The following is a 70,378-nucleotide window of genomic DNA, read 5'->3' on the forward strand; positions in this document are numbered from 1 at the left end:
CCAGTGGACCAACCCCAAGACTTCCTGGTGTGTCAGAATGACCCATCCCACTGAAACACGGATTTTGGGCTTTCATTCAGGTGACTGACTGATGTGGTGCTTCGGCAATGGATTTAGGACCAATTTTACGAGTTCCCCAGAGAGGGCCTGGGTTGGAGCTCGCAGCCCTACTCCACATTGCGTCTGTGACCTAGTCTGTGTGACCGTTCCCTTTCTAGAGTCCCTGTGTCACTAAGTGTCTGGGTTTAAAATAATTTCTCATGCGTCTTAGATAAATATTTTGAAAATCTAATTAACTTACAGCCTCAGGGGGTTTCATGCTGTGTTCAAATCTGTTAGGAAACAAAGTACAAGGAAAAATTATTTTCAAATAAAAAATATTAATTAATTCTAAAACAGAGTTTAAGTATTAGCTCTGTTCCTTATTAAAGTCACCTATAAATTTTTAAATACAGAAAAAGCAAATTTAAGGTGAATACAGCATGTAGGTAAAATTTTGTACTGAGTTCTCTGTAATTATCCAACTGTTTCCCAAGGGCCTTGTCCATTATTCTCATGTGATCTGAATCGAGTTCTGATACTGCTTCCTATACTAACAAATGTCAAGAGGAGTTTGTAGTAATGGACAGTACCTTACAATCTTGATGTCTGATACCAATTTTCCGTTTAAAATCTTGCAGTCATAGGAGACAAGTATCTTCTGCATTAATATAAAACAAACGAGTTAAAAATAATGCCTTGACCAAGGCTACTCAGCAAACATGTCACATCATGATATGACCAACAAGGCCACAGGTCAGAACTAGAGTGGAGATCTGATCTTAGGAGACAACCTGTTTATTCTCCCCTGGCAGCTGAGCCCCCCAGCCTGATTGATGCCCCTTGTCTTAGGGTCACCCAGGCACTTGGCCCTCAGGGTTATGGTAGTAACTCCCCGCATCGAACACTCTTTTTTTCCTCGTAACTGAATCCTGATTTGTTACTACTCAGCACTCACCGTTTGCCCTTGGGCAAAGCTCTCACCATCCTTATCCACGTTGACCCAGAAGATGGCTTGGACTTGGTTGTCTGGCAGGCTGGCATAGAATACTCTGGTGATGTATGTATTCAGGTTATTCATCTGTTGTAAAGAAGTCATCACTTAGAGTGGGGAGAGGAGAAGGAGAAGAGCTGCAGAATGCTCCATTAGGAAACACCCATGCTTCATGCACTTCATTTATTCAAATGTTTATTGATCCTGTAGTATGAGTTAGTCACCTAGCCAGGTGCTGGCATGGCTGATCTAACCACACGTACAGGGTCTAATTCCAGACCTTGCTGTTTATCTCTTTTTCTTTCTCAGAAGCACAGTGGTGCATATAACAGATAACATTTTACTTTTCTGTTAATTCTCATTCAATTTAAAGCCTGTTTCTTTTCTTCTTTTAAGAAATATATTTTTATTGATTTCAGAGAGGAAGGGAGAGGGAGAGATAGAAACATCAATGATGAGAGAGAATCATTGATTGGCTGCCTCCTGCATGTGTCCGGGCATGTGCCCTGACCAGGAATTGAAACTATGAACTGTCAGTCCACAGGCTGACGCTCTATCCACTGAGCAAGCAGGCTAGGGCTAAAGCCCATTTATTTCTATGCTCTAGTGGCAGACAACTCTGTACTTGATTATTTTGGGAGGCTTTGTTATGGATACATTATACATTGCTTGAAACAGAGCCTGGCACATAGACAGTACTCAGTGATTATTATCTATATATATATAAAAGTCTAAGTGACCGAATAACTGAATTGTTGACTGACCAGTCAACCGGTTGCTATGACGTGCACTGACTACCATGGGGCAGACCACAATGCAGTGGCTGACCCCTGGTGGTCAGTGTGCTCCTACAGTGGAAGTGCCGCTCAGCTGACTGATGGGTGCCAGATGCAGGGCTCACGGCTGGTGAGCGCTGCTGTGGCGGTAGGAGCCTTTCCCAATCGGGACTGACTGCGGCAGGGTCGGGATGAGCGGGAGCAGCAGGCAGGAGCGGCAGGTGGCTTTGGACTGCCGGTTTTGGCCGGTCCCCGCAGGCCATGCCGAGAGACCCCACCGGTACATGAATCCATGCACTGGGCCTCTAGTTTTGTTATAACTACTGACTGATACTATTCCTTCTACCACTGGGAGCAACTGAATACCTCACAGGTGGATAAACCCACTCCCTTGCTCATGCTGTAACTGTTGGTAAGTTACTTCATTCATGCTGGTCATCTGAGAAATGAGAATAAGAATCCCTACTTCCCAGATCTGTTGTGAAGATTAAATGTCATTAATTATGTAAAGACAACTGGCATTGTACCTGGCACATAGAATGCACTCAGAAAGCATTTGTCCTCTGGTGCCCTTTCTCTCTGCTTTCCCTGATGTAAACCTGGATCCACTTAAACGATCCAAAGGGAAAAGGTGTATCCCATTTCCTCATATTTGTCTCTCGAAGAATGTCCCAGAAGCCATTTCTATCTCCTCAGACTTAGAGGTTGATAGACTAAGCTTAAGCAAAGAGGAGAGTGGTGCCAGGAGCCATGTGATGACGCTTACCTGGATGGAGCTCTGCTTGGCACTGAGGGTGATGATTTCCCTGAGCATTATGTTAGACATAGTTATGGAAATGTTGGCATTTTTAGGATTTGGAGAAAGGGGGCTTCCAGGCAGAAGGACTTTTCTGTTAAAGGAGGCCTAGAGAGAGAAAAACAGAAAATCATCATGCCATCATGTGAGGCTAACATCAATTTCCAGCTTTCCTGCAGAACTTATCTTAAGAGCAAAGAACACTTACACAGTAGAGGGTTGAAAGACCTTCTTCAGATAGCTGGAAACTTTTAAGTTGGTACTTGAACAAGCCAGTAGCTGCAGGAGAGAAGAGAGAACCTAGAGGGACCTGACAGACTCCTAGCGGGTGTCGGGCCCTGGGTTCTCTGCCTGGCTCTGCCCTCCAGATGAGGGACCAGGGTGACACCATTCTTGCCCTCAGTCCACACAAAAAGCTGGTGCCACACTGGCTTCTTCTCCTGAGCCTACGAGGAAGCTGCAGGGAGGAAGGTGACATGAGGACTCAGCCCTGCCCCCACTGTGCTGAAACCTCCAGGGGGAGGAAAAGGCTTGCTGCCCAGGTCCCATGCTTTGTCTACCTCGCGACATGACAAATATCACCAATTTCCTACTTTGGCTGTCTTGATGGCAGCCGCCTGACAAAGTCCTGTCATCCGTACCTTGGTTATGTAAAGGGATATTAGAAGGAATTTCTGCCTCTCAGCCTCCCTGGTGTGAGGGCCTGGAACTGCTCCTTGCTCAGGCTCCACGCACGTGCACTTTGCAAACCATCTGGGCCTGGGGAGCTACACCGAGCCTCTAAGGGGCTTTTTTCCCTTTATGTCCTGATAATGAGTCTCAGTAATTTGGAGAAGCAGGTAGGCTGCCACATTGTGTGCCCTGAGTGTGCTGAGGAGTTGGTTGGGTGCTTGGAGGTACCCAGTGTTGCAGCTCACAGCCCCATCTTCTGTCTGTCACCCAACGGGATTCCTATGGGGCTTGGCCGTCTCCCTGCATTGACCTGGGCAGCCCCAGGGAAGTCAGATGTTTGTACTCACAGTTCTTGCATTCGCTGAAATCACTGAGGTCAATGTCACATGAGGTTGATTCTTTCATCTGTGAATTAACCACCAGTTAGCTTTGCAGAGGACATGCAGCCGTCCCACCCATCTCCACACCCCAGCTCCTCTTCTCATTCTTCCCTATCCTCCTTCCCTTCTTCCTCTTCTATTTCCTGGCCTTCTTTTTGGCAGAACTCATCCTCTCCCCCTGTCCCCGCCAGCTTGAGCATTGTCCTATCCCACTGCTGGGGTCAGAGGGAATGTTGCATCCCCCAGCCTCTGGACTCCTGAAGGCTGATGTGTCCTCCCCACGTCTCTCCAAGCATCAGGCCATATCTGAGGAAAGGGCTTCCCTCCAATGACATAGACCTTTGTGGGGGTGCCCGCCCCTTTCCTATGACTTACTTTCTCTTTTATGGCAACTGTCAGCAGTTGAGGAATGACATCATTCAAGGGCAGAGGGACAGGGAGAGGCAAAGTATCTGTGACCCTGGGAAGATACATGTGGAGAGCTGTGTGATTTTGCATTTCTGGATTTTGTCCCACATTGGAGATAACCCATCCATTGATGATACAGCTGCAATGATGTCCTGCTGCTTACAATTTGCAACCACCTGAGCCCTTTCACCTTTGGTTATAGTCATGAAGGAAGAAGTGAGGATACCTGGGAATATCACCAAAGCCGCACATCTGACCCAGTGTTTCACACAGATAAAATTATCCTTCAGCCTGCTGGCATGGCTCAGTAATTGAGTGTCCATCTATGAACCAGGAGGTCACAGTTGATTCCTGGTCAGGGTACATGCCCCGGTTGCGGGCTCAATCCCAAGTGTGGGGTGTGCAGGAGGCAGCCGGTCAATGTTTTTCTCTCATCATTGATGTTTCTATCTCTCCCTCTCCCTTCCTCTCTGAAATCAATAAAAATATATTGAAAAAAAGGAGAAATTATCCATCAGATACTGTGCAGTTTGGTGAGTAGGTTTTCTGGGACTTTACTAATTAGTATTGGGTATAAAAGTTAATAATTGGAAAAAAAACATTATTTCATAAGGGACTGGTTAAATGATTTATGGTGCATCCCATAATGGAGTTCTAGGTAGATTTAACATAAGAAAACATTCTAGCACACCAGCCAGTTGATTCAGAAAATGAGAAAAATGGTCTCACGTACGTCTTCACCAATTGAAGGTACACTTTTGTAGCCTTGATGACCTTGTCCTGGACTTGGAAGCTGACACACTGGGTGTCGTTTGTGGAAACACCAATTTTCAGAGTCACATCGCCATTTATTTGAAATCCCAGTATGCTGATTACAGGTCCTAACAGGCTGTGGAGAACAAGATAGAGGTGAAACCAGACCTGACTGCAAGATGTGCTCAGCCAAAGTGATAGGCATTTTGGGAGTCAGTCTCATGAATTTGTCCAGGTTATTGGAGAGAGGGAAAGTCTGGTGCTTTCTAATGAGCATGAGCCAAGGTTGAACATCCCCTGTACACAGGACTCAGAGGCTGGCATTCCATAAACATTGGAAAATCCCTCTCCTGACCAAACTTCAGGAAGTCTTTTTTTCCTAGAGGCACCAGGCTACCTTGTAACTGGATGCCCATTATAGGTTCACCTTTGTGCCCAGCACCCCAGCTGTCTATTGTGTGAGTGACAGCATCAGAAAAACCCACCATTTACCACACCTGGTCTTATTAACATCACATGCTCTGAAGAAGACAAATGGCTCTTCCTACCACTGCTAATGGTGTTGGTCACAGACATGGGCTGTGGAGGCAGAAGGCCTGGATTCAGGTGTTGTCACTGCCACATGTCAGCTGTGTGACACTGCGCAAGTTTTATAAGCAGTTTGTGGGTCTCAACTGGTTTCCTAATCTTGAGACAGGACTGCTTTCTTGATGAGGTTGTCAAGAGGCTTTGGAAGTTGAGTGCCTCAGTTAAGTGCCTGGATCGAGCTCGGTCAGTGAGAGAGATCAGTGCTGGGAGTTAGTCCAAGGAGTCCTCCCGGGGGGGGAGGGGTTGCGGAGTGGGGTGGGGGTTCCCGCCCTTCTCATGCCTTCCTGTGTGCCCTGGGCCTGTCCTGTGAACGTGTTCCTCTCTCACATGTTGACTCTCATCGAGGAAAGGGCCCACTTTTAGTTCCTCCCTCTGTGCCCAGCATGGTGTCTGGTACAGAGTAGTACATGATAGGTGGATGAATGAACATGTGCATGCATGTATGTTTGCATTGGTAGCTACTGGAGTGCAATGAAACATCTCTGTCTCCCCCAACTGCCTAGGACAGTGTTTGTGAGAGTGGGCTGCTGCTCTTTGGAGAGTGCAGGTGGTTTGGAAGCTACACTTCCCAGGAATCCAGTGCGGTCAGTAGGAGGTGCACTCTGTGGTTTCTCTCTACATTGGCCATCTGTATAAATGTGCATGTTTCACAAGGAATTTGCATTTCTGGCTTTGTTTACACTCTTTGAAGATGGAGTTCCATGGAGTCATTATCCCTCCTCGGTCCTCTGGGCTGGAGGAGGGGGCAGCTGTGCCCAGTGCCTAATTTGCCCCATCCTCAGACATCCTGCCTTTCTCTGTGTTGTCCCTGCCTGGCCCTTTGGATACTGGATATTAAGGGTGTTGTCCAGGGCAACCCAGGTGACTGATTTGGAGACAGGCTCACCCTTTTCCACCTATGAAGGCGGTAGTCACAGCTTGAACGAGGATCTCATCATCTGTCATGGTCAACATCATGTTCTCCACAGTCGCTTTTTGAACCTCTAATCTGCAAAATGACAGCATCCAGGGTCAGTCCTGACTCAAGGAATCAACCTGAGCAGCAGGAGAAATGCCTTTGAAGCAGCCAATTAACAACCTACCAACCCATCCATCCCCTGTTAGCCGCCCCGTTCCTTACGCTCAAGAAATCTTGTTCAAATTTCCCCCCAAAGGACACAAAGTTGGAATATTGCTTTGTGCAAACATGGCTGTCCCTTTCCATGGGTTTGTAGGAGGCTGAACTTCAGTATCCCCAAACATCACTTTTCTCATGTGCTGTACCTTAGGGGCAAGGAAGCACTTACCCTATCAAGAGATCTTTCACGTTAATGTTTCCCAGCACGCCCGAGAGTGCATCATTGATGCCACTTGGCACCGCACTCTTTAGTACGCCCTCGGTGGATTCTTTGAGCTCGCCGACTTTGTTGAGCACACCACCCAGGGGCAGGGGCAGGGGGAGGTTTGAGAGAAGAGAAGAGTCCGGGTCAGCTTTTTTTGCAGGATCCCTCACCACAGTGTTGGGTAGTAGGCCGCTCAGGGCTCCTTGGGCCAAGGGTAGCAGGTTGCTGACTGCATCAGTGGCTTTTGAGAGCGAAGGCAGTGGTGACTCTGAGGACTTGCTGTTGCTCCCCTTGCCCAGGACACCAGTAAGGCCACTGTCACCAAGGATATTGAGGGAGGAAGAGAGGTCTAACAGAGACAGCACGTCCAGGTTGGACACTGTGTCTAACACTGTCCCAAGCACACCGGCCAGATCCATATCTGCACACATCAGCATCTTCTCAATCTGCGGTGGCAGGGTGGTATTCATATCTGAAAATGGCGAAGAGATATTTTCCTACCATTAACTGCACAGCTAGTTCAGCCAAAGGAACCCTCCCACTGGAGAGCCAGCACTGAGGAATGGTGGGGCCCATAGGTACTTTATATCATGTCTCCTAGACATACCAATCCCTGCTTCTGCTCACCCCGAGGATAGCGTGGTGACAGAGAAATATACCAGTTCCTTGTTAAAAGTTAATATTTAATAGCACCTTCCTGAGCGTAGCCTGGTTTGGGCATATTACTCTGAAGTGACTTGGGCATGGAATGAAAGGACCTTGTTTTGCTTTTGAGCCCAGTAGCTTAGAATTTAATATAGGCCAGGCTCTGCCCTTGAAGGCTGAGTGTCCTGAGCCCCAGTCTCTGCAGCTGTCCATGGATGCATGATAGAACCTACAGTGTGGGTCACTGGGTGCAGGATGAAATGGGTGATTGCCATTTGAAATGCTGAGTAGGGTAGGAGGCATCTGAGGGAACTGGTGGTGAAGCTAGAGATCTGGAATTCTGTTCTCCATCTGGGCGAGTCTGTGCAAGTCCCTTCCCTTCTGGAGGCCTCCTTTCCCCTTGTGGGTCATGGGAGGTCCTGCCACCTTTGACAGGCTGCCTCTACTAGACTTCCTGCACCTGCTCTGCAGCATCCTCCTGTAGCATTATCATCAGGGTGGAGGAGGCGCTAACCATGGGTTTGTCTCCACACTGGACAGAAGCAAGTCATGGAGAACTCAAATTCTAGAAGAAGGTGTGGAAGGGAAGGAGGGTCAAGAGCCAAGTAGCAGAGCTGAAGTCACAGGGTCCTATCCCATCATGCTGCCCTTGATGGCTGGAGAAAGGGACTCAGAAGAGCTGTCTCACCTGGATGACAGTCATCCTTGGCTGCCTAGCACGAAAGTGAATTGGACTGAGGGACAAGATTCTTGTTCCAGTAGAGTAGCAGGAGGGAGAAGTCTGTTAGTACCAGCCCCTGTGAAGCTTGTAGGCCATGGCTTTTGGGGCCTTGCTGCTGCTTCCCATGCCCAGGGCTCTGCAGTCTGGAGGGCCTTTGCCTGTGTGGGGTGATGTGGACACACCTCCAGCCCAGGTATGTGTCCCAGATAATCTATTGCGCATGTGAACTTCCAGACCCACACAAGAGTATTTTGGTCAGCATTGCTCAGAGTAGCACAAAATTGGGCAACAACAAAGTTGATGTAAATCATGGAGGATTCTTCAGGTAGAATATTGCAGTGAAAATGAATGGGCTAATATTTCTCATTATAACATGGATGAATCGCCTTAGAAACATAAGTATGAGACAATGCAAGCTGGCTACCTTTGGGGAAACTTTATAACATGTGGTGCAAATTTTTAATTTGATTGAGAAAAAGTAGCCATGTGTTGTAAAATATAAAAAATGGTGTGGGAAAAGTAATCAGGCCTGAGGCCTCTTCTGGAGGGAGAGAGGAGGAGGGAAGGATGTGCAGCCCAGTTAGAGTTATGGGGCCTTTAACCCTATGCCTGCTTTTATTCTTAATGCAGATTTTGGTTACAAAGGTGTTTGCTGTGTATATATTCTTGGTTTTTGTATATTTGACAATGAAATTAACCATCACCATCACCACCATATACTGCTTGATGAGGGCACAGCTGTCCTTTGTACCACTGTCTGAACTTTTCTGTACATTTGGAATATTTTGTAACAAGGTAGGATGGTCAGAAGAGTGGGGCATATGTTTCTAGTGGTGGGTGAACTGTGGGGCTGGGCACTGTGGTCAGTAGGCAATTGCCGCGTGTCTCTCTGTCACCCTGTCCTATCATGCTGGAAGGCCAGCCTAGGTTTCAGAAGGCTGGTAAGAGTAGCCTTGAGGACTTTCCTTCTTGCATTTGTTTGATGATGAGTCCTATTCCCTTCTTGTTCTCAAAGGGCGTTTCTTGCAATTCCTGACTCCTCTGCCTTCAGATCCTGGGAGACTACTGGGGGACAAAATTTCACATCACCTAAAGGAAGCTGAGACTCAGGGAGGGCGTGATATAGGAGTTTGGTGAGCATAAATCTGGCCAAGGAGTTTGGACGTGGGCCCGCATTTCTTATGTCCTGGTTCCTGGTCAAGCAGTTGATGCTTTAAGCACCTATGGGTGTCTGTGCTGAGCTCTGTGGCCCAGCATTGAGAAGCTCTGAGATTTCCTGGCAGTGTTCAGGTGATAAGAGTCATAATAAAAGGCAGGCAAATGGAGCGGTTGCTGGATCCAAGAGCTCCCTTCTCCAAGCTTGCTTTGACATGTTCTACCCAATGTGTGGACAAGCAGCCTCAGTATCATCTTGATCTTATTAGAAAACCAGTACCACTGTGGTACTGCTACATGAGAATGCCCAGGAGTGGGGCCCAGGCAGCTATTTTGTTAATAAATTCCTGAGGTGATTCTGATATCACCTCCTTTTTGAAAACCACTTGTTCAAAAGGTATAAGTAGCCTTGGACATGAGAAGCATGTGTGAGGGGTGTGAAAGTTAAAGGTGTATAGGTGAAACAGTTCTTACTTACAGTCATTGAGTTTGCTGCTAGACATGAAGTACTTGGCCACGGGGATACAGCCAGGATTTGAAGTCCCCGATAGATTTTTTACAGATGAAGAACCGTTTGGAGTTGGTGGAGATCTGCCGAACTGTCCAGGTAGTAGAAGGGGTCTTTCGTCAGGAAGTTTTCCCAGCAGTGTAGGTGGGGCCAGCAGGTCAAGCGTTTCTGCCTGGACAGCCAGTGTGATGGCCAAGGCCCAGAGGGTTAGCATCTTGGCGGCTGATATCTGCAAATGAAGGCTTCGTCAGACACCACATTTTCAATGGACCATAGGGCTGCCAGTATGTTTGTATTGGATGTACACACAAGTTCCTACCTCATTACGAGGGCGACATTCACATTGCAGATATTGTATGCGTACTGTATTCATGGGGCAACGTTCTAGCACATGGCAGTCAATGTTTGGAGGAAAGGCCTCTCTGTCATTTCTGTACACCTGTGCATAAAGGTGTCTATGGGCTGGGGGCACCCTTTGAGTATAGGCCTCGCCCTTGCTGTAGGCTTTCTGGGTAGCGTCCCACATCCTCCTGCCAGTCCTCTTGACACAAACATCCTTGGAGTGGCCTGAGTTACCATTTGGGTATTGGAGAGTTTTGAATTCTCCAGCTACAAATGTTATCTCTCCAGCAGTGGTCAAGGTCCCTGCTTCTGGTCAGGGAACGTATAGCAGTGTCCTTGTTGGTGTGAGCTTACCAAGTGCCATCCCTTTGTGAATGGAAAATGGATATCAGCTGCTTTAAACTCTGCACAACCCTGAGAGGAAAGACTTGAGTCCTCTTTATTCAAATGGTGGAACTTGTATAGAGCAGGCAATAAGGCTTGCCTGTGCCCATTGTCCAGCCCCCCCTCGTAATTATCATGGTCAGGACTAAACCACCCCATCAACTATTCCCAGGCTTGGCATTCTTCACTCTTTTGGTATTTGGGCTGTCCTGGCATTTTAACTCAGTTTGAAGAGGCCAGAGCCATCCCCTTGTGAGTGAGACCATCTCAGGGTTATTCTGTCTTCTGAGGCCCGTTCTTCTGTTTCAGGAGAGTACTGGTCTGGTTTGATGGTGGCATGAGCCAGTTCACACAGTTGTATTAGTTCTCAGCACAAATCGGCTCCCTGTGTGAGTGAATGATCGAGTTAACCAGGCCATCCCCCTTCTGTGGCCCCTTCTGTGTGCAGGGCAATGGGTGATCCTATTGACCACAGGTCACATGGCCTCTTCCTCTTGGCTGGGGTTGAGCAGCCATAACTGATGTGATTGTATAAATGTGTAAGTCTCAAGTCTATCTCTGTTGAATGGGATGTGTCTGTATATATATCCTTATTGAGTACTGGTCAGTGTTGTCCTTGTTACTGTGCTAACATCTGCAACATCTTATACAATCCTCCCAGCAAGTCCAGGCACTAGGTAGTATTATTACTGCTGTTTCCAGCTGAAGGCAGAGAGCTGGGTGCACTCCCAGACAGGAAAGCCCCACTTGACTCTGAGCTCAGCTGTTCACTCAGTGGGATCACTTCCTTTCCTGGCTGTCAGATTCTTCCCTTACCATGATTCTCAAAGTCTGGTTGTCATTGAGAATCATGGGTAACATGGAGGCTTGTGTCTTAGGGCATTTTCCCTCAGTGAAGCAAGTAGACTTTGGAGGTTCTCTCTGTTTGGATTTTTCTCTCCAGACAAGTTTAAAAAATCAGACTTGGGGACCTTTGTTCTTGCCATCGGTAGGTAGGCATTGCTTAGATCTAGCTGCCTGCCACTTAGCAGTATCATCAGCAGAATCGCTATTGCAGAAATGTTGGGAAGGACATAATCAGAAGCCAATGCCAATCCTTCACATTGAACAAATTAGGTGTTATAAAAAAATCATCACATTTTCATTATTTTTCTGATTTTACCCTCCTCTGTGTGAAATTGGCCTTTACTGTCTCAGGTAACATGTAAGTGTCCTGTGAGGAAAAAATAATAAAATTCTGTGCCTGTGACTGAGTTGATGGCAATATTGTTAGACATCATCTTTAGTGGGACCCTTGGAGAGTCCCAGTAACAAATCCCCCTTTTCTAAAAGCAGTTGCATAACCGGCAATTGCGACACCTACTGTGCTAGGCAGAGTGCTGTGTGGCTTAGTAGGGAGGGGGCTGAAGAGATTCTAAATGCAAACTCTAGTTATTGTCCTCTGATGAACTGTCCTAGCTTGTTTCCACCTCCGAATTTCGGCCCGTTCTTTTGTGAACTTGATTTAGTGAGTTCTTACCTTGCCCAGTGTCGATGGGTCGGTGTTGATGGGCGACCTTTTTCGGAAGCTGCCTCTCCTCCTGCTATTGCTGGGACTGTCAGACGGAAAGCTGCATCCCACATTTATAGACCAACGTCTCTAAGGAAAGGGATCAGACATGAAGGGATGCCATTCAAGTGTGCTGATAAGGGAGGCGTGATACAGGCTGATTTCCAAGATCAGCACCTGCTAATGGTTGTGACATTTGCCATTATCTTTCTGAGAGATGTTCATGGTGTCTGGAAATTTTTCAGAGGGGTTAGCCCGACCGGGTACTCTCCCCTTCGTATTTTAAATCTTCAAAGGCCTGTTATCCCTGAGTTATGTGGGTGCTGGTTGAATGGCAGAGTAGAGCAGGTGCCAACGCATTGAGAGCCCTTTAGTAAAGGTGCCAGTGCTGTACCCTGCCCAAGGTTGGCACTCAGTATTGAGTGACTAATTGAAGGGTGGGGACCTGAGGGAGAGGGCATGGGGTCACGTTGGACAGGGTATCTCTCTGTTGACATTTTATATCAGGTGTGTGTGATAGGAACATACAAAGATTTAGTAATAAAGTGATGGACGCAGGAGGATTGGAAAGTACACAGTGTCTGAAGTAGCCGAGAGCCTGAATGCGGGCCTGGGGATTGTAAGCATGGCTGTTACAGAAATTGCTCAGCCCCGTTCCTTTCCCAGAGGGCCTCTGGGATGAGAGTGAAATGTTCTCAGATGTCCGCTGTCCTTCCATTTCTATTTTAGAAATTTTAATCTCTATGTGAGGCTTCCTCTCACCTGTTCTTTATTTAATGGATCCCAAAATTCTAGAGCCCATTCTCTGGGCCTCAGGCTTTCCCCTATTTAAGAGGTTGTTCTCAGTCATCTGTTCAGTTCCTACCACTAGGATCTTTGTGATTTTGTGCATCCTGTCACCATCTTGCTGTGTGGTGTATCACAGCTTTACAAAGGAAGAGTGTGGGAGAGGGAGATGATTTTGACAGAGTGTGGCTAATGTCTGCTTCTGCTCACTTGATGTGGAGGCATTGTTTTGGGTTCCTGCCTCCAAGCAGGCTCAGCATGTTTGCTGCCTGGCCCTTGCCAACCCCACTTGTGGTTCTCAAACTGTGGACCTCAAGTGTAGTTCTGGTTGCCAAAGGCCCCATTTTGGGATTTGCTGAAATGTCAGATGCATAGAACAAACAATAGTTGACCTTTTCCCAGAGACTAGAACCATGGGTTTTACACGTGATGATAAGGAGGACAAAACCCAACTGTCCTGGATCTTATTTTTCTTGGACATTTGAGAGAAAGTGAGTGATTCTTTAGTTGAAATTTGTGACACCCATTAGTGGGTGTGGCCCTTGATTTTGCTAATGGTTGCTAATGGTTTCTCTGGACCCAAGTAATGAACCCTACTCCAGGCGTGGGGAGTGGGGGTGGGGAGGGGCACATCCGGGATGTAGCCTTTGAAGGCCCCTTGGGGCTTCCTGGTTCCTTGTCCTTTCTCTCTCCCTCAACCCTAGGAGGTGGGGCAGCCATTGACTTCTTTCTGCTAATCCAGGACCCACATGAGCGGTTTCTCAGAAGGTGGCTTAGCAGGCTGAGCACTGGGGCTCCCTTGTTGTCAAGCCCTAACTGCTAAGTGATTTGACTGCTGACTCTTGAAAGGGAGGGTCCTTTCAAGGCTGGCCAAGGCCTGGCTGGATCACAGTTGCTGGTGATAACACAGATACCAATTCTTAATTGCCTCTGGGCGAATGTGTCACCATAGCCCAGCTGAGCTGGGGTGTCCTGGTGACAGAGGCATCAGAATTTTGACCGTTCCTTGTGTGTGTGTGTGTGTGTGTGTGTGTGTGTGTGTGTGTGTTTAAATAAATGCACACATATGTGTACGCATTTGTACTTTATCTGTGTATATGCTTGTCTGTGCCTCTCTAGGTCCCTCAGCAATCTTTCCAGACTCCTGCCTTGGTTTCCTTCTCTGGTGTAATCAATCTCAGATCTTTGTTGGTATTGGGTGTTCACAGGGCCTTTCACAGCAGATAAATCTGTGTTCCTGAATTCTCTGGAGTTGTATGTAAACTTTGGGTTAATTTTTATTTCTAAGGGTACATATCTCTCATGAGATTTTTTAAAAATTTAAATTCTTTCTTGTTAAAAGTATTACATAAGTCTCCTTTCCCCCCCATTGACCTCTCCCCGGCCATCCCCCAGCACATGCACTTCCCTCCTCCCCGCATCTGTATCCATTGGTTATGCTCATATGCATGCATACCCGTCCTTTGGTTGATCTCTTACCCCGTCCCCCCTGCCTTCCCTCATAGGTTGGACAGTCTGTTTGATGCTTCTGTGACTCTGGTTCAATTTTTGTTCATCAGTTTATGCTGTTCATTATATTCCACAAATGAGTGAGATCATGTGATATGTATCTTTCTCTCATGAGATTTTTGATGAGCCTTGTGTTTTATTAAAGGTGATGAGCCAGTGTTTTGGGGAAGGCAGAGTTCCTGTGTGCAGGGTTTGGGGCCAGACAGATGTGTGTGTAAATCTTGGTTCAGTGTGTGGTGCCTTGGGACATTATCTAATAATTTTCTCTGGTTTAGTTTCCTCATCGATAAAATATAGATAATATTGTCCCTATCATAGCGTTGTCATGATGATTAAAGCAATTAGCATATATTTGGCATATGTGAGTATTCCATAATTTACTGTCATCATCATTAATATTACTTATCATTGGGTCAGGTATTTTCAGTTGTTTTGCACCTTTCTCTCAGATTTAATACCATTTCCCTATCAATATGGTGTACCTAGATTTTGGCAACTATTATACCTTGTTTACAACCAGAAAATATGATGTTTTGTGGATGCTTCTTTACCCTCAAAACATATCCTTCCCAATGCTTTTACCAGAAAGAAGGCAGATATAGAGACATTTTAACCTCGCCCTGAAGTTTATATTTTCAGTGGGGGATAGAGTTTGATACATTCTACTACACCTATGTATGTGTATATACCTTGTTATAGATGTTTAAGAGGTTTGAAAAGGCCAAGAATTTACGTTAAGACATGTGTGTAGGATTTGTTCCTTTTTTACCCAGTTGTTCCATTGATGTCCACATTCAGTGTTAGGCCTGTGGATTCTGCTTTGGAAATCAAAGTGGAGTATGTGTGGGCCAAGAGGTGCTTTTCATTCATTCCCAGAAGGGGAAGTGGCTGATGGGCACTTCCTTTTTGCTGCTTCTCTCTGAGCACCACCTGCTGGTTTGCCATTCACTGGCTATACATTGCTGCTAGTTGGCTACCCGGCCTGGCAATGGGGCCACTGCACACCCTGTCAGGCACCACCCAATGCAACCTGGAGACTCAAAGTCAGACTGCAGAGTGAGATGCACTTGTTACAGTCATGCGGGGAGTGAGGGCCCCCATGGCCGGAGCAGAGGCTCTCTCCTGCCTGGACAGGTGTGAGGAGTGAGCCAGGGCCTGCCCAGCTTTTCTCACGGCATTCGATCATTTCATACTCAGTGTCTACCATGGGCCAGGCACTGTGCTCACACACAGATGGGGAAATTCTGGGCTTGGGGTTGGTATTCAGCTCTCCCCTGGGAAAGTGTCTCCCAGCCTTAGTTTATCTTAGGTGTTTCTCATATACACACCAAGGGCTGGGAGACTTTGCACGGCCAACGTGCAGGGCTGTCCTACCCTCTAGCTCAGAGACTCCTTGGGGGCTGCTGGTTGGGGATATTTTTTCTTCAATGCTGGGCTTGTGGTTCATATTTAAAAAACAGGTCCTGAGTCAAGTAGTGAACCTACAGCATGGTTTACTCTGGACGCCAACCTCCTACTACAGGACAGGGACTCTGCACCAATCCTTGGGTGTCCCTCCATGGTTTGGGCTCCATGGTGGAAAATTGGCGCTTAGGAGGGCTTCATCTGTAACTCCTCCATTTTCCTGAGGCCAGCTGGGGTTACTGAGGGAGCCGGGCACTAGTTCATTCCCAGGGCAGAGTCCATCCTAAACCCCCATTCTCTCTGTGGTGGGCATTTTATGACAATCCTAAGTTTCTCCTCACCTGCCTTTTTCTGGGGCCAGTCCTACCTTATTATCGGCTTTGGCTGGTGCCTATCTCTCCAAGCTTTGCCATCTCCCCACACTTGGCAATCGTGGGGCTGCTTTCATCTGACTGCAAAGCCCTCTGGTTCCCTGCCTTTCTCTGCTCACATCCCTGCCCTGCCGATGCTACATAGGAGTGGGACGTTGGTGAGGGGGGAGGGCTCAGGCACTGCTGTTGGGCACATGAGAACTCTACTGCTGCCTGCCACACTCTGCAGGGCCAGGGAAGCTCCGAGGTGCAGCTGTGAGGTGCGGCGTCTCACAGTCACCCACCTGGACCCAGCTTCCCTCTTGGGTGGTCTGGCTGCTTTCCTTTGCCCTTTTCCTCCATACTCAAGGCCTCCCACATGTCTTTGAACTTATTTTCTTAGGGGCCCCAAAACTTCTCCTCCCTGCTTCTTTCTTTTATCTTGACTAGGGGACCTCTCCTGTGCATGTAGATTTTCTGTGTGTCTTTCTATACCCCATCCTCTCAGGGCCTGGACTTGGGAAACTCAGGCTCTTGGTCCATTTTCTGAGGAACTCTCCCTTCTCTGAGGCACTGAACACTGAATTCATAATATTCTCTGAGGGGCCAGGGGAAGCAGGAACTATCAGGGAGAAAACCCTTTCTTTGAACATTTCAAGATGGCCTTGCCACCTTCCAGAACCTCTTGGCAAACTCAGAACCAGACTCTTTCTCAAGCAAGTCATCTTTATTGCAACCCAGACTTTCCACTGTGACTGTAGCCATTCTTGGAGTCTCAAGGGTCTGGAGCACTTGTGGCTAGATGGAGGGGTCCTCGGCAAGAACCTATTCCTCTGGAATGGTCAGCAGCATGTACTCCTGTGGGTAGAAGCAGAGCGACGTGGACATCCGTCCTATAAACCAGCTCTCCCCGAGGCTGCGTCTGCCTCTCCTGGAGGGGTTGTGTGAGTCCTAAGAACACCCTGTGGCAAGAAGACAGAGCCAGGGACCGACTGGATAAGGGGATTAGTGGAGGGCAAGGAGGGTCTTGGAAATGTCAGCGCAGGAAGGAACAGACTGGTTCCTGATGCTTTGGGGTTCATCCTGCCGGGTCACCCTGAGGTGGATCTGTCACCGGGCTAGAGCCTTCCACATGCTCCCACCCACAGTGCCCAAACCTCTGCTGGGCCCTCCTGTGCTGCTGGAATCCAAGTGCTCCTGCCTGCACCTTATTCCCCACTAGAATGGGAGCTTCTGGGGGGTTCAGGGACTGGGTCTAACTCACCTCTTTGTCCCAGCATCGCTCAGCACAGGGCCAGGCACAGAGCAGCCAGGGACACATATTGCCTGGCTGCATGAGTGGTAGTGGATGAATGGGTGACAGGGAAGCCAGGGGAGGATGCACAGCTTGTGCACCACCCACCTACAGGTGGTGCCACTCATGGAGACTACAGGAGGAGTGGTGATACACCCTGCAGTGTGCACCTTGCACAACGTGTGAGGCGGCTTAGGAGTGAATCGATGAGTGAGCCAATGAGCCCAACCCACTGTCCATCCCTTTGCCTCTACAGGTCTGGCTCTGATGTGAGACAGCGGCTGTGGCTGTGCCATGACTTTGCCTCTCGGAGCCCTAATTCACCTGTTTGTAAAATGGGACAAGTCACAGCATCAACTTCATGGAACTAATTGTGACGACCACCTGTGTAAGGCATTGAACCTCTCAGTGAGCCTAAGGTCTGGCTCCCTGAGGGATTCATGTAGCCCCTCGGAGCCTCCGTTTTCTCATCTGTAAAGGGGGCATCACCCCCAGGTTGGCTGTGAGGAAACGGTGAGTTAAGGAAGGTGAAGGGCTTGCCACATGTGGTGCTTCCCATGCCCCGGCCTCAGCTTCTGCCTCAGCAGGACAGGGACCAAGGCGACGCTAAGGCCCTCCTAGCTCTGACCTCCCACTGTGTCTCCAGAAGCTTCTTTACCCAGCATTTACCTCAGAGAGCTCCACCCGGGCCTTGTCAAAGGAGAGGCCCTTGATGCGGGGCAGCGGGAGGTGGTGTTCACTGAGCAGCTCTGTGAATGGGATGGACAAGGAGCTCAGTGTCCTGTGTGTAGGCAGGGGCAGTGTGGGCCAGGCCAGCTGACCCCTGGCTGCTCCAGTGCCCAGAGCAGGGAAGGGCCTGGATGTGCCCCTTCCCTTCCTCAGGGAGCATCATCTCCATCCCCTTCCGGCAGCCCCTCCACAAAGCCAGTCTCTCTAATGCCCGCCCAGTCATTAAAGTCCTGTTTTAAAGGAACTTCTCTCAAACATATTCAGTAACTATGAAAGCCTTCTTACAAAGTTACTCTTCTTAGCACAGTTTTAAGGAATGTTCAGTATGTTGGAGTCTTCTTATGACTGTATCAATGAATTTTATTATTCTCATTTAATTGTGAGAAATGGTTGAAAATGCTATACATGCCTGAAAAATGCTAAAATCTTGGCAGAAACAGGAAATGTCTCAGAAAAGGATTAGAAAAAAGTCAGTATAAATTGAAAACTTAACTTTAAAACACTAGACATTTGATTATATTAATAAGAAAATATCCATTGAAGCCCTGGCTGGTGTTTTTAAGTGGTTAGAGTGTTGGACCCAATCAGGGCATGTGTAGAAAACAACAACTGATGTATCTCTCTCGCACTGATGTTTCTCTCCCCTCCCCACTCTCTGTCTCTCTCCCTCTCTCACTTTCCCTCCCTCCCTTCCACTCTCTCTTTAAAAATCAATGGAAAGAATATCCTCAGGTGAGGATTAACACACACACAATAAGTGAAAAAGAAAATATCCATTGAATATATCAAAGAAGGTAAATATTCATGAATATACTGAATTATTAAATATATAAAAAATAGTTCTTCAAGCAAGTTTTTGGTGAATTGGTAAATGTGGTGAACTTGAATATGGTCAGTTTTCAGATTGAATTTGAATGAATTCATCATTTTTGGCACACTGAGTTTTGGCAAACCCTTTTCCTCTGTCCTCTGCACTGACCAGCCCTCATTCCACCTCATCCACCCATCAACACTAGGGACTCAGGGGAGGGCCTAATACCCTCTTGCTGGCCTAATGTGGTATTTGGTCCAGTTAGGTGGGGGTTGGGATAGGGACAGTACCTCTGGTCTTCCATCTATCCTCTGATCTTTTTTAAAAATTAAAATATAGTTGCCACATAATATTATATTAGTTCCATGTGTATACATAATGATTTGACATTAAGAAGTGATCACCATAAGTCTAGTACCCATCTGTTACTATACAAAGTTATTATAGTATTATTGACTATATTCCCTATGCTGTACTTTACACTCCCCTGAATTATTTATTTTATAACTGGAAGTTTGCATCTCTTAATCCCTTTCACCATTTTCTCCCATTACAGTCTGCCCCCTTACCTGGCATCCATCAGTTTGTTCTCTGTATCTATGAGTCTGTCTCTGTATTGTTTATTTGCTTTTTGTAATATTCCACATGTAAGTGAAAACATACAGTATTTGTCTTTCTCTGTCTGACTTATTTCACTTAGCATAATCCCCTGTAACTCCATTCATGTTGTCTCAAATGGGAAGATTTCATTCTTTTTTTTATGGCCAAGTAATGTGTGTGTGTGTGTGTGTGTGTGTGTGTGTGTGTGTTGCATCTTCATTATTCAGTTATCTGTTGAGGGACACCACCCTTCCTATTGGCCAGGATCTAAGATACACTTGTTGAATGAGCTCCCTGGGATAGGTACTAGCAAAGTGGGGATGGGGGTGGGGCTTTCTCCTTCATCTTTTGCCTCATCCCAGGTCAGGTTACATCCTTGCCTACCTGTGCTCTCTCTGACTGTCTTGTTGGACCTTGCATCACCATCCTTCCCCACCTCCTTCTTGAACACAAAATTGCTCACTTCATGTCCAGAACCTTCCCTGGCTACCATGGGCCTTAGAATAGATGCCAAATTCTTCAGCCTGGCTAGCATTTGAGCCGCTGCCTGCTCCTCTAGCCTCACTCTGCAGTCCCAACATGAGTCCTTGAGTTGGAACTCAGAGAAAAGCCCCTGTTAGGGAAGCAAGAAGCCAGGGTTCTGGGCTCAGCTCTGCCAGAGACTTGCTGGGTGACCTTGGTTAAGTCACTAAACTTCTCTGGGCCTATCTGGAAGGCAAGGAGGCTGCGCCAGGTAATTTCTCAGAGGTGAGTGATCACCTCTGTGTTTGGGGACACGTGCGCTGACCAAGTAATCATGTGGGTGGATGGACAATGGTCCCACAGACTGCATCAGGGGAGGCGAGAAAACCCATGAGTTCTATGAGGCAGAGGCACCAGACTAGGCTCTAAGTTAGCTTCCCACTTAAGGGGGGCATGTTTGCCTAGGCCCCACCTGGGTTGCTTCCTTTGGGTATGTTACCTACCTGGGTCCTGCAGGCGTTGGCGTTGTGAGCTGTGGGCTCCACCACCTCTGATGGGCCTTCCTGTTTTCACTTTCCATGCTAACCCCTACCTCCCCCAGGAAGCCCTTCCTGGCTCCTCGCCCCAAGTCTGAGTTCCTATCACTGTACTGCCTGGGCAAAGAACAGGAGGACACACATGGCCCCTTCCCCACCCTCCTCACCCACCACACCCCACAGTTCAGGGTTTCTGTGCTGCCTCCTTTTGCCTTGTGTGTGGGCGATTCTTAACCAACCCCAGGGAACAAGACAGAAGTCGGCTGTACGTGCAGAGCTTTGGACACTGTTGATGTTTCTCCAAGCTGTATGGTATGTGGGCATAAGGGGAAACCCAGTGGGGCTTACCGTTGTGACGGGGCAAAAACATCCTCCTCAGAAGCTCCGAGACAAAGGCCTTCAGACGTTCTTCCTGCAACAGGTGAAAGAGGGCTGGAAGGTCACTACAGCTGGGTCAGCAGGTTGTGACCTCTGGAGCGGGGGACCCCAGGGGATAGGTACCCACAGGAGATCAGGAGTAGTCCTGGGGACCCCGCTTCTTAAGGCCATTGGAGCCCGATGAACAGATTAGTGAAAGGACCGGGGAAGGTTGAGGGGCCAGTAAAAGTAGCCTTCACCGCCTGTCTCAGCGATGGTCTTACTGCTTCAGGGCAGCCCAGCAAGAAGGAGACCCCCAGGGCCAGAGCTTCACAGGGACCCACTCTGAGTCCAGTCCTGACAGCTGCCTGATGACGGGGCAGGAACTGTCTCATTGAGAAAGCAGACCTCCTGTCACCAGGGATGTTCAGGGGTCTTGGTCAGGGCTGCCCTAACCCATTTGGACAGATTAGAAATAGACCCTCTTTATTTTACGTTTTTTCGTTTCTTTTTTGTTTTTTTTGACTTTTCTTTCTTTCTTTCTTTTCTTTCTTTATTTCTTTCTTTTCTTCTTTCCTGTCTTTCTTTCTTTCGTTTTCTTTTCTTTTATTACTTGCTTCCTTTCCTTGATTACTTCTTTCTTCCTGTATCCGCTCTCTACCTTCCTTTCCCACTCCCTCCTTCCTTCCTCCTTCCCTCCCTTCCTTCTCTCTCTCTCTCTCTCCCTCCCTCCCTCCCTCCCTCCCTCTCTCCCTTCCACTTCCATCTCCCATTGCTCCCCTGCAGCCGGACTGGAATACCTTGCACATGCCTTCTTCTGTGCTTTGCTCTTACTATTCCTGTCACCTGGAAGGCCTTGCCTGTGGATCTAAGTTGCATACATTCATTAAGACTCTCTTTCTTGCCCAGCCAGTGTTGCTCAGTGGTTGAGCGTCTATCGATGAACCAAGAGGTTGCCTGTTTGGTTCAGGTCAGGGCACATGCCTGGGTTGCAGGCCTGATCCCCAGAAGAGAACGTGCAGGAGGCAGCCTATCAGTGTTTCTCTCTCAGTGATATTTCTACTATCTCTCTATCCATCTCCCTCTCTCTCTAAAAAAATCAATAAAAACATTAAAAAAAAGACCCCCTTTCTTCAAGACACACTTTCCCCATCTGTTGGGAGACTGTCATGGACATATTCATATCTGCACTGTCTGTGGGATGGGTGGCTTGTCCAGTGCACATCCTGTCCCGCCGTACACGCAGCCCCAGTCTGGATGGCTGCCCCCTGAGGCTGTCTGGGAAGGGATTCCCTGACCGGGGCCTCTCAACCCTGGTCTCCCCAAGTAAGGCTGGAGCAAGACCTGGTAGAACAGGCATGATCATTTTGAAGTGCTTTCTGTACATGTTCTCGTTCAGTCCTTTTGTTGTTTTTCCATCTTGCAGCTTTTCCTGAGAAGGGCTAGAGCATGAGGCTCACAGGCCTGTGGAAGTGGAGGGCGATGGGATGTCCCTAGGGTGGGAGGAGGAGATGGCATGGGTCTCCCTCGGACGGGCAGGGTAGTGCAGAGCTCTTCCAGTGCAGGAGCAGGGACAACCCCTGGGGGAAGAGACCACGTGCTCCGCCCTGTGGACTCATTCACAGGAATGGCCAGACCAGGCACAGGACCGCAGAAACCCCACACTGCTGCACGTGGGTGCCGTGGTTTAGGACGCGGGGCTCAGGGGTGAGGAAACCCAGAGAGGGGGCCCACAGCCCTGCTGGAGGCACAAACTGAGTATTCTCCTGAAAGAGGCTGTTTTCTTCCAAATCCTGTGTCATCCGGGATGCATCTCTCACCTTCCCCATCCTTTCCACCAGGAAATCCTGTCAGCTCTACTTTCAGAACATCCTGCACTGCCACCATGGGGTTCATGCCTCAGCAGCCTCTGCACAGTCTGCAAGCCTCTCTCTGTGTGTGTGTGTGTGTGTGTGTGTGTGTCCTTGTTGCCTCCACCCTTGCCCTTCCGTCTGCTCTTCCATGGGCTTTCATGTCACTCGGTAAAAGCCAGTCCTGACTAGAAGGCCCTGATGGGTCTAGCCTTGCCCTCTCTGACCATTACTCACCCTCTCTGCTCCAGCCACCCTGGCACCTGCTGTTTCCAGAACGATCAGGCACACCCCTGCCTTGGGGCGTCTGGTCCCCTCTTTCACCATATTCCCACCGCTCCTTCCCTTACTTCCTCCTGTCTTTGCTCAAACATTCACCTTCTCAATGAGGCCTTCCCTGACCTTTTTAATGTTGCCCCTATCTACTTGCACTCCCCATCCTCTGTCCCCTCCCCTGCTTTCCCTACAGCACTGTTACCTGCCTACATAATATATAATTTACCTTATATATTATATATTATGAATGTGAGTTCTGCAAGGGCAGGGACCTTTGTTTTGTTCACCGATGCATCCTAAGACAAGGTGGGCACGCGACAGATACTCAGTGTTAAGTGAACGAAAGAATGAAATGGACCAGTTTAAGTCCAGGGTGCACCCCCCACCCCAGTGGGCATGGGGGCTCCAGGGCAAGATGAGATGAGGGATAGAAAGTGAGTGAGTCTTTGAATTCCCTACATCAGTGACTCAGGGTCTGCTGGTGGGGCCTCCAGGACAGTAGAGAGGCCAAGGCAAGACTCACCTGCTTTGCAAGGCCAGCAGGGTAAGTGCTCAGGGTGACCATGGTGCTATCAGAGAAAAGAGATCACCCCTTTAGGTCAGGGAAGCTGCTTGGGGGTACAGAGTTCAGTGAGGTTCGAGTCACAACCTCCTCCCTCCTTCCTTCCTTCCCTTCCTCCCTCTCTCCCTCTTCCCTTCCTCCTATAAACCACTCTGTTCAGCTGACAGCAGGCATGAAAACTTGTCCCCCTTAACTGTACTCTCCCTCCATTTCTCTCTGTGGGAGCCATCTTATTTGTGCAACATCCAAAGCCAAAATAATTTACCTGTTTGGAGTGAACTGGAGTTTTAATTTCTGATTTCTTGAGGAAAACATAGCCTTTGAAAGGAGTTTCTATGGCAAAGTGAAATTAAGTCAGAACAGGAGAATTTACATTCTGGTTAGAGGTTATTCCCTTCGTGTCCACCTCCCATGAGTACTTGTCCTGGGCTAGCCTCCTCTCACCCAGTCCTACCCGCACCCCAACTGCTGGTTCGCATGTGTTCAGATGATGACTGTGTTGGTGTTGCCCAGGAGAGGGCACAGGTGGGTGCTGGGTGCTCCTGGAGGGCAGGGAAGGCGGGGGTGGGGGTGGGGTGGATACAAGGGAAGGGACTCAGCCCAGTGGTTGGAAAGCCTTTTGCAGTGACCCAGCTGGCTGAGGGTTGAGGTTGCCGGAAGCCAGAGGACGCTTTCGTTTTCAGCAGGTTGTCTATGGACGACCATAATCCACATGGTCACCCTATAAACTAGAAGTAGGACTTTGCCCACCAGCCAGAGATGACTGGTTTCTTTGCCCCAGAATCGTGCCAACTAGGATCCCAGGATCGTGCTGTACACACCGATGCCGCTGGGCTCGGCTAGTGGGCCAACGCTCCCGCCCCTTATATGAGGCACCTTCCCAATTTCAGGGTCTGTGGAATGGCAAATAGGAATCCCGGGGAGCTTAGGATAGAGAAGTTGCAACTGGGGGAGCTGTATTCCCTCAGGGACTGGCCCTCTCTAGCTTGGGTCACCTCTCTCTTGGGAAGGAGAGAATGCAGACACGTTTAGTCCCTCCATCAACTACATTTCTCTGATCTTTCTCCTGGTTTTGTGGACGAGGGCTCTCGATGCAGCCATGTCCAGGGTAGACAGTTAAAATGCTACCATGTAAGGTCACTGAGCTGAGGGTGTTCTCGGGGAGCACTGGGGCCTGGCCTTGAGGCAGGAGGTGTTCAAGTCTTTTCATGTTTTAATGGCAGGCTTACTTGGGGGCGGACTGATTGACTATGAGTAGATGATGAGACAGTGAGGTTTACTGCTGTTTCTCTGTCACACCGCTTCAGGCAGGGCCTGGGAGGGGCCCTCAAGTGGACCCAGGGCCCCTGGGGAGCAAAGAAGTTCAAGGCTTAACTCACCCAGGAAACAGAGACAGAGGAGGTGTTACTGGGCCTCAGCAGCACGAGGGAGCCCTGCTGGATGGCGGTGGCCTCGTGACCGTCGAGGCGGACCGTGGGAGGGTCAGGGGTGCTGATGGTCAGCCCCGTTCTTCCTGGCGACTGTTTAAAAGCCAGAATGAAGTTGAAGCATAAGAGGGGTGGGCAGGCCTAGAAGATGGCTTTTCTGAGCCCCCAGTTTGGAGGAACGGGGAAAGACCACTTGAGGAGTCAGGGCGTCTTGAGTTTTTGTTCTAGTTCTGCAGCAACGTGCGGTGCGACCTTGAGAAGGTTACTATCTCACTGAACTCCTCGGAGGTAAGATGACGTCCTCCTCCTGGGCATGCATAGCAGGTAAGAACATAGATTTTGGAGCTCGAGTCCTAGCTCCACCACTTGCAAACTGTGTGGTCTGAGACAAGTTTCTTAATCTCTCTGTGCCTCAGTTTTCATACTTGTAAAATGGGGATAATAATCATGTCTATCCTATAAGGTCATTGTGGGGATAAAATGAATTAATTTATAGCAAGTGCTTAGAACAGAACCGGGCACCCAGTAATGCGATTGTTACCGATTGTGGTTATTGTTATTGCTGGTCCATCTGGTGCCATGTTCTAAGAGCTTTGGAGAGAGGACATTGAGCGTGAATTTTGGAGTCTGGGTCTGGGTTCAAATTCTGATTCTGCCACTTACTGAGCAATGTGAGCTTAGGCAAGTCAATTCAGCATGCTGAACGTGTTTGCTGATGTATGAAAATGTGTGAGAGTGCAGGTTTGCTGAGAATTATGGCTGGCACACAGCCACCACTCACTGTGCCTCAGTAGGCTGGTGTCTTGTTCGGTATTGGATAATGACAGCCACATGGCATGGTCACTGGGTGGGGCGCTGAGCTGAGTGCCTTACTTGAATCATCTCCTTTAATTCTCACAACACCCGTGAAGCCAGTGCAATGATTTTGTGAGTCCACAGGAGGAAACTCTGGCCACATGGGTCATGCCCAGGGGGCCAGATCCTGCTCCCCTACCCCGAATCTTTTCTGGGATCCTTGCCAGGGAGCTGGGGGCGGGGTGGAGGGGGGTGGGGAGCTGGCAACACACTCACCTCGGGCCTGGGTTCCAATTCTCTCAGTGACAACAGCTGAATGAGGTCGGCAGCCTGGGAAAAGGGCAAAATGTGTGTTGGCCTTTAGAATCCTTAGACCTGTTCTGAGTAGGTTTGGGGGATGTCCATTGGGGTTCAATGAGATGTAATTGTTCCCAACAGAATGCACCACCTGCACATCAGTCAGTCTGCACGGAGGAGCCGTTCACCTGGAGTCTCATTATGATTTACCTGGAAAGAGTAACCTTTCATTGTTTCAATGACCCCTCCTCCCCCAACATTTTATTGTGAAATTTTTCACACATGCATCAAAGGTGAAAGAACTTTATAGAAAACATTTGTGTACTTATCACCTAGAGATTCTTCTATTAATAGTTCCCTATATTTAAAGCAAGGACATCACATTTCTATCAATTTACCTATGCTGCATTGATTTTTGAAGATCATAAATCATTATGAAAAACACAACAAATTGTGTAAAGTAAAAAGTAAAAGTCTACTCTAACACCTCTTCCCCCTTTTCCCTAAATCCTATTCTCAGGGGTTCCCACAGTTGATATGTTGGAGTGTATCCTGACAGACATTTTCTCTACACATATAAGCACGAATAGAGGGAAAGTTTTAACCATGTGGCCCCACACCTTGTTTAGTCCCCTCACCATCAGTACATATAGAACAACTCCATTCTTCTTAACAGTTGCACAGTATTCTGCTTTTTATGACCATAACCTGATTTATTTTTTAAATTCCTTATTGATGGACACCTAGGTTAACTTTGCTTTTCTCCCTAAAACAAGCGAAGCTACAAAGAACCCCCTTGCACATGCATTCTTGCCCACTGGTGTAAGAATTTCTCTGGACATGGAATTACAGGGTTCACTTCTAACTGTTTCAGAGCTGCCACACCTGTGTGGGATGGAGGGAAGAGCATGAGGAGGCAGGAGACGGGCTCCAGTCCTAATTCCACCTGCTGGATGACCTTGGACCAGTCACTTTCCCTGTCTGGACCTTGGTTTCCTCATGTGGAAATGGAGCAATAACATTAGAACTCTCCCAGATATGCATCTTAGGATTTTATATTTCAGTGTTTACTGAGTACCCACTGTGTGTCCTTCACATAGTACCCTGTTCACTGTCCCTGCCCTCAGAATGGGGGAGACAGTAAACATACAAAATTAGATAAACATACAAATACACATATGTGTGTATATATATGTGTGTAAAACTTTGCATATGTAACTTTATTCATACACACACAGTAATCAGTGATTTGAAGGGAAAAGAACAGAATGAGAGAGAGAAAGGAGGAGGTGGGGAGAGAGAAAGCTTCCTTTAGATATTTAGATGAAGTGATCAAGGAGGGGCTTTCTGAGGAGATGACATTTTCACTGAGACCAGCAGTGGAGGGAAGAGAGTCCTGGGCACAGAGACCAGCGTGTGCCAAGGCCCTGAGGTGGGAGCCGAGCTCAGCCTGTGTGTCTGGAGTGTAGCAGGTGAGGAGATAAGGCTGGAGAGGTGGGCAGGGGTCAGATCATGCAGGGCCCCAGGAGTGGCACAGAGGAGACTGACTTATTTAGATTGTGACAAGGAGCTGCTGGAGGCTTTTGACAGTGATGTATCTGTTTTTCTCCCTCATCGATTCCCTCATTGACCCAGGGAACGTGCTCTTCTTGCAGACCTGTGTGTGTGCCTCGTCACCAGTCAGATACCACCTTAGAGATGTCTTCACTGACTTCCCTGTCCAGGGGAGGGAGCCTCTCATCTCCACCAGTCACTTACTGATCCATTGCTCTATATTATTTCATTTATCTGTTATATATAATTGATTTCAGAGAGGAAAGGAGAGGGAGAAAGAGATAGAAACATCGATGATGAGAATCATTGATCGGCTGCCTCCTACACACCCCCTACTGGGGATTGAGCCTGCAACCCAGGCATGTGCCCCCGACTGGAATCGAACCCAGGACCCTTCAGTCCGCAGGCCGATGCTCTATCCACTGAGCCAAACCAGCTAGGGCTCTCTGACTGTTTTCTTGTTCGGTTTCTACTCCCCAATCTGACTGAGTTCTGCAAGGGCAGGGACCGGTATGCACAGGACCTGGCACACAGAAGGCCGTTAATAAATGTTTGTGGCACAAATGAATGGATAAGTTTTGTGAAGCGAGTAACAAGGGGCCTGAGAGTTTAAGGACGTCTTCCAGGGGGAAGGGACTTCTGTGCTGGAGGAGTTATCCAGGTGAGGCCCAGAGAGGAGGACTGGCTTACCTAGGCCACCCACAAAGAGAGTTCTGCCAGCTCGACCTCGGCTTCTTCATGTGAAAACAGAGCAGTGACCTTTGTCATGTCCCACCCTCCTTCCCCTTCCTCAGCACTCACCGTGGAGTCCTGGGGGTCCACACGGACTTCCTTGCTGGTGTAGAGGCAGGACAGGATGTCATTGTAGGCTTCCACCCAAAAGGCCAGGTCTGCCATGCTGCCCTGGGCTAATTTTGGGAGGGGCTGGGGGGCCAGGTGGTCACTCCTTGGGGCCCTCTGGCCTGGGCCACAGGGGGTCACGAGCTTTAGAGAAATGAAGGGGGAAGAAGAAATTCCATGGGAACGGCCTCCCTGGCCAACAACTGGTTACAACTCATACATCGAGGGCTCACTATATGCCAGGCATAGCGCTGAACGTTTCTGTGCGCAATCTCATTTGAACCTCACAACAGCGTCATGAGACGGGAACAAGTATTGGTACCATTTCACAGGTGAGGAAGCTGAAGCCCAGAGAGGGGAGGTGACTACTTAAGATCCTACACACGGTAGGGGGTGGAGCTGGGTTTTGAACCCATGACCTGTTTCCTTGCTTCTCCCTCATTTGACCCTATTCCCTTCTCTGCACCCTTGTTAACAGCACTCCTTCCTATCAAGTCCTTCCTGTCCTCCCCTCGTTCCATGGGGACTGGAGCTGGGCAGCCAGCCTCATCCTTTCTCTGGGCCTTTGTTTCCGCATTTGAGGGGTCCCTGCCAACGGGGCGTTACGTGTGGCCCTGCAGCCCCTGCCTTTAGTTGGGGCTTGATCCTTGCTCATGGGACACGCAGCCCTGTGGCCTCTCCTGCTCTCCTGCATTGAGGAAGGACCCCCCGGGCTCAGCACAAGCTCCGAGGGCAGGCACCTGGGTCTTCATTTGCTTCTTCCTCCTCCGTCTCCCCCTCCTCCCCTTTGTGCCTCCTGCCAGAGAAGCCCATCACATTCTCCTCTTTGTCCATCCTCCCCCAGACCAGGGGATGCCCCTGGAGGTCTGCCCTGGCCAGGGGGCTGGCTCACCAGGACTTTCATCAGGATGGCCTCCTCGGTGAACTCCGTGGTGGTGACATGGTACTGGAAGTCTTCTGGGCCTGAGGTGGCTGGGGCTACAATAAGGTCATGAATCGGGGGCAAGGGGGGGCAGCAAAATGGAGAATTTGTTCTCCCTCTCTGCTCAGCTTTAAGTTCTTTATGTGCTGGGCTGTGCTTCTTATAATAATGACACTTATTGAGCAATACCTTTGTGCCAGGTTATATGCATCATCACAACAGTCTACTCTGTGGGCCTCTGATAATCCCACTTTGCAGGGTCATAGGCATATTGCCTTTCTCTCCCCCCTTAGAAAGCAGGCACGCTGTGGGCAGGGTTTGTGTGTTTTGTTTCCCACCATAGCAGAGCCTAGGACAGTCCCTGGCACACAGTACAGGGAAAACAGATAAGTCTGGACCAACATACACAGATTGATGTGCAACAGGTCTTCTAGCAGCGAGTTGAGCAGGGTCGTGGCCACAGGGCACACCTGGAGGGAAGGCACGAGGGGGTCTTTGTGGGGGTTGGGCGAGGTTGAAGGGATCTCTTTTGGGGTTGTGCTCCTTTTCCAGGGGGAGGCAGGGGCGGATGAGCAACTCACTATCTTCTGCAGGAGGAAGGGCAATGCCTGGTCCAGGACACCTGTCACCATCTCCAGAGCTTCATTCACCAGGAGGGGGTTCATCCTAGGGGCAGGGGGAGCAGATGGGGCCTGAGACACTATGGAGTGGGAGACTGAGGCCAGAACGGGGAGTCCAGGGCAAGGCTGAGGAAGGTCTCCTGGGCCTGTGTAACGTGGAAATTCGGAGTGGCTGCTTCCTTCCTCGCCTGACGTCTCCCTCCTCTCTCCTCCTTTTCCTTTTCTGCTTTCTCATCCTTCCTGCCTTCTTACATTCTACCTCCCTCACTTTCTCCTGCTTTATTGCTTCATTTCTTCCTGATTCTTCCTCCCTGACTCTGCCTCCTTATTTCTCTCTCTGATAAATGTTTCTGTGATTTTCAAAGAAGGAGAGATCACAATTGGCAGTGGAAGTCACAGCGGGTTTCATGAAGGAAATGGCTTTTGTGCCGGGTAATTTGAGAATCATAGATAGAGGCCACCTTATGTGGTAGGTTTAATGCTAAGTGGGACCCAAGGGTTAACTCATCTATTCCCCACAACCACCCATGCTGGCTGGTTCTGTGAGAAATCCTATTTTACTGGTGAGGAAATGGAGGCTCCTAGAAGTCAGATAGCTTGGCTAGGGGCCCCAGTGTTAGAAAGCAGCCAAGCCGAGATTTGATGCACACTCTTAGCCGTGACATTCAGCGTTGAGGCTGCAGATACTGATGGGTGGTGTGGCTTGATCCTGTCCCTGATGTCCTTGGTCACTCTAGACAACTATGCTGGGAGAGTCTCAGTGAGGGGCCGAGCTGCAGGAGCAGTGCACGAAGGCCTGGCATCTACCCCTACCCAGTGGAGGCCCAGGAGTGGCAGGTACTCACTGCTCCAGAACCTTGATGCTCAGGTATCCCGGTGGGGTATGGCACTCCTCAAAGGCCACCTTGGTCCTGTTCCCCGTCTGTTCCAGCCGTACCCCGATGCGGATGTTCTTGATGACTTTGAGCCGCAGGATCCTGTAGGGGCAGTGTGTTTAGGCAGGCTCCAAGCCACAGGCCAAGGTTGAGACCAGAAGTCACAGGCTAGTGGCCTGCAACGGCCTGGAGGGCTCAAATGAAACACTAGGAGAGTTGAGTAAGAATATGGAATTCAATCCCGGCCGCAGTGGCTCAGTGGTTGAATGTGGACCTATGAACCAGGAGGTCACGGTTAGATTCCTGGTCAGGGCACATGCCCGGGTGGTGGGCTTGGTCCCTGATCATGCAGGAAGCAGCCGATCAATGATTCTTTTCATAAATGTTTCTATCTCTCTTTTCCTCTCCCTTCCTCTCTGAAATCAATAAAAAATACATATTGAAAAAAAAAGAATATGGAATTCATATAGGCGGAACTAAATGAACAAACTGAACTACCAAGCAAAATAGAGACAGACTCATAGAAAGCAGGCAGACAGCTCGGGTGTTGGTGCGGGGGAGGGTGGAGTGATTGAGCAAAAAAGAAAAAAAGAAGAGAGAACTCCTGGACATGTACACTGTATGTGATTGCTGAGGGGGTGGAGGTAGAAGAGGGCATGAGGGACAAATGGTGATGGGGGAAAAAAGGATATGGAGTTTACACTTTGGAAAACCTGAAAGATCAGACAATACCAAGCCAGAGTCCTCCCTGAGTGTCAATCTCTTGGGGGCGCTGAGGGTGACCTTGAGATGGGCTATATGCTCTCCAGTTTGCTACAGTTCCACCAGGTCAAGGGTCAAGTTGTATTTTTATTGCACACATTACAAGGGTGATGATATATTTATTGTATAGCAGAGAGATATTTTCTATGCCAATATCTCCATTAAAGAAATATTTCTTTGTGCTCCTCTATCAAAAAGGGAAGCTAGACCAAGAAAACCATATTTTACAAAAAAACATTTCTAAAGGCATTTAAGAATATTCCTTGTCCAGCCGGCATGGCTCAGTGGTTGAGCAATTGACCTATGAACCAGGAGGTCGAGGTTCAATTCCTGGTTAAGGCACATGCCTGGGTTGCGGGCTTTATCCCCAGCAGGAGGGGGCGGTGGGGAGGGGCGGCAGGGAGGAGCGCGGATGTGTGTGTGCAGGAGGAAGTGATCAATGATTCTCTCTGACCATTGATGTTTTGATCTCTCTTCTTTTCCCTTCCTCTCTGAAGTCAATAAAAGTATATTAAAAAACATTCCTGTTTCATGTGCAAATACCGCTATAGCACTTCCCCTGTTGGCTGTTGTTTTTATAACCCAGGTCAGCATCTTCCTCCACAGTTTAGTGAGCATTCTGAGCTCAGATAGGCAGTGAGCTTTCTCAGTAGCCAAGTACAGCAGGGGACTTGATCATCCCCATTTTATAGGTGAGGAAACTAAGGCCCAGGGAACTCACGCCCTTGCTCAGGCCACCTAGACGGTAAGTGGGATTGGAGTCTAGGTGTGCTGAACTCCAAGGTGGCCTTGAATTAGATCCTCCTCAGACCATCCTGTTAATGCATCTGCCTTTTACGCAGATGGGTGACATGGAAGTCAGAGGGTTTTATCTCAGCTTCTGCTGCTGATTCACCCTGTGACCTGGGGCAGGTCCCTCTCCCACTCAGTGCCTCAGTTTCCCCATCAGTAAAAATGGCTTTGGAACATGCTCAAGCGGAAAGGATTCTTATGATGCTGATGGTGACACAGGCAGCAGGCTTTTGCCAGCAGTGCACGGCGGCCTGCTGCTTGCTGAGGCAGGTGGGAGGAAACGCGCAGGGCACTCACCCCTGGAGCGACAGGTACAGTTTGCTTCGCAACGTGACCTGCAGCAGGCTGTCGCTCAGGACTTGCAGGGTGACCTCGGGTCCTTTGGCATCTTCTATGACCAACCTGTGAGAGGTATGGGTGGTGGCATAGCCTGGTAAGGCTTCTGTGGAGTGTGTGTGTGTAATGGCTAGAGTAGGAGTGGACCCCAGGAAGGGTGGGGCAGCTTTGGGACCACCCCTCCCTGACCCCCAGCTCAGCTGCAGAACACTGGGCTCTAGTTCCAGCCCCAAGCTTTGAAGACCTGGGCAGGCCCCTGTTTCTCTCCAGACCTCAGTGCCTCACCATCTACAAAAGGGGAGAATACAGTGGAGGAGCTGCCTATACACATTTACCCTGTCTGAATTCAAGTGTAGAATTTGATGAAAACCCTCCTGATTTTCAAATGCTGGCAATTTGTTAAAATATCTTTTAAGAACACTAGGCAAGCTTGTAATTCCAAGGTGCAGCCTGAATGTGGAGGGCTACCAGACAGAGATCCCTGAGTTAGACCTGCTTTATTCTGTGGGAGATTTCAAGTGTCGTGGAGAGGTTTAAGAACAAGAGCGCGTCCCAGGCTGTAGAGAACCTCCAAGGACACCCAGGCCTCCCACCACCCTTCTGGTGCTGCATTTGCCTGGTGAGAACAAGGCGCCTGAGGGGGAAGACAGGCCAGAGCAGCCTCGGTTTACTCACCCGCCCGCCCGGAGCAGCTGCCCCAGCAGTGGGAGGCTCTTCCCCGAGAGCAGGTCCCCGACCAGCGACAGGTCAAGCCCACTGCTCTTCTTGGAGAGGCCTTTTCTTACGAAGGGCAGGTGGTCCAGGATGGCGATACCTTCACTTGTGGCGCCCGTCACAGGTATCCTGGCCATGCGGCCCAGAATGTGGTGTTCCGAGAGCAAGTCTGAAATATCTGAGGACACAGGACACGAGGCCCTCCTCGGCCTGGGCTCACCGTTCATTCAGTCATTCAGCAAATGCTCACCCGCACCTGCCCTGGGCCAGTGAGGTAGGTGATCATTTAGCAACAAGTACTTACGTGCTCACTGTCTCCTGGCTCAGGGAACGGGAGCCATGTGGCTCCTGCCCTCATGGGCTGTACATGCTGGTGGGGAGACAGACCACACTGAGCACTCAAGTAAGCAAGCACAGCAATTTTGAAAGTGCTAGGCAGTGAATAGAAAAGAAAACGGAGTCGAGTTGGAGCATTACTGGAAGAAGGGTGGTTACAGAGAATCTCTCAGAAGAGGAGGCATTTGAGCTGAGACCTGAATGAGGTGAAGAAATCCACTATTGAAAGATTGGGGGGTCCGGGGGAGAGCAATGTAGACAGAGAAAATAGCATGTGCGAAGGCCCTGAGGTGGCGAGTTTATGAAACAGATCAATGAGGTAGGACTGTGGTGCGTGGAGGACAAGGAGCTCACGGCCAAAAGTTAGGGAGAGAGACAGACAAATAGGGCAAGTGCAATCCACGTGGATTAGGCCATCGACAAGGCTTCACCGGAGGGTGGTGAGAGCCCAGCGGGAGGAGACTTTCTGCTTGGGGGTATTGGGAGGGATTCCCATTAGAGCTTTGCCTTAAAGAATGAGTTGGAATTCACCGTGTTGGGAAGAACGAAAAGAGCACAGTAGGCAAAAGGAACAGCACTAGCAAAGGAAGAAACTGGGGCATCTATGGGGTGGCTAGGGCAGTGGTGGCGGGAGAGGCTGGACATACATATAGGGCCTTGAATGCCAGTATGAGGAGCTTGGAGGTTCTCCTGAGGGTACTGGGGAGCCACAGCAGTGTGAGAGCAGGGGAAGGATAGGGTCAGCTCTCAGTGAAGGAAGGCAAATTCTGCTGCTGGTGAGGGGGAGGCCAGAAGAGAAGCTTTGAATTGGGAGGTGGTGCCATCTCTCCCTCTTCTCCTTCCCTGCGGGCCTGCCTCCCTCGGCCCACCCCTTACATTTTACCTGTTTCTAGCTGGTCCTTGCTGATCCGTAGGAAGAGCAGGTGCTGGGCCTCCCCTTGGGCTTGGGGCAGCAGCCCCCAGCATAGCAGTGACCCCCAGAACAGCAGCATCCTCAGGGCCAGGACCTACGGACACAGAGCTGGGAAGCCCCACGTCCCCTCATGTCCTCACCAGGGATCCATTGCTTAGCGTCTTCCAGCTCTGCCTCTTCTAGAACTATCTCTCCAGCTTTCCTCCGCTTGCTTCTCCTCTAGCTCCAGATCCACTGGTCCATGAACACAGCCTGCACTTCCCACCACCTCACACTAGTGCCTTTAGTTCTCTTTGCCTGGAGTGCCCTTCCTCCTTGTGTGGGCTGGCTTCATATCTGGGCTCTGCCACTCCCGGACTGTGTGACCCTGAGCAAGTCACTTGATCTCTCTGACCCCTCATTTGTAAAATTGGGATTAAACATTAATTGTGAGGAGTACATTCAACCATATGCACCAAGCCCTGAGCAAGCAGCGGACCTAACCCCTGCAAGTGGCTGGGCCACACTGAGATATTCTGTTCCCTTTCAGCCATGGAAGCTTCAGGATCTGGAGGACAGGGAAGGGCCCTGGGGGAGGCACCATAGTGGCTGAGCCAGGCCCCTGGCTGGGACTTGCAGCCATGGCTTTTTACCAACTAGTAAGGAAATATTTCAATATTACAACTAGCATGTTTGTATGGGGTCCTATCGGCTGAACTGCAGCCCTGCAGAAGGTGGCCAAAAGGGCACAGTCTGGACCCCGGAGCCTGCAGGTGGGGGCGGGGTGTCTCTGGGTGGGCAAAAGTGTGTCACCAAGAGACTCAGCTTCTGAAACTGCAAGGCAGAGACCAGTTGGGATGCAGACACATATGCTAGCGTAAGCAGGGCTCACCGGGGAGCCAGCGATGCATCCCCACCGCACGCCTAGGAAGAAGCCGCCCAGAGGGTACATGCTTCCCCTGAGCAAGGACAGGGTACCCCTAAAAGCAGCTGAGCCTGCCCCGGAGTGCCCTGCATTGCCTTGAGTCAGCAACATCCAGATTTTTGGTGCTTGGTGGCACAGGTGCTGCCCCAAACCGTGATATAATTGGGTATAGAAAAGAAAGGTTTTGTTTGCATATGCAAATTTTGGACTGGAAAACTTGTACTCATGGCATTAGCTCTTTATATTTTGCTTCAAGGGTTATTTAAAATTCACCCACTATTTGTCAGTCCCATGACAGACACTTTCCTCAATCAGTTCACCCAAGTCAGTCCCTCCTCCCTCCCTGCCCTTAGTACTTCACACCATCTTCCCACCCTCTCCCTCTCTTGTCCTAAATCACCACACCAGCCCCGACTTCTGCTTGAGCCCTCACTACGTGGCAGACACCACGTCAAGAGCTTTACAAGCTCCATCACATCATCGAGTCCTCGCTGCAGTGGTCGGGATCATGGATAGCAGGCCCATTTTACAGATGACAAAACTGAAGCTCAGAGAGGAGCAATGAGTTGCCTGCCCCAAGTCACACAGGTAGTTGGTGGGAGAGCCTGGATTTGAACCCAGGTTGGCCGGGCACTAAGACCCTCCGCACCACTTCACCACATTAGTGTAGGTACTCAAGAAGCACCTGAGAAGTGCCCCTGTGAGCCTCTTGGTCCTTACCTCTCCACGAATGGGGCTGTCTGGAAGCTTTCCCTGGTCTCTGTCTCCCGCTTCCAAGAAAGACACTTTTATAACCTGAGTTCTGAAGCCGGTGGGTGGCACATGGCAGCAAGTCCAGCCCCTTGGCTGAGGCTGGTGCAGAGGAGCTCTTCAGGGGAGGGAGGGTCCTCTTGGCAGAGGGTGGCAAGGAGCTTCTGGCCAAAACTGATAGGGCCTGTCACTGAGGCTCAAAGGGCAGGCTCTAGGCCGGGGCCAGCATGCCCCAGGGAGGAAGTGGGAGGACCCTTCAGTTTGGGGTTGGGCCCTTCCCTTAGGAACAACATCAGAGCTGCAGAGCCTGGCTGGGCCTTCACTCTTGGAAGGGACCCAAGGAGGCTCCTAATACAGAATGTGCCAGCCATAGAGCCCAAGGGAGTAAGGGTGTATATTGGGGGTGGGGATGGGGGTAGGGTGGGTGTGTGGAAGAGAGCAGGCGAGGGACAGAGGCAGGGCTGGGAGGGGCCCAGTGACCATTTGGGACCATTCCCCATGCCTTTCCCATATATGTCTCCTATGCCATGCCTCTGTAGTCAGGCAGGCCTGGGTTCAAATCCCCACCACCACGCAGTAACTGTGTAACTGTGGGCAAGTTACTGTCCCTTCGGAGACTCACTTTTCATGTCTGCAAAAGGAGAAAAATAAATCCACGTATGTCTTGGATATTGTGAGGGTCATTGAGGTAACTTAGCACAGGGCCTGGCACATAGAAAGGGTTCAAAGAAGTTACTTATCTTAATGTCCATTTTACAGATGAAGAAAACAGACTAAGAGAGGTTAAGTGACTTTCTCAAGGTCACACAGCATGTCTGAGACAAAACTGGATTTGAAATCAGGGCACAGAGAGGGGACTAGCTACCCAGTGAAAGGGAAATTCAGTGTGACTATGCAACCCGGCTTCAAGACCCCCCCCCCCCCCACCCGAGTTCTCACTCCCAATCAAACTGCTATGCAAAGGTCCTCTTATGTGAGTATCCTGGCTCCACCATTGCGAGTGTGCTCAGCTGGCTCTGTCACCATGGATGCCTTCATTAACTGCTGTCTCCCTTCCCTCCCCTTCCAAAATCTGGCCTCTCTAAAGGGACAGGAGGGAAGAATTTGGTTGGAGCCTCATGGAATCCGTCTGCTTTACCTCACTGACTAATCTCTGCTGAAAGGAGATTCCTGGGGAAATGGGCACTTGGGTGAGGCTCGGTTCCCGTCATTTCACTGGCCGTGTGTTACTTGATCGCTCATCTGTGAGACAAAGACAGTAATGACTCCTGCTAGGCAGGAGAGGCTGTGGAGATATCACTTGGTGGTTTTTTGTGTGTTTGTTTTGTTTTAATCTCCTGTGGCTAACAAGACTCAGAGAAGCAGAAGACGTTTCCCTCCCCAGCCCAGGAAGGTCGTAGGGTCTGAGAGTTCTGATCCGGGGGTTCCTACCTCAGGGGTGCATGGATGGTGGTTGTGTTTTGTGCCGTGCCATCACGACCAAGGGTGATCCCGAGTGGGGAGGTGAAAGGATTAAGGAAAGACAGACAAGAGAATAATAGCTGGGTCTCGGTGGGACGCTGCCTCCCTGATGAGACGACAGCGCCCACAAGCCGTGTCTTTATTTTATAGCAGATGCCACGAGGCAAAGTAGGGGCGTGATCATGTTGTTTACAGCATTCTCGTGAGTCTCAACCCTACTCAACTACATGCACCTGAACTCTACCACAAGGCACGTGGGGCTACGTGTTCGGACCATAGGTTCAAGCTTACAACCACAGCCGTTGGCTATAATTGTGCTGGGAGGGCCCTGCCCTCCAGCTGGGACTTGCACGTGGCAAGGGGAGGACCCTGTCCTTTCATTAGTCCGAGGCTTAAACCTGGCCAAAACACCGTAACCGCGCCCCACATCTCCCCCTTTACTTTTGTTTTTAAACACGCCTATCTACATTATCCAAAAAACTCTAAATAAATTATTCAGCATAATCAAAACATCAAAACAAACCCCTGGTTATTAACAAAACCATAAACAGCAATGTTAACAAGAGAACAAAACTCGGCTAATAACAAAGCAATACCAATGCAAAATCAAGTTACAAACATGCTAACGTTTTCAGGATATCGTACTCAAAGTCCTTAGATTTAGCTCTGCAAGATTTTACAGAAAACTGACCAATGCTAGCATAGCATAACTTCTACTTGCTTTTCTAACATTTGCTTGGCCTCAGTCGCCATCTTCTTCAGCTGACTCCATGCTGATATCTCGCCGATGCAAAGATGTCATTGATGCAAAACCAGTCCCCTGGATCAGGCTGTTTGGGTGGTTGACCTCGGCACCAGTCCCAGTCAAATCAGCCTCGTCCACGCAGTTGGAAGTCTGGTCCCTTCTCAGCTTCTTTCTTTAGCTGCTGCTGCATGGAAACGAGTAGCCCTCGGTCCTGCAGAGCTGGAGACTTCCAACTCAGAGTCTGGCGTCTCACACAGACCCAAAGTCCCAGGGAGCTATCAGGTCGCACAGGCAAAGATAACCAAAGCCTAGAAACAATGCAACTGCTGCAAGAGCTTACAATCCAGGCCTAAAATAAAAATTACTTCCTTAAACATCATCAACCACCACAGCCATCTCCTGCTTTACAGTGGCTTAAACAAAACCTAGGAGATTTCTACCTTATTTTATATTTCCTAATTACTTATTTTCTACAGCTTATTTCTACTTATTTCTGTATATCTATCTCTAACTATGAACTATAGGTCGGCTTGGCTGCCCCTGCCTAAACCTTCCTGGGTTGCAACCCTCCGCTTGTTTCTATATTCCTACAACTTATTTCCTACTCTCTATTTCTACGGCTTATTTTCTACTGCTTACTTTTCTATTTATCTCACTATTTCTACAACTTATTTCTTAAACCAATAAACACAGCAAAACCAAACTTAGGCTGCGCAAGATTTTGTAGAAGACTGACAGCTAACTAATGCTAACATAGCCATAAACATGGCTGAAGGAGTAGCTTCCACTCCTTGCTTTTCTGCTATTTGCTGGGCCTCAGTTGTTAGCTTCTTCAACTGACCCCATGTTGGCACCTCGGCCCTTAGTGTGGCCTCTGTTTTCTTTTGCTTCTTCTTTGCTGTCATCGGGGCAACTCTCTCAATCTCTTGAACGGAGGGACAAGGAGCTTCTCTGGGTCCATTGTGGTGTCGCACGTACCGTTCTGGCACCCAAATTGGCTGCACTGCTCCTTCTGGAAAGACACAAACACAACCTCTTCTCCCCCTTTTTGTTTTAGTAATTGCTTTTTAACACATTGCGTCCTGCATAGAAATCTCTAAGACATACACCAGGGACCGGACGTTTCTGGGCAAACTGCACGTTACTTAAATCATCATAACTACAGATCATAACGCACTTTAGGTGTTGTTTTTCAATAATTATTTTTATTTACAAAAACAAACAATTAAAGTTCCTAGTACTTTTTTAACGTATGGTACTGCGTAAAACATTTTCCTCTATGAAGAGGGACCAAACAAAATATACATAAGTATCTAGATTCGCTCCTTTTTCCATGGGCGGCACAAACTCTGCAGGCTCTCGTAGGAAATTTTTTCTTTCCACTCGCTGGAATATACGTAGGTTCATGCTGCTTCATATCACCTGACAACCTTTTGGGTGGATCTTTACGAGGTGCTCTCCTTGCACCCCCAGGGGAAGGGCTGGACAGATTTGTCTCTGGTTCCGGAGAGCCTTCATTATTGTCATCCGTTATCCAGCCTCTCGCCACCGATAGCAGAAACTGTTTATACTTCATTTTTGCTTGTGGATTGAGGACGTTGTACACTCTAAATGAATTGAAAAGTCCACAGTTTATAAGGTACAGCACTACTTTTTTTGTCCATTTCATCGTTTCCCTTAGAATGGAACAACACGAAAGGAATTGATCCGCATGGTCAACGCCTTTCATGTGGGCATTGTATTCCTTGATGCAGGTAGGTTTTACAATATTCTCTCCCGTTTTTCTATTTTTTTTCCCCTGTTGTCGAGACAGAAGTGTCATGGATCATTGATATCATTCGGACAACCCGCTTGTCTTTCCATGCTAGGAGAAGAATATCGCCTTTTCTGGAAAATATTATGTCACCTTTCTTCATTCTTGATGTTTTCATTTTCAAATTTGGCAGTAAACCTCTACTCTCCCTAATATTCTCACAGACTCTAGTTTTGTTCTGTAGCAGCAATTTAGCAGTAGGTGTAGCATTGTAATAATTACCCTGGTAAATATGGTGCCATATGCCAAGATAGGGTCCAAGGACTGAAAGAACAGTTTCTTGCAATTTCCTTCCTTCAGCAGTGTATATCTCCATATTGCAGATATAGCCGGTGTCACTCTCGCACACCATCCGAACAAGAAAACCGTATTTTGTTATTTTCGCTGGTTTGTACGTGCAAAATTTTAAACGTCGTCTCCGTGGAATCATTCCCTCGTCCAAAGACAACTGTTGCTTTGGTTTGTATATTGTTCGAAATTTATGCAGGAAATAATCCAGCACAGGTTGGATCTTGAAGTCTCCCCGAGTGACTGTCCATTTTGGCATTATCATTGAAATGCCAGAATGTCCATATTTGCTCAAATCTATGGCGACTCACTGTCTGTGGGAATACAGGAGTACATATCAAAGGATCTGTTGACCAATAGTCTTTCCAGCTATCTTTTCTTGTTTGACCCATCAGAATAATTAGGCCAAGGAATTTCTTGATGTCCTTCTGTGTAACCGGAGACCACTTTAATGTTCTAGGTGGTGTTTTGCGTTTCATTGCGGTTTGATCGTGATAGTTGGACAGCTCTTTGCACAACATCTCAAACAATTCATCACCAAAAAAGAGATTGGTCACAGAGGGTACAGAGTCACACTGAGACGGAAATGTAGTGACCCCTGCATGACCTTCAAACATTTGTAAGCGTGGTGGTGTGCCAATTTCAGACCAACAATTATCAGTAGCTTCGTCAGTGTCAGAATCACTTGAAAGCACCGCCACCTTGCGCTTCCTTACAGGTCTAATAATTTCACTGTCAGTAGAATCGTCTCCGGAATCGTCAAAACAGTCATCCGCATCTTTGATCTCACTAGGAATATCTGATAAATTATCGTTAAATACTTCCGGAAGTGTATCAGTTTCATTGATTTCCTTCCTTTTTCTGAGAGAGGGCATTTCTAAAAGCGCAAGGAACTTGAAGACGAGGACTATTCGAATGACCAAAATATAATGTAACTGCAATGCTTTATGGGTTCGTGCAATTATATAGTTTTTCGTAGATTGACCTGCACGGTTTCCACCAATGAGATCGCTTCATTCGATGTGGACTGTGCCATGCCAGCACGGCCAAGGGTGTCTCTGAGTGGGTGGGGGGTTGGTGGGGAGGGGTGAAAGGATTAAGGAAAGACAGACAAGAGAATGAAAGCTGGGTCTCGGTGGGACGCTGCTCCCTGAAGAGGAGACAACGCCAGCGCCCACAAGCTGTGTCTTTATTTTATAGCAGATGCCACGAGGCAAAGTAGGGGCATGATCACGTTGTTTACAGCATTCTCGTGAGCTCCATCCCTACTCAACTACATGCACCTGAACTCGAGCACAAGGCACGTGGGGCTACGTGTTTGGACCATAGGTTCAAGCTTACAACCACAGCCGTTGGCTATGATTGTGCTGGGAGGGCCCTGCCCTCCAGCTGGGACTTGCACGTGGCAAGGGGAGGACCCTGTCCTTTCATTAGTCCGAGGCTTGAACCTGGCCAAAACACCGTACCCGCGCCTCACAGTGTTTCAGGCCTCAGATGGAAGGAGGCCGGCACAGAAGACACTTTCTCCTTTATGGGAGGTGAAGACCCGAGGGGGAGTGATGAAGTTACAGAGTAGGAGGCATTGTGGGGTGATGTGTCGGGGCTGCTTGGTAGTCATGTAGTCAGAGCCTCAATTTCCTCATTTGTCAAGTGGGGGTGCTATGGGCTGTGGGAAAGGCTGGGCAGATGAAGATCTGTCAGACCCTCAGCAGGGCAGGTGCTTGTGTTGGTTTGGGTTCCCCAGAAGGGTTTGTGTGCAGGTAGCTGATTTGGGAGGTGATCTCAGGAGACTCTGGTAGTGGGAAGGGGAAAGGAAGGGAAAGAGACAGCCCATCAAGCAAATGATTCCAGGGCACCTGGGGCTCCGTCCCGCTCGGGTATTGTGGGAGCTGGTGTGGAGTTGTTCCCTGCCCCATGGGGTGAGGAAGTGGGGTTATTTATCCACGAACCTCTGGGAAGCCCCAGAGGTTGTGGGTGGTTGGACCCCGGAACCATGGCCATGGCTGTTTAGGGGAAGTGCTCCTGCTTGACTGGGGTGGGAGCTGCTCAGGATCGCACCGTCTGGGACAGGGGTCCCTTCTTCAGCTCTAGATGGGACCCAAGACCATAGGCTCTGTCCCATCTTCCAGGCTCCTCAGAAGTCCCCCAACAGATCCTTGTATGACTCCAGGGAACCAGCAGAGACCTACCCCAGACAAGATGGGGATCGACTTTCTTTTTTTTTTTTTTAGTTAATCCTCCCTAGAGGATATTTTTTCCATTGATTTTTAGGGAGAGTGGAATGAGAGAGGGAGGGGGAAGGGAAAGAGAGTGAGAGAAAGAGGGGGGGGAGAGGTGAGAGAGACATGCTGATTGGTTGCATTTGGTGTGCGGGCCAACACTCTAACCACTGAACCACACTGGTCAGGCAGAGATCAATTTTCTGGATCTCCCTTGCCGAGTGGGAGTTCACACCTATATTTAATATGATTTGGAAAAGAATGCCATGTGGTGTTTGGGGACACAGGCCACTAAGTGTGGCTGGGAGTCAGCGGTGCGTTGGGACTGCAGCCCCGGGCCTAGAGCTCAGCCCCTGCACAGTAAGTGCTCACTGGCCCTGGTATAAGCGCCTTGTGCAGGGTCTTATCCTGGCCCCGCTGGGTCCCTCTTGGCCTAGCCTGTGTCTTGTAGGTAGAAACTCTTTCTGGGCTGCCTCTCCAGGCTGTGAGCTGTTCTTATGCCTGTTTAGGCCCTGAAGTTGGGTAATGCCTTTTCCTGCAAGGCCCCTCGTGTGCTAGGAGGGGACTTTGTGTGCTCGGAGGGCTGGAGCCTGGAGAACAGGGGCCCTATTGTCTGCCCTGAACCTGATGCTGCAGGGATGTCAGGGAGACAATGGCAGTCCCGTTGCTGTCCAAGCAGGAAGGGCCTTCGGTGATAAGGCCCAACATCCTGGAGGGCAGGTAACAACAGTGACGATAACATCACCCGCAGGTGACATTGTTTGAGCACCTCCCACGTGTCTGGAACCATTCTCTCTCATTTCACCCTCACTAGAGCCTTCTAAGATTGGGACTATGGTTCTCCCATTTTATAGAGAAGAAAACTGAGGCCCATTGAGGGGAAGCCACCTTCCAGGGTCAACAACCATTGAGGGGGGCCAGCCAGAACTCAAAGCCTGCCTCTACAGTCACATTGTTCAGACAGCCGTCGGCCCACCACACTGCCAAGATCAACAAAGCATGCGACCCTGGCCGAGAGGTTGTCCCAGCAAGTGGAGGTCTTAGGGCCAACCCAGAAGGCAGGAGGGCACAACCAGCTTTCTTATTCCCGAAGCCCAGGGAGGCGGCCAAGACCCTGGCTGTTATCCACATGTGGTCTGATGTGGCCCGAAACATAGCTCAGAGGAGGCCCAGATTGGCTCAGAAGGGCCTGAACATGATCCAAATGTGGCTCGGATGTCCAGCCCCTTAGCCTGCCAAGGGCACAGTGACTCCTGGGACAAAGATACACTCCAGACTTCAAATGTCATAGACAACTATTTATTCATTGCAGAGAGGGAACCTACGGAGCTGGATGCCACTGGGAGCCAGCCTGCCCCAGGTGGCCACTGTCCAAGTCTTCACTGGAAGAGATGAGTGGGGTCCAGGGTTCTACGAGGAGTCTGAGGTGAACACAATGGCGTCCTGCAATTGGAGGAGAAAAGTCAACTGGGTTTTTTTTTTTTTTTTTAACCTCCTGCCTTGTGATTTACGCTGGCGTGTCCTCCTCAAGGTGACCACTGGCATTGAGGGTCATGATCCTGAACTCACTCAGACAGAATTCTTGGAAAGGACAGAAGAGTAGGGTCTGCCTGCAGAGTGTGGGATTGTATAGCATCGCTGTCCCTTGTCCCAGCTGATCACCAACACTTCCCCAAAAGTTTCCTCAAATGCGATTCCTGGTTGTACCCATTGGGCCTTAGGCAGCTAAATCTTTTTTTTTAAAATATATTTTTATTGATTTTTTTACAGAGAGGAAGGGAGAGGGAGAGAGAGTTAGAAACATCGATGAGAGAGAAACATCAATCAGCTGCCTCCTGCACACCTCCTACTGGGGATGTGCCCACAACTAAGGTACATGCCCTTGACTGGAATCGAACCTGGGACCCTTAAGTCCACAGGCCGATGCTCTATCCACTGAGCAAAACCAGTCAGGGCAAGGCAGCTAAATCTTTTTAAAAATCTTTATTGTTGAAACTATTACATATGTCCCCCCGTCCCCCATTTAGGCAGCTAAATATTTAACAAGGCTCTGGCTTTTTTTTTCTTTTTAACTAAGTGTGCTATGAAGAACTTAATCTATTAGATTTCCCCCAACATTTTATTTTGATCATTTTCAAACATACAGTAAAGTTGAAAGAATTTTATGTGAGCACTTATATACTCATGATCTAGATTCTCCCATTTAAAAAACTATACTTGCTTTATCTCACATCTAACCACTTATTCATTTGTTTGACTAGATTTTAAAATATATCCTGTATAATAAAAGGCTAATATGCAAATCAACCAAATGGCAGAATGACCGGTCGCTATGATGCGCACTGACCACCAGGGGGCAGACGCTCAATGCAAGAGCTGCCCCCTGGTGGTCAGTGTGCTCCCTCAGGGGGAGCGCCGCTCAGCCAGAAGCTGGGCTCACAGCTGGCGAGCGCAGTGGCCGTGGTGGTAGCCTCTCCTGCCTCCACGGCAGTCAGACATCCCCTGAGGGCTCCCAGACTACAAGAGGGTGCAGGCCGGGATGAGGGACCCTCCCCACTGAGTGCACAAATTTCGTGCACTGGGCCTCTAGTTATATTATAAAGCTATATAAAGGAAATAAATGTGCTGCTTAGTCCAAAATAAATGAACAGAGTAGAACAGAAAATTTGGAAACAGTTCCAAAGGATGAAATGATACTTTTCCAACTCAAACTGTAAATGATGAATTATGCGATGCAAGTTGCTTTAGAAAATAAAAAAGAGGAGCATTGCTAGATGTCCCCTAATAAGAGATATGTGAAATAAACCAAGCTTCAGCCATACAGTTGTATGGATACCCGTTGTCCATCTAACACCAACCAAGTGCACATATGTTTTAGATAAATGAACTACTTATATTTTACTCAGATCATTGTAATGTTGTCCATTAGTGCATGGCCTGTGTATTCAGACATCTGCTGAGTTTTGTGGATGAGGAAGCTGGGCTCAGAGAGGCCAGAGGACCTGCCTGAGGTCCCATGGCTGGAGAGAGGCAGAGCTGGGATCTGAACTTGTCCTCTGGTCCCTAAGTCTAGATTCTCAGCCTCTTTCAGTACCATCCACAGTACTGTTCTCATTATTCTCCACCAAAGCCAGCTAAAGGGTGGGCAGCTGATAATAAGTCAAATGTCTGCTTGCCTTGAGAGCTTGTTAACAAAGCCTCCTACCCTTCCCCCAAATTCGACTCTAGTGGAGTGGGGCATTTTTGAGACTTCCTTTCCTCTGGGGATTTCTCTGTAACTAAACAGCTTTCCCTGACCTGTGGATGTTTTTAATTGTTAATACTTCTGCTTTCAATGTCTCCCCCACTCCAGGGTGGACTAGAAACTCCAAGAAGGCAGGGGTTTCTGTCTTTTTTGTTCACAGTTGTGATCAGTGCCTGGCACATAGTAGGTGCTTAGTAAATGCCTGCTGGGCAGCTGATTAAGATGGATTCACCTCGCTGTCATTGGCTCATGTGGAGATTGGAGCCCAAAGCAGGGGGTTATCAGGGCAGGTGCAGAGTGCAGATCTCTACTCTGCCACCTACTGAGTGTGTGACCTTGGAAATGGACTTGCCATCTCTCACTCTCAGTTTCCCCATCTGTAAAATGGGGATGACAATAGGATGTACCTCATAGGGTAGTTGTGAAAACTGAGCAAGATACCCCAGTACCTGGCACAAAATGATTATGGACTGTTAACTATTATTAATGACAATATTTGGGGGAGGTGGATGCTGCTACAGCTCCTCTCCCTAACAGCTGCCAACAAGAGTCATACGTTCAGTCAGCACTTATTGAGCATCTACTGTGAAAGGCCTTACTGAATCAATGAACAAACGAAAGAATGGGTGGGAAAAGCTGGAGGTGTGTTGACCCCTGGCAAGGACAGTTGTATTCTTCCTCTTTCAGATGAGGAACTGAGGCCCTGAGAGAAGAAGCAACTTGCCCAAGGTCCCTCATGAGTGAGCAGCGGGGTCAGGATTGGCGCACAGCCCACACCTCCCAGCCCAGGGCTTTCCTAGTGACTATGCCCTCCTTGGGGCAGGATGTTTAACCCCACTCACCTTGGTCAGAAACGATGAAGCTTCGGTAAATCCCAAGGCCCTCACTATTGACAGTGGGATCCCGGCTCTTAATTTGCCTGAAATAACAAATATGGTTGGAGACTGGTGGTCCTGGGCAGCTGTGGGCAAGCTCACAATTCTCGGAGGCGGCACACCCCATGCAGACTGGCCCTGTTGCTTCTGCTCAGCTGTTCTCCTGCCCAGCATCCTTTTAGCCTCATCTCCTTAACCTTTGCCTCCATCCAGCACCGGCTCTGGCTGCTCCAAAGGGCACCCCTCGCATCCTCTCAGATTCCTGCTCAAGTACCAGGCCTCCCATCATCCACAGCACAAGTGTGGAAATTGAGATGTCTCATTCTAATAAAATAAAGGAATGAAAGAGGCGGGCTTGTCATAGGTTACCAACTTTCCCACCCCCATGACCTGAGGCTTAATTAGAGTAATTCCATCTTTTCTCTCGGCTTCCTCCACCATGAACACAAATAACAACGCCAACAACAACAATGGCTGAGAAATGTTGAGCACCAACTGGGCTAGGCAGCCCCCTCTGCCCCTTACAAACACCATCTTCTTTATGCTTCTGCGGAAGGTACTCTTATTTCCCCATTTTACAGATGGAGAAACTGAGGCTCAGAATAATAAGGCAGCTCATCTAAGGCCAGTCAGCCAGCAAGAGGGGAATTAAGACTCGGACCAGGTGTGTCTGAGGCACATCGAGTGTGCTCTTGTCTGTTTACACCTCGGTCTCCTGTTGTCATCCCCATGGGCATTGCCTGGCTCATCTTGCATGCCTAGGCTCTGCAACCAGTGAAGGAAGGTGGAGAGGGGAGAGCTCATTTCCAGATGGGTGACCGGAAAGGCTTCCTGGAGAAGTGGAATTTGAAGTAGGGTGGAAAATGGGTGAAAGGGGCCCCGAATGGAGACCCAGGCAGGAGAAGTAACGCACCCACCCTCAAAAGCCCTGGGAAGTGGGGGGATGGATAGCAAAGGAACGCACCATTCTGATTTGGCAGCAAGGCGGCGGCGAGGATATCAGTGGCGATGTCTTTCAGAATTTCAGGCTGTGAGAGAGAAGGGACATTGCTCCCTGGCTAAGAATCCCAAGTCCTCCCAGCCATTCCTAGAATGGGCACAGCCCAGCCCCATGGTGAGGACGGCTGGTGGAGATGCTGGAATCCCAAGTCCCTGCCAGCCAAAGTTGCTAGGGCTCCTGAGGGTGACACAAACCCAACTGGCCCTGGGGTCCCATAGTTGAGGGGGCTGGGGTGCATCAGAAGGATGTCCCCCCCCTCCACTCTCAAGGGCTCCAGCGGAATGTGCCTTTAGGAAATTAGCCTTGTGCTTCCTGAGGTTTTGACTTCTCAAGGGAAGCCAGAGTCCTGATTTTCATGTGGAAACCTCCCGTTTTAAAATATTAATACAAAAATTAAAAAACAAAATAAAAATATAAGGACAGCCCGGCTGGCATGGCTCCATGGTTGAGCATCAACCTATGAATTAGGAGGTCACAGTTCGATTCCTGGTCAGGGCATATGCCTGGGTTGCGGACTCAATACCTATTGTGGGGCCTGCAGGAGGCAGCTGATCAATGATTCTCATCATTCATGTTTCTATCTCTCTCCCTCTTCCTTCCTCTCTGAAATCAATAAAAATACGTTAAAAAACACATGTAAGGACAAAAAAACAACCAAAACAAAATACAAGAACAAACACACCAAGCCCCCAGAACCAACACCATCTCACAAGACAGGATTCAGCCAATTTCAGACTCTGATTTAGTCCGACTCAGATGAGGAAACTGAGGATCAGAGGGAAAGGGCTGCTCATGGTCATGAGATAAGCTTATGTGATTATGAATAGAAGAGATTTGTTTCTTAATTTTGGGTCAAAACTTCACAGGAAAGTGAATGTGCATCTGTGTGTCCGTATTTGTGTGTTCTCAGCTGTGTTTGGCATAAAGTAGGTAAATGCCTGAACCAGGAGGTTAGACTTTGTAGCTGATAACGTGGAGGCCGGCCAGCCCACTATGGGGCTGCCCACGGGGACCTGTTGAAAGCACATTCTGCAAAATGTCTCCATTTGAAATGGACCATTCTGGGGTATTCTGTGTCTGCAGGGACAATCCGTTAATACTCACGTCGAACAGGGCAATGTCTGAGTTCATCAAGTGGATCCGATCAGAACTGCAACAGATAATACCCATAAGAATGGACCCTCCAAGTCCTATTCATTCATTCATTCATTCATTCATTCATTCATTCATGCATTCATTTATTCATTCATTCATTCAACAGCTCTTTATTGAGCACCTACTATGCACCAGGCACAGTGTAGGCTCTGGAGATACAGCAGCGAACCAACTCAAATTCTTGCTTTATGGAGCTTACATTGTAATTGAGGGTGGTATGGGGAGACAGAACTGTCTGCCAGGTGTGGGCATGCTGTCAGCCCAGCCCTGGGAAAGCCACACAGAGGCATGTGCAGAGCCGGCTGCTTCTTCCTTTTCTTTCTTAATTGAGAGAAGCTGACCTCTGTTCTGAGAAGGGTCCTCATGGACATGCAAATGCCAGCCAAGCCTGCAGTGGCACCCTGGGATCCGTGTGCAGCAGGACCTTTGGTGGCAGGTGGTGGTGGGCTCTGTTTTGCACATCTGAGTGGCTAGGGCAGCAGGAGGGTGGTTGGGTGGGAGATCAGGCAGGGGTGCAGAATGCAGCTGGAGCCCCGTGCTTCTGGGCTGGGCTCTATGGGGGCTTCGCATCTAGGCATGACTGTCACTGCCTCTGTGTGGAGGTGTCCAGAATGGGCCGCCCACGGCCGAGGGGATGACGCTGGGCAGGCTCTTCCTGTGGCCAGGGTCAGCATGCCCATGGCTGCTGCAAGGCCACTTCCCTTTCCTGCTCTGCCTCTCACACTCAGTCCTCGACAGCGGGACAGTCCAGGTAAGGCAGCCTTTCTGCCTGCCCTGGAGTAGCCTTCACTGGATGCTCACACCCCAGAGACTCAAAACACTGTGTTTAAAGAAACCCAAACGGTCACCAGGTGGCACTCATTTTTATCACCAGATTCTTCACAATGAGTTACCTGATTTCATTTAAGTTGAGCATAAGCTGGGCACCTTTGGTAAAAAACTGAACTTCTGAGTTGGCTTCCTGCAATGAGAAACCCACATTTCTTTTAGAGGATGTGTCAAAGGTGGGGTGTGGGGTTCTGCAAGGGGCTCTGGGGTCAAGCTGACACTTGGATCTCAGCTATTGGTTCTGCGACCTTGGGAAAGGGTTTGACCTCTCCGGCCTCACTTTCCTCATCTATTAAATGGGATAGTACCTGTACCCACTCCCCACTGAACAGACAGCCACATAGGATTGCTGTGGGAAATGATGATGACAGCAGCCAATATGCATGGAGCCTTCACTGTGTGTCTGGCAGTTTTAAGAAGTTTATATGATTATCTCCTTTGATCCTCACAACCCTTTGAAGTGGCTTCTATTTTTACCTCATGAGGGACGAAGATCAATAACCTCCTGGTAATGTTAAGTATTATTATTATCAGAAAGGTCAGAAGCAAAGTCAGGTCTCAAATACAAGTGACAATGATATATATCAACTTGACCTGTGGGCGGGGTGAGCCTGAGGCAGAGTGCCAGGCTCCAGCTCCAGTGAGCTGCTCCCAGAGAACAAACTTGTCCTGCAGGCCTGGGCTTGGTGGCCTTCTGAAAAGTGCCTGCCATTGGCCATGGAGGGGCCAGGTCACCAGGGAAGCTCATTCCCACTGCTGGTTGGGAATCAGAATATCCTTCAATAGCCCTAGCCAGTTGCTCAATGGTTAGAATGTTGGCCCTTGGACTGAAGGGTCTCGGGTTTGATTCTGGTTAAGGCACGGGTTGCAGGTTCAATCCCCGACCCCGGTTGGTCGGGATGCGTGTGGGAGGCAACCAATCGATGTGTCTCTCTCACATTGGTGTTTCTCTCTCTCTGTTTCTCCCCCTCCCTTCCACTCTCTCTAAAAATCAATGGAAAAAATATCCCCAGGTGAGGATTAACAACAAGAACAAAAAGAATATCCTTCAATATAGGAAGCTAGGGCACTGGGTCTCCTGTAATCTTTTGTGAATGGCACCCCTGAAATTGTGTGTGGGCAACCCGTACAGCTGTCCACAGCAACTCTGCTATTAGGATAGTGTCAGCATTAGGATCCTTCTAACAACCAGGTACTGTCCAGGTTCCTTGGTTAGGCATGGTTCCAGCAGCCAAGCATAAATTCTGTGTTGTCTCTGTTCTCTCTGCCTCTGTAGTGGGTACAGTGAGTGCCCCAACTCAGAGCCCCTTTAAAGGGCGGGGCATCCGTCCCTCCCTGCCGAGTGCTGCAGCTAGCAGTCCCCAGACCCTTCGCTGCAGACATGCTCCCGCTTGAACAGAGCTGCCTTTCTGGGAGTCACGTCCTTCCTACCCATGGGCACTACTGGGTGGCCAGTAACTGACTGAAAAGGGGGTAAAGGCTTGACTGACTAATAAAGTCATACAGGGTTAAAGTCATCAGGGCCCCCAAAGCTCCTGATTCTTGGGGTCAGCGCTCCCTATACCCCGATCCTGCTGGGTGACAAGAAAGGTGGAAACGTTTAGCAAAGCAAGAGGGATGAATGTCACAGGCAATTAACTCACAATGCCCAGGGTGAAGAAGGGGCGGCGGACTTCATTGGAGGCGAATACTTCCAGCACGATCATTTGGGCCAGCTTGGCACTGCCCTTGTCCAGAAGGAGCGCTGGGGCCTCCTGGGTTAGGATCTTCACAATCTGTGTGCGCCCCAGCTGAGCCGCAGCCTGGAGGGACATCAGACCTGCATGTGGCCTCCCAAGCACCTCGCCGTGGCCCACAGGTCCCATGTGGCCTGGCCCGGGCCCAACTTCCCAGCCTCCCTGCTTCCTCTCCGTGCTCCAGCCACACTGTCCTCTCCGTCCTGGAATGGATTGCTCTCACCATCTCAGCCTTTGGTTTTGCTTCTCCCTCTGTCTGGAATCCCCTTCTCTCCAGGGAAGCCCTCCCTAGTTTTCCAGACTCTCTCAGTGCCCCATGAATGCTCTCATAACCCTTAGCATCTGTCCTCTTCGCTGACAGGTTATCTGTGTAATTATGTGATGCAGGTCAGCCTGTCCTGTTGGCCTGAGATCTTCGTGAGGACAGGGCTGGAAGGGAGGAGAGTGCTCTCACATAATTTTATTCCCCAGAGGCCCGAGGACAGACCCCAGCAAACACCCGTCAAGCTGCAGATGGCCAGTGGACCAACCTTTTCACTGATCACCTTGATGCTAGACTTCAGCCGGAGGGCCAGCTCAGGAAGCTGAGGATGAAAGGAAGCCAGAGCAGGTCAGCTGGAGGGGTGGGGGAGACATCCCTGCAGCAGCCCCACTGCTGAGACCCCCAGCACCCCAGAAAAGCTGGGTGGGCCTGGTGGGCCAGGCTACATATTTGTCACTTGCAAAAACAGCCCTCTGTTAGCTGCTGTGAGGCAGGGGATCCCCGCTGGCCTGGACTTTTACTGTGGGTTGGTGGTGGTTGTGGGTTTGCGGGCAGGTCACTGCTCCCAGAGCGCACAGAGAAGTGACCCAATCCTTACTGTCGTCCTGAATGTGGTTGCTGGTGACCACTCCTCTTTTCTCACCATCTCAGCCCCTTACTCTGAATTCTGATCCTCAAGAGCTTGGTTATCTGTTGTCTGTCAGCTTACTTTAAGTCCGGACACCCTCCCTTACTTTGGGGCAACACTTTTGCCCTGTAGGCCTCAGTTTCCCCATCAGTCACCTTGGAGGTGGTGGCACACCCTGGCTGACTAGGGTGTGCTGTTTTTTGTTGTTTTTTTTTTTGTTAATGATCCTTCCGCAGGTTCACCTACGGAAACCTTGTTACGACTTTTACTTCCTCTAGATAGTCAAGTTCGACCGTCTTCTCAGCGCTCCGCCAGGGCCGTGGGCCGACCCCGGCGGGGCCGATCCGAGGGCCTCACTAAACCATCCAATCGGTAGTAGCGACGGGCGGTGTGTACAAAGGGCAGGGACTTAATCAACGCAAGCTTATGACCCGCACTTACTGGGAATTCCTCGTTCATGGGGAATAATTGCAATCCCCGATCCCCATCACGAATGGGGTTCAACGGGTTACCCGCGCCTGCCGGCGTAGGGTAGGCACACGCTGAGCCAGTCAGTGTAGCGCGCGTGCAGCCCCGGACATCTAAGGGCATCACAGACCTGTTATTGCTCAATCTCGGGTGGCTGAACGCCACTTGTCCCTCTAAGAAGTTGGAGGGTGTGCTGTTTTGAGAAGCATTCCAAGGCTGTGTCAGCATCGAGGCTCGATAGGGAGGACCCTGATTGATTCGTCATGTCTGCCATGGGCTCCAGGGTGGACGGCAGCAGCCTAGTATCTAAGATGCCCTTCGGTTGGGAAGGACTGTTATTTGGTTAGAAGAAGAAGCAGGTGTGTCATGTTCTCAGAGGGAAGAACGAGGAGCAGGACTGGATGTTGCAGGGAAAGCTTCATCTTTAGAACGATATGTCAGAGGCAGAGACTGTCAGGGGAGGGAGGGAGCTCTCCATTACTAGAGGGGTTTAAACTAAGCGTGACAGGGGATTCGTGCCCTGGGGCCTCGGGGTCCTTGCATCCCCTTTGATTCAGAAAGTTCCCATGATTCAGTAGAGGTGGCTTTCTCCTCTGTCCCATGTCGAGGCTTACCACAGAGTCCAGCATGACCGCGAGTTCTTCTGAAGGGAGGAAGGCCTCTACTGCAGCGTTCATCACATCCTGCCTCACGGTGAGGCTGAAAGGGGCGTCGTCCAGAGTGGGAATTGTCAGGGAAGCCGCAGACTCACTGAACCTTTTGGTCTCCGTTCCCTGTGAGTCCAATAGCTTGGCCTAAGGAGACACAGAGCAGAGAGCTGGTATCAAAACTTTAACTCCACGCCTTACCCAACCACCACCTGGAAGGAAATAATGCCTCTCAACCTGCTTCCCTTTTTGCACTTGCTGTCAGGAAGCTCAGCCCAGAATCCAGTGCCTTGCTGTAGGTGAGGAGTAAGCTCAGGTGCCTAGCAATAGCTACCCCACCTGCACCCCTCAGATAACCTCTGATTTTTAAAAACTTTAAATGTCTTATTTGGAATTTAGGTTTCAACTTTTCAGATACCTCACAAGCCCTTTGGATGAAGGGAAAATTAAAAACTGCAAGAAAATTGATGGAAATGCTTGATGCTGCAGTTTTCCAAGGGATCCATGAAAACTGGTCTGGGATACAAGCTGGGCCCTGAGGGAGTCGAGCTCCAGGGTGTATGCAGCTCCATTTACCAGGCTCTTCCTGCCGGCCAGTCTTCAGTCGCATGTCACTCCCTCCTTGGGGACTATGATTATCTCACTTTACAGATGAGGAAACTGAGGCTTTGGGAGGGGAAGAGACTTGCCCAAGGTCACACAGCCAGGGACTGGTGGGGCTGGGTGAGAAACTTAGGTCTGTGTGCTTTGAACCTGGGATCTGGTTTCAAGGTAATCAGATGTTTGGGGATTGGCAGGGGCTTTGCCTGAGAAAAAGGCCAAGAGCCCCAGTGCAAACACTCTGGCCCATGACTGGGGAGATCAGGGTCGGAGGACAGATCACCAGGATCGATGTTCTGTGCTTGGCCCTTAGATTCTAGCTGCCGTGTTTTCCCCATCAGAATGGTTTGCATGGGACATGTTTGGCATATTGAGATTTTTCTTAATCAGCCCGTGTGTCTTAACCGTGACCAGTGTTTTCTCCCCTGAAACAGACCCCTGGTATCTGACCCTGGGGTCAGAGAAGGCAATGATGTCCCCACTTTACTCTCAAGGTCCATGACACTCACCCTCAGGTTGAGCTGGATGTTGTTACCCTTGATGGCAGAAGACAGAAGGTCAAACTGCAGGTGGTCACTGCTCACGGAAATGGGCGCTGCTCGGAGACAAGAAGAAAGCTGTGTGAGGGAGAAGGGCAGGATTGGGTGGGTTGTTTGGGGGCTGCTTTTGGCTGGAGCTGCATTATTGCATGGGGAGGGGTAAGAAAAGAGGGGCAGGAGTAATGATGATGTTGATGATGACAATGACGAAAATGATAATAACTGACATTTATTAAACATATATTGAGTGTTGAACTGTGTTAAACCTTTATTGTGTTAGCTCATCGAATCCTCACAATAACCTTAGGGGGTATAGCTCTTATTCTTACCCCCATTTTACAAATGGGAAAAGTGAGGCTCAGAAAAGTGAAATGATTTGCTCATACTGTGAAAAGATTTGGACCCAGTGATCCTATGTCAGCGTCCTGGTTTGAACAAAACTGACCTATTGCTTGTAACTCTCTACCTCGCCACCAGACTGATCCTATCCAGGCGGGTTTGATCTGTTCTCTGGTTCAAATGTGTTCGCCTTGGGATTCCCTACTTGGCCGCGAGGGGGCGGAGGCGTCTCAGCTGCCCTCGCTGTTGGGCGGAGAATGGGCAGGGCAACGGAGGAGGCTCAGGGGTGGGCAGGGCAGGGAGTAGGTCCTTGGACCCCCCCCTCCCCGCTCCCTGCACCCCCAAGCTTGCCCTGCCCATGGGAAGCAGAGCAGACAGACAGACTTCTGTTCTAGCCACAGTAGCCTTAGGTAGTTTCTTCCCTCCTCAATCTCAGTTTACTCATTTTAAAGTGGGGGTGCAATACAGAAACGTTGGCCTCATAGGTTGTACAGAACCGGAACCTAGTAAAGCTGGCTGGAATCTGAATTACACCACACTTGAAATTTGAAGAATTGGATTTAAGCCTTCCCCATCCCTAACTTCTGTAAACTTGAATAACGGACTTAATGTCTCTGTGCCTCAGTTTGCTGATCTGTGAAGTGGGTAATGATCACTACTTCACAGTGATGTCTGTGGAGCAGCCAGTTACATAAAACACCAAGCACAGTATTTGCTCTATGGGCGCTCAATGCTACTGATTCCATTCTCTTCCCACTCCTCTCTGGTGGCCCCTTTGAATGAGCCACTTCAGATCCCCAAGCAGTAGGCAATAGAATTTACTTCTTCCTTTCAATCCCCGCTCTGAGGCACTTGAGCACAGCAGACACCTGAGGTGGGGGTGGAAGCCTGTGACCTTCCATTTCTGCTACTCTCAGGGAGGGAGAAGTGACCTTCCTGAGCATATATCTGACCTCTCCTTTTGTTCCCTCTTCTCTAAGCCCACAGTCTTTGCTGTATCATTCACTTGTGCATCCATTCAGCACACATTTGAATAAACTTCTATCTGCAGCCAGAGCACCCACTATGTGCCTGGAACTCTCCTATAAACTTTTAATCCTCACTAACAATCCCGAGGTAGGGCTGTATAAGTCCCATTTTACAGATGAGGAAGCTGAGGATAAGGAGGTGGAGCTGGCTTCCCATAGTCACCAGACAAATCAATAGTAGAGCTGGGATTTTAACTCAGATTTATTTGGGTCACCTGCTGGCTCATGTGGAAACCTGCCTATAGTATATAGTAGGTACTGGTGAACTCAGAACTGTGAATTCCTGTCTGCTCATCCCAGGCAGGAATTAACTGGTGCTCTTCCCACCTGCTGCTCAGGCCAGACTGGGGAGGTGCCCCCTCCAGAGCCGCAGCCTGGAGGCTGGCTCAGCAGAAAAGAAAAAAGGCGGGAGAGAGCAGTGCACTCACCCTCCACCAGATGCAGGAGGTCCTCTTGCATGTCCTCAAAGGCCGCCTCGATCACGGGACACAGCTGTAACAGCACAAATGCGGGAACTTCATCAGCAAAGGGGTCCCATAGTGACCCATGCCCAGCCCACGTGGCCTCAGTCCCGCCGCCGTGCTCATGGCCAGCCCGGACTTTGTCCATGGGGTAGAGGACTCAGCCGCACATCTACTCCCCCAGCCAACTCTGCTGCTCAGAGCACCCCACTTCAGTCCCCAGTGAACCTGGGGCCTTTTGTCCCCATCTTGTTCCCAAGAGCCCATGTTTTCCATGGGAAGGAGATGGAGAGGTCCTCCCTTCATTCGCGCATTCATTCAGCACGTCACTACCGAGCTCCTTCTGCATGTCAGACTCAGAGCAGAGGCCAGCAAGACAGGCCGAACCAGACACGAGAAGAATCCCTTTGTGTCCTTTGTGGGTTTCTAGCTCCTCCCAAATTGCCAGCAGCTCTCATCAGGGAGCAACTTTGTCCCCCAGAAGACATCTGGAAATTTCTGGAGACAGATTTAGTCGTCACAGATTGGGAGGTGATGTTATTGGCATCTGGTGGATAGAGGCCAGGGATGCTACTAAACATCCCACGGTGCACAGGACAGCTCCCCACAACAAAGAAGGATCCGGTTTAAATGTCAGTCTTGCCAAGGGTGGGAAACCCTGGCCTAACCTAATCCTGGTCTTACCTGTTCTGTTCAAGATGGGGATAAACATTTACTTGCCTGTGGGCCCCAGAGGAGCTCATTCTCTGCTCCAGGCAGCCCGTTTTCCAGGTACCTGAGATTTTGTCTTGGTGCAATTTCCCCAGTGGATGAACCTTTTGGCTGACCACCCATTGCTACCTCTTAAGAAAGGACATTGCACTTTGAGAAATGTTCACTTTTCCTGCTCCCAGCTGCGTTGCCAACCCAGAACCCAGGAGGACGGAGGACTCGGGTTTAGAGACCCCCAGACTTCACTGCCAAGGGACCACCTGTTTCTCATGGGAAAGGTGTCCCTGGCAACCTTTGCATCTTATCCCAGAGTTCCTCTTCCTTCAGTTTCACCAGTGGTGTCAACTCTGGCTACACATTAGAATCTTCCAGGAGACAAGCCAGAATCCTCTGGGATACTAAGGCCTGACCCAGACCAATTAAATCTGAATCTCTAAGGTGGAGCCCAGGTAGCAGGATCGTTGTCCCTCCCAATCCACAGCGGATACATCCTAAGACCCCCCAATGGATGCCCGAAACCACAGATGGTACCAACCCTAGATATACTATGTTTTTTCCTATATATACATACCTTTCACTTAAAAAAAGCACTTTTCAGTGCTTTCTTTGGTACATCTGGATTGTCAGGATCATGACTCTTGCACTTTGTGGCCATTATTGAGTAAAATAAGGGTTATTTGAACACAAGCACTATAATACCATGGCAATCCATCTGATAACCAGGAGGGTTACTAAATGACCAACAGGCAGGGAGCAAATGTACCATGGGGATGTTGGACAAAGGGATGATTCACATCTGGGGTAGACAGAGCAGAACAGCTCTAGATTTTATCACGACTCTCAGAACAGTGCATAATTTTAAACTTAGGAATGATTATTTCTGGAATTTTCCATTTAATGTTTTTGGATAGTTGACCATGGGTAACAAACTTTGGAAATTGAAACCGCAGATAAGGGAGGCACTACTGATGGGACCCACATATTTACGCTGAAAGGGGCTTTAGCTTTTTCTAGATGGGCTTCTGCCAGATTTCAATATGCCATGCTTTTCCCCTTCACATCAAGTAAAATATTTATATGATCATTATATCAACTCTAGTGAATCATGATGGGAAAACATGATGATTAATAGACAGCCAGTTGTCTCATATTGTTCACTATATGTGGTTTTTAACCCTTAAAAACAGATCTTATGCAAAGAGCATTTTGTAATCCCAAGTCCTTGCCATTTTTTTCTAGTAAATGTAAAATGTAGAAAATGTAAAAATACATTTTAGGCGATTAAAGTATGATGCCAGTTTAAGAATGATTTTGGTGAAGGCTGGCAAGAAATTTCCAGCTGGATCCTACTTTAAGAAACTCCCACTTTTTTTTATTTAAAGAAACGCCCACTTTTAAATAGAAAAAAAACTTTCTGAAAAGAAAAATGACCTCATGTAAGAAAAGCCAAATTTTACAAAATTACTTTCAGATTCCTTTAAGAAGGCTCTCTGGAATGGCTTAATAAAGTATTAAATATGATGTAGCTATTTCATAATTATGAACTGTGTACAATGGCATAGAAAATATATATCACTTAAATAATATAAAGCAGTACTGACAACGAGTGCACCACGTAAACATTTGAGTGCAATATACAGAAGAGGAAATAGCTGCCAAGTTAAGGTAGAAGCATTATGGGTATTTTCTCCCCTAAAGTTGTTTAGTTATTACATCATCGTTTTCTTTCAAAAAAGTTTTATTGTAAAAAACATATTAGTTATATGACAAGGTATTTTGACCCTCAGGAGGCCCATTGCTGTGAACATATCTTGGAATTTATAGAAATCAATGGTCAAAGTGGATGAACCAACTTATAGAGTTTTAACTTACCCGTGGCCTGTAAGGGACGTTTAAAATGAGACTGACTCGTGTTTATTGACTCAGGAAAATAAATCCAACAGGACCTGGTGGATGACAGACCCCTGAAGACCGGCAGCTGGTCTGAGACACTAGGGTGCTAGACTCAGCTTGTACTGGTTTGTGAGGACAAATTGTTAAATTTTCAGGAGTTTCTGAGCTGGTGCCAAGCTGAGGCATTATTAAAAATTAAAGTATATAAACTTACAACTAAATAAACTATACTAAAAGCAAAGTTAATGAAAACTCAAAACTCATTACTTCCTAATTATTTTGTTGAATCTCACTAATCATTTTGTTATATCTTGCTATTATTTCCTGCTCTTGAGGTTATTTATGTCTGTTGTATCCGTGTGGTGGAAATACCACACAGCAGTGTGCTACGGCACACTTCTTCCCAGCCCTGCTCAGTGACATCACATTAGTAGCTTGATATTGGCCTTGGAGGGAGTGGTATACATCAGGGAAATCAGCAAATGCTACACGCATATCTGGGCTCTCTCCCCTCAACTCTCCAGAGTGAATAGTTAACGATTTATCAGCACATCACTGTCCAAAGTCTCCTGCCTGACTTTTGGCAGTTCCATTATCTTGGCCTCAACGATTCATTGCTGAAAGAATGATCCAGACTCGGTTTCCCACTCAAGGTCCCGTAACACCAGCTTGCAGTTCCATCCCAGCCCTTCAGGGGGAGCAATCATTACCGGCCCGTGAGGACCTGATTCCACTCACCTGGCTTTTCACCAGTTTGGGCAGGGCTGGCACCAGGAGTTTCATGACACCGTTGGCTAAGGGGTTGACCATGAAGGAGAGCCTTTCAGAGAAGAGAAAGGGAGAGAGCTTAGGAAAGGTCAGAGATGACCACCCCTCCCTTGTTTTACAGAAGGGGAGACTGAGGCCAGGGGAGAAAGGAACTTGCCAAGGTTACTGGGCCTGTGGGAGACGAGGCTGGGAGTAGACCCTGTCTACTGAGCCAGGTGTGGATAGTAGCAGGGAGTTCTCAGGGAGCAGGGGCCGGGGTTGTCATAGAAATGTGTGCTGGACACCGGGACAACGGCAGTTGGCATTTCTCCCCGTCCCCCTGCTAAGGGGAAGTGGAGGGGAGCACCACGGTTTTGAGCCCCTGCTGTGTGCCCCATACTCTGCTGTGCTGCGTTAGTTACAGCTGTGACCTGAGCTAACCTCTCACGGCAGCTTGAGTGAGGCACGGGGAGGCAGGCCCAGCATCGCCCACACAGGAAACGAGGAGATGCATTTGCCTGACGCCAGAGCAGGGTTTTACCCCTGGCTCTACCCTCGCCTGCCTAGGGGGGGTTTGAGGGGCCCTAGGCAGGTGGCTCCTTTCCACCTTTGAAAGTTTGCTCCACTGCCTGGCACGATGCCTGAAATCCCACCATTACGACTCCACCCTTGATGTCTTGAACTTTCTTTGGCATCACAGGTTCTCTGAAAGGAGCCCCAGATCCAGAGTCAGGAGGGCTGGTCCCTTTCTATCTCTGGGCGTCAGTGCTCTTTATCTGTAAAATGGGGCAAAACCACCTCCTGGCTTCCCTCCAGGCACGGCGGGGGCCCAACGGGAGAGGGCCACACTCACTTTTTCAGCAGGCTGATGCGCAGGCTCCTGCTGTTGTCGGAGCAACTGCTGAGGGTGAGGCCTTTCTTGCTGGTCTCCACGCCGATGGTGGCTTGGACCTCTGTCTCCATGTGAATCTCCACAATGCTCTTGACCAGGGGCCTGGGAGTGACAGTGCCCAATGCTGTGAGCACATCCCAGCTCCAGGCTGGAGTGAAGCTGCTGTCCCTTTCTGTCCTCTGGTGCTCTCACCTCTCTTCTCAGGCTCCTGTGCTGGGTTCTCCTCATCCTCCCCCACCCTGCCCCCCGCCAGCCCACCATTTTATTTCTTTTACCCCAGCATGTCCCAGGCTCTGTTTTTTTAAATTCCTCTCCTGGTTTAAATCCTAAAACAGCTTCCGAATCTATACCCAACTCCTTACTCAGGTATCTTACAGGCTTCTCACATTCAGCATGCACCTCACATTCAGCATGCACAAAATTGATCTGTGCATCTGGCCCAACCTGCTCCTCTCACGATCTTCCCTGTCTTGGTTGCTGGCCACACCGTCCTGCCAGTTGCACAGGCAAAAACCTTGGACTCAGCCTTGACTCCTTAATCTCTCTCCTCCTCTCCCCCCACATTCAATCACCAGGAAATCCTGTTGTCTGCACCTACCTCCAAAATGTATCTAGAATCTGGCCACTACTCACCATCTTCCTGCGCCCCCAACTCCAGTCCAAACTATCATGGTCTCCCTCTGAATTATTTCAGTAGTTTCTGGATGGCCTCCCCGCCTCTGCTCTTGCCTCCATATACAACAACCAGAGTTATTCTTTAAGAATATTAAACATGTCATGTTTCTCCTTTGCTCAGAACCCGCCATGGCTCCCATCTCACTCAGTAGAGGCCAAGTCCTCACTTTGGTCCATAAGGCTCTGTATGATCTGACCTTGGCTGCCTGCTGGCCTCACCTCCCATGACTCTCCTCTCTCCTACCCCATCCCTTTTTGCCATTCTTGCAACAAAGCAAGTGTACTCTTGCCTCAGAGCCTTTGCACTTGCTCTTCCCTCTGCTTAGAACTCTTTTCCAGATACCTGCATAGAGGAAAGCGGGGGATGAGTGGGTGAATCTGCCTGCTATGCCCGACTGAGGGGATACTCACGTGTTGAATCCAGCCACCAGGTCCAGTGGGATATTGACTATCAGCTCCTGGCCGTCAGCAGAGGGTTGCACCTGTAGCTCCATAATGTTGGCTGAGGTGATTTTCAGCCTGGACGGATGCAGGAGAGATGAGATTTATCTGAGCATCGGCCACAAACTCATTCCCCTCAATCTTCTCTGTCTCCCCTGGTGTCCAGCCAGCAGCTGGACCCAAGCCCTATCCACTGGTTCTTCCCCAGCATTGTCTTGCCATATCCCCCCGCCCGCCTCACCCCCCCCCCCCCCCCCCCTGCCTAGCTCCTGCTCTCAACACTCCCATGGCTCCCCATTACTTAAGAGATGAATCCCAGCTTCTTGGGCTGACTTTGTAGACCCTCTGGGAACGAACCCCTCTGACCTCCCAGTCCTTACCTTGGGGTTTGAGCACCAGCCATTCTGGCCACCTCTCACCCCCTATGCCAGTGATTCCCAAAGTGGGCGCTACCGCCCCCTGGTGGGCGCTGCAGCGATGGGGGGGGGGCGGTGATGGCCACAGGTGCATTTGTTTTAACTTTTTTTGTATTACCTTTCTATTCTGAGTTCAATAAATAGTTTCATAATTTCAAACTTCAATGTTTCTAATTTACACCTATCTTTACTATATTTTACGAAAAAGGTAGAAACATTAATACATATATCTTTCTGTTTAATTGCTATTAAAATTTTTAAAAAATTAATTTCCAGGGGGCGCTGAGTAATATTTTTTTCTGGAAAGGGGGCAGTAGGCCAAATAAGTTTGGGAACCACTGCTCTATGCCTTTCCTCAGGCTGGCTCCTCTGCCTGGAATACCATTTCCTTCTTGTCTCCTGGTGAACATGCAGTCAATGGCTCACCTGTCACCGAGACTTAGAAGCATCACCTTCACCCTCTCACCCCAGGTGACCTTCCTCTGGAGTCACCCTTTCAGGCTCCCATGTGACTCTCTTATGGTTATTAACTCATCTGGGAGCTTCTGAGGAAGGGACTTCATTTGTTCCATTCTTTGTGGTCAGACAGAGATTTGATACCGATTGATGCTTATTGACTGACCAGTTAAACGTGCAAAGTGTGTCCTGGGCAGAAGTGTGGGCGGGGAGTTCCCAACTTACCAGATGATGTGGTTCAGGACAGAGTTCACCAGGCTGCCTAGAATGGGGATGCCCCCAGCCGGCTCCTCACGCAGGGTGCTCAGCAGAGGCAGCTCCTGGAGGATCTGGATCGCATCATGGTCCTTCAGCTCCTGTGTCAGCTCTGGAGACAGATTCTGGGGATTAGAGTCCAGCAGGAGGGGCAAGGAGGGGCTCCAGGCTGGGAGAGGGCATCACGCAGGACTACTTGGACCTGGACTCAGGTGAGGGTATGGATGGTTCCATCCTGGCCATCTCTACCATTGATGTGGCCTTGAGCATGATGGCCCAGATCGGGGCGGCGAGGGCATGGGCGGACCATTCCCCCCCCCTGAGCATTGCCAGCCTCTGCATCCCTCCCACCAGCCGGCGGCAAACACTTTTGGAGCCAAGAGGCAGGGAACTCATAGGTCCCCGTTTGGGGCTGTTTTGCTGCCTAAAACACAATTCTCTGGCATCCACATTCTATGGGTCTGTTGTCCAAACAGTATCGAGTGCTGAGCAGAGAAAGGAGGAGGTCGGGTCAGGGGCCTGGGAGCCAGGAGCCCTGGGTTCTGTCCATTTGGCTTGTGTGCAGAGCGGGTCAGAGGTGCCGGAGAGCTGGTGCTGGAGAGCCCAGTGACTGACGGGAATTGGTGTATAAACACCCTGCTCCCTCAGCCCTCAGGCGGGATGACTCAGGTGTATGTGCGCCCCACTGCGCCCCAGAGTCCCTGTGTGTTATTGCCCCTCGGCAACAAAACCACCCTTTTAGCCTGCTCTGTGATGATGGAGATGGGCCCTGTAAGTGGTCCTCCTTTGCTGCTGGTGCGACGTTAAGCCCCGTCAGTAGAGGCTCTGGAGGGCCTTGCAGCAGCAAGTGCTCCCCCTCCCGGCCCTGCTGTGCTCCTCTCGCAGGCTCCTGCGGGGTCCAGGCTCGAGTTCAGCAAGACTGTGGGCCCCAGCTCCTGTCCAGGAAGTTTCCTGAGAAGGCTTCCCAGTGAACCAACAGCAACCGCCTTCCTGCTGGTTGCCATGGTTGCTCATATCCAAGCTCCTCTGGCTGGCACTGTGCTTGCGATTCACCGTATGGGCCCAGGACACCTCTGCCTGCCCCCTCAGCACCCAGCACACTCTGCCCCTGTCCCTACTCTGGGATCCTTGGGGGAAGCTTCCCAGAGAATTCCATCGGCTCCTCGCAGTCAGGTCTCTGCCCGCTGCCAGCCTGCCAGCTGTGCAGCCGCTCTGACCCGGACAACTGGACAGATGTCCCCACCATCCCGTGGGCTTCAACCTCAGTCCTCCCAGGAGGTCAGGGAGGATTCTCCCCTCCAAGTTTATTCTGTCCCTGGATTAACCTCTCCCCCTTCCCCAATCCTCTTTGGAGTTTTTATTTCCTTTCTTAGCCAATGGCCCATGACTCCGACCCCCTGCTCATAATTCTTTATACAAACTCGTGTGTCAGGCTTACCATGCGGTTTCTGTCTCCTGACTGGTCCTAACCAACACAGCTGCCCAGTAGGACTGCGCTCCAGCTCCCAGTGGCAACTGGCCCGCTCTTTCCTGCGGGTGTTTTTTGAGAACACCTCTGAGGCCAACCACTCACCAACAACTCCTTAACTCAGATTCTGCTTCGGGGGACCTACACCATGGTTGCCATGGTTGCTCATGTCCAAGCTCCTTCTGGCTGGCACTGTGCTTGCGATTCAAGGTATGTGCCCAGGGCACCTCTGCCTGCCCCCTCAGCACCCAGCTCTCTCTGCCCCTGTCCCTACTGTGGATCCCTCCTCCGGCTGCAGCAGCTGTGGCCCTGCAGGACCCGGTCCCGCGCCTGTCCATCCAGCCCAGCCCAGGTCCAGAGCATGCAGAGGGCCGGCCTCTAAGTGTTTAGATGGATTTCCAGAGCCAACTGGTTATCACGTGCTCCGGGCACAGCAGTTTGGAGCGATGGTTTTCAACCAGGGCGCTTCTGTTCCCGAAGAGACAGAATGTCTAGAGACATTTTTGGCTGTTAGCACTGGGCTGAGGATGCGGCTAAGCATCTAGATGCACAGGACAGACTCCCACAGTGAAGCGTTACTTGGCTCATAAGGTCAGAAGAGCTGACGTCGAGAAACTAGACCAGAGAGTTTGCCAAGTTCTTGTCAATCCCTGTCCTATTGGACAGTCCCAGCAACCCGGGGAGGCAGGCCTTCCTGTTTGTTTCCAAAGGACAAAGCCCAGGCTCTGGAAGGTTCCCGGGCCGCAGAGCTGGAGGTGAGAAAGCTGTGCCTGGGATCCAGGCCATAGGGTTTGCAGCTGAGGGTCTCCTCTCTGGGGCCTGGTTGGTCACTGACTCAGACTCTGAGGAGGTGCTTTGCCAGTGGGTTTTAGGCGAGAGCATGCATCGTCACACTCAGGGCCGACCCCCCTCTACAGGCTGCGGAACCTCAGAGTGGTCAGTTTTGGAATCATGGCATTTAAGAGGGTTTCTTGGAATCATGGACTCTTGGGATCACAGACACTTTCAGCCTTTACAATTTACCCACTGGAGTCTCATCTAGACCTGGGTCCCAACTGTGTCTTGCACACCCCCAGTCATGGGCAGCTCCCTCCCTCCTGTGCAGAGCTGCTCCACCTGCCCCATTGCATTATGGTGCTGAAGCCTGGGCGGCCAAGACTTACTTTCTCTGATGATTTCTGGGCCGAGGAGGAGGACTGCAGGAGGATTGAGGGTGGCTCCGACCAAGGTGGCTGCCAGCAAACCACAGAGGAGGGTGAAGGTCCTTGAACTGGCCATCTTCCTGGGGGCCAGGGAGCAGCAGGTGGCAGATGTGAGAACCTGGGGTGTGCATAAAGGACCCTGTTAGCCAGGCAGAGGCCAAGGGCAGGTCCTCCACGCCTGGTGACTTGGGCATGGATTCCAGCAGAGGCTGTTTAGTGAAGTGATTAGGAATAGCGTGAGCTCTTAGAGACACTTGCAATAATGATTCAACACCTGCCTCCCTGACCAGGCCATGAGCTCTGGGAGGGAGCATTGGTCTGCCTGCTCCCCATTGTACCCCCAGCACCCAACACAGTGCCTGGCACACAATGGGTGTTTAATAAACAAATGGTTGCTGAATAAATGAATGACCTTTGGGAGCCCTGGAAGAACAGGGAATCTAAGCCTGCCAAACTTAAAAGGTCTAGGTCAGGGGTCCTCAAACTACGGCCCGCGGTCCACATGCAAATACAAATATTGTATTTGTTCCCATATTGTTTTTTTACTTCAAAATAAGATATGTGCAGTGTGCATAGGAATTTTTTCATAGTTTTATTTTTAAACGATAGTCCGGCCCTCCAACGGTCTGAGGGACAGTGAACTGGCCCCCTGTTTAAAAAGTTTGAGGACCCCTGGTCTAGGCCATGGGGACCCCTGTGGAGTCACAGGATCCCCCATCCCTGTGTGCCAGGAAGCCGCAGGGTAGAGGAGAAATATGGGCATCAGAGTCAGACAGACCTGAGTTGGTGTGTGACCTTGGGCAAGGGACTTACCCTCTCTGAGTCTCTGTTTTCTCATCTATAGAATAAGGGATACTAATAATACTTACATCACAAGGTTGCTGGGAGGATTAAATGAAATCATCCATTTCTGGCCTGGCACGCTATAAGAGCTCCATGAATATTAGCTGTTGTTATGAGTACAACAGTTATTATTACTAATCCTGGGCTCAGAAAGAATCACCTTGCAGTTAAAGCGAGAAAACAGATAAGATGCCCTGCACTCTGCTCTTTTGCCCAGGAAGTTTCTTTTAAGCATCGTAGCTCTATTTTCCCTCCTTTGTCTTTGCACGTCACTCTGTTCTCTGATCAGAGACACTCAGAGAACCAATAGGATGGTAGCATCTATTTTGTGGAAAAGTGTCTCCTCCCTAAATCCCAGCACCGTACACACACACACACACACACACACACACACACACACACACCACATCATATCTCACCTCCTGGCATTTGCTTATGTGATTCCCTTTGCATGAGATGCCTTTCTCCAACCAACTTTTACTCAGTTCTCACCTGACATGTCACCACTTCCTGGAAGCCTTCCCTGACTGCCCCCTCCCACCACCACCATACCCCTGGGATTTCCTGAACACAGCACATACTGCATTGGCCTATATTAGGAGGGCCAGGACTGTCTGATACTTCTTGCTTGTCTCCAGAATCACCCAAACCCAGGGCTGGACACAGAGCAATTGGTGTGTACAGAATGGGTTTACGTCATCCAGATAAAGCCAGGGAAAGACTCAGCCATTCTCACTCCTCAGGACCATTCTCTGGTCTTCTGGGTAAGGGAGCTGGGCACCTCTCTACCCCCTCAGAGGGTCTTAGTTGACAGAGGGACCTTACCTGAGGACCAAGACTCCCTCCTGCTTCTGACCTGACCCCAATAGGTGTCTCCAGCTCAGAACCTCCCTGGTGCCCTAGGCTTTCAGCCCCTTCCCCACACTTTTACCTGGACACACCGGCGTCCTCAGCCTCCTCCTCACCTGGGCAGTGGGTCTGGAAGTCCAGCCTTATATCCTGCATACTCTGGGCTAAGCAGTTACCCTTTGCATTTGGGCTGAGACTACAGAGTGGGCCAAGGTGTCCAAGGAAAATATTTGTGGCTTCTGTTGAACCACATCTTTGCCTGGAGCAGCCCCATGACTCCAGCTTCCTGAGGTTTGGAGAAAGGTCTTGGGCTGTCATGAAGGGTGGGCTGGGTGCTGGGGCACATGGCAGGCACTTGGACCAGGCACATTGTAGCTATGTTTGCTAATGCGCCAAAGACCTCCAGCTCCTAAAGGTCCCTGCATATCCCTTGGGCACATCCCCCGTTGGGCACATCTCCAGAGAGGCAAGCAGCCCCTCCTGGGCTTCCCAGATGGTCATGCCTGCTGCCTATGAACAATGCCTCTCTGTGGGAGGCCTGAGCTCAGTGTCAGGGCCTGGGCCCGCATCAGCTCCTGCTTCCTGCCCCTCGGTCCCACACATTCCCTGGGTCAGCAAGCATGACTGTGCCTCTATAGGCCTGGCACACTTTGGAACCCACGGGTTGCCACGGCCGTGCCCTCAATATTGCTCAGTTCCCTTCAGACTGCTGAGGGCCTCTTTATCCCGGCCTCACCCCTTCCCAGCTCCCAGGCCTTTGATTGTGCTGTGTCCTCTTCCTGGAATGCCACGCCTCATCCCCCTGACAATCCGTCTTGCCCTGTGTGGGCCGCAGAGCAGGGGAAGCCTTTGGAGTTTCACAGACGTGGTTCAACGTCTGCTCCTGGGCTGGCCAGCTGTGCGGCTGTGGGAAGATGACTTCTCTCTGAGCCTCTCTTTCCTCAGCTGTAAAATGGAACTCTTTTGAGGGTCACATAAGACAATGTGGAATACTTGGAACATCAGAGAATTCAGTAAATGGTGAAGGCTATTATTACTGTTGAAATAATATCACTGACCTTCAAGACCCAATTCAGAAAGCAGGATCTGCATAAAGTGGCCTGTCCTCAGCTCTAGCTACACCTGGAATCCCTTTGCCTTCCTGGGAGCCCCCAAAGTACTAACTACTTACTCTCTTGGGGCTTGGATTCCCCTTTGCCTTGAGAGATGTTCATTTTATCCATCCATCCATCCATCCATCATTCATTCACTTACTCATCCCAATCTCCTCGCCAGTCTCTCTCTTCCCTCTCTTAGTCCCCCTACCAAATTCCAATTTCCATCCAACAACCTGAGTTAAATTTTAAATATATTCCTCAGACCTTTCACTCTCCTGTTTATTAACCCTCTCCCACCCCAGGCCTCTGCAGTTCTTGCATGAAAATCCAAACTCTGGGAGGCCCCACATGGTTGGCTGCTGTCCACCTCTCAGCCCTCATCTCTCATCACTTTGCCTCTGTCTCCTCTCATTCCTAGCTCAGGGTCTTGGCACGTGCTGAGCCTTTCCCAGGAGTGCTCATTTCCTAGCTTTCCCCTGGCTGGCTCCTTCTCCTTCACCAAGTTTCAGCTTCAGTGTCCCTCCTTGGAAAGGCCTTTACTGGCCACTGTGTCTAAATTAAAGCTCTCTCTCTCTCTCACTGCCCACTCATGGGTGTCTTCAATAGTGTCATCTGAGACACTACAATTCCACAGATGCTGTATACCAGTGGTCAGCAAACTGCGGCTCTCGAGCCACATGCGGCTCTTTGGCCCCTTCAGTGTGGCTCTTCCACAAAATACCACATGTGGGCACACACGTACAATGTGATTGAAACTTCGTGGCCCATGCGCAGAAGTCGGTATTTTGTGGAAGAGCCACACTCAAGGGGCCAAAGAGCCACATGTGGCTCGTGAGCCGCAGTTTGCCGACCACTGCTGTATACCAAGGAAGGGGCCAGACCACAATGGAAGCAGGTAGCCAAGAACTGGCTGCATAGCTCTTCAGTCCCTCATGCGGGAGCTCCTCACCCGGATCAAGGTGATAAAAAGGTCAAGAGGGAAAAGGAGACAGCTGTGGTCCCTTTTCTCACTTTCCCAGGGAGGAGAACAAGGGTGTTTGCCCCTAATGCAGGCAGAGTGGGAGTGGGATTTTCAAGGACAATTTAAGGGCTTGAGGGTCCCTGAAGTTGGGACAAGGAATACCCTGGATTCTTTTTCTTGCCTGAGGCAAGGCTGATGAGCTAAAGTTATGGTGGAGAGCCCTAGCCGGTTTGGCTCAGTGGATAGAGAGTCAGACTGCAGAATGAAGGGTCCTGGGTTCGAGTCTGGTCAAGGGCATGTAACTTGGTTGCATGCTGGTTATGGGCTCCTTTCCTGACCCTGGTCAGGGTGTGCACGGGAAGCAACCAATTGATGTGTCACTCTCACATTGATGTTTCTCTCTGTCTCTCCCCATCCCTTCCACTCTCTCTAAAAATAATAAATAAGTGGAAAAATATCCCCGGGTGAGGAGTAACAAAAAAGGAAAAAGTTTTGGCAGAGAGAGCAGCTTCTGTAAGTTGAAAATTATAACTCTTTGCTCCCTCTGGATGGGGTCAAAGCTTGTGTGTGTTTTTCCTGGGGCCCAGTGTGGACCCTGCAGGAGAGAGCTGGTCTGGGGCTAGTTTCCCCTGGGCAGGTGAGGAAAGGGTGTCAGAGGACCGGGGACTGAGGTGGCACGCAGAGTGACTAGTTGGAGAAGCTCTGTTCATATCTGAGGTTACAGCCTGAGAGGCCTGCCAG

General features: G+C 49.6%; 2 protein-coding genes across 2 annotated transcripts; both read right to left on the reverse strand.

The window, feature by feature from the left end:
• Nucleotides 1-16,906: 16,906 nt before the first annotated feature.
• On the reverse strand, nt 16,907-34,820 carry LOC118663427. Its single transcript, XM_036323010.1, has 15 exons — nt 34,712-34,820; nt 33,454-33,670; nt 32,740-32,844; nt 30,859-30,990; nt 29,975-30,059; nt 29,800-29,863; nt 29,364-29,449; nt 28,433-28,615; nt 26,050-26,110; nt 24,938-25,083; nt 23,824-23,891; nt 23,520-23,565; nt 20,862-20,925; nt 18,045-18,124; nt 16,907-16,939 (listed from the first exon to the last, which is right to left on the reverse strand). The coding sequence occupies exons 1-15, from the start codon at nt 34,818-34,820 to the stop codon at nt 16,907-16,909; spliced, it is 1,479 nt and encodes a 492-aa protein (XP_036178903.1).
• Nucleotides 34,821-44,331: 9,511 nt separating this feature from the next.
• On the reverse strand, nt 44,332-65,963 carry BPIFB1 (BPI fold containing family B member 1). Its single transcript, XM_036320953.1, has 15 exons — nt 65,849-65,963; nt 63,188-63,329; nt 62,061-62,168; nt 60,936-61,076; nt 60,074-60,155; nt 56,699-56,762; nt 54,874-54,959; nt 53,732-53,911; nt 52,290-52,343; nt 51,667-51,825; nt 50,089-50,156; nt 49,145-49,190; nt 48,005-48,068; nt 47,008-47,084; nt 44,332-44,364 (listed from the first exon to the last, which is right to left on the reverse strand). The coding sequence occupies exons 1-15, from the start codon at nt 65,961-65,963 to the stop codon at nt 44,332-44,334; spliced, it is 1,419 nt and encodes a 472-aa protein (XP_036176846.1).
• Between the last annotated feature and the right edge of the window lie 4,415 nt (nt 65,964-70,378).

Source organism: Myotis myotis, unplaced genomic scaffold (genome assembly GCF_014108235.1).
Source record: "Myotis myotis isolate mMyoMyo1 unplaced genomic scaffold, mMyoMyo1.p scaffold_m19_p_9, whole genome shotgun sequence".
In the NCBI taxonomy this organism is placed as follows: domain Eukaryota; kingdom Metazoa; phylum Chordata; class Mammalia; order Chiroptera; family Vespertilionidae; genus Myotis; species Myotis myotis.

Coding starts and splice junctions, on each gene's coding strand:
- LOC118663427 (XM_036323010.1), bottom strand. CDS start 34,820: ATGCTGCTGTTCTGGGGGTCACTGCTATGCTGGGGGCTGCTGCCCCAA. Junction 23,566..23,823: donor CTCCAGTTCACTCCAAACAG/GTAAATTATTTT, acceptor TTTCTCTGATAG/CACCATGGTCACCCTGAGCA. Junction 16,940..18,044: donor CCCGGGTGGAGCTCTCTGAG/GTAAATGCTGGG, acceptor TTCTACCCACAG/GAGTACATGCTGCTGACCAT.
- BPIFB1 (XM_036320953.1), bottom strand. CDS start 65,963: ATGGCCAGTTCAAGGACCTTCACCCTCCTCTGTGGTTTGCTGGCAGCC. Junction 60,156..60,935: donor CGCATCAGCCTGCTGAAAAA/GTGAGTGTGGCC, acceptor CTTCTCTGAAAG/GCTCTCCTTCATGGTCAACC. Junction 48,069..49,144: donor CAGACATTGCCCTGTTCGAC/GTGAGTATTAAC, acceptor TCTCTCTCACAG/CCTGAAATTCTGAAAGACAT.